This window comes from Lissotriton helveticus (genome assembly GCF_964261635.1).
Source record: "Lissotriton helveticus chromosome 1_1 unlocalized genomic scaffold, aLisHel1.1 SUPER_1_unloc_32, whole genome shotgun sequence".
Lineage (NCBI taxonomy): Eukaryota > Metazoa > Chordata > Amphibia > Caudata > Salamandridae > Lissotriton > Lissotriton helveticus.
Genome location: NW_027611673.1, coordinates 278,388 through 350,476, shown reverse-complemented (window position 1 = coordinate 350,476; position 72,089 = coordinate 278,388). Strand labels below are relative to the sequence as shown.

At 46.7% G+C, this 72,089-nt stretch overlaps 1 protein-coding gene across 1 annotated transcript; it reads left to right on the top strand.

Annotated features, from left to right (window-relative positions):
- The first annotated feature begins 20,908 nt into the window (after positions 1 to 20,908).
- LOC144805916 (uncharacterized) lies at positions 20,909 to 44,951 on the top strand. The gene is given in 3 exon segments (XM_078672389.1): positions 20,909 to 21,034; positions 39,648 to 41,651; positions 41,653 to 44,951. Coding segments are annotated over 2 exon segments (2,487 nt in total). The 5' UTR covers positions 20,909 to 21,034; positions 39,648 to 39,983; the 3' UTR covers positions 42,472 to 44,951.
- Positions 44,952 to 72,089: the final 27,138 nt, after the last annotated feature.

Sequence of the window (72,089 nt, the reverse complement as noted above, 5' to 3'; positions counted from 1 at the left end):
CCACGGCCAACTTCCAACAATCCGGAACCCGAGCGGTACTGAGGGACTGACAACAGATGGCATGAAGGGGGGGAAGAGCTCCTCATGGAACAGTTTCCAAAATGTATGTGGTAACGGGTCAAAGGGAGAACCCGAAGAGACCCCGTCGGCCAATGAGCAGAAATCCTCAAAGGACGGGAGGGGGAAGCTGTTCAACCGAGCTTGCCTTCCATCCACCTCCAGGGTCCTGGGGGTGGTCACCAGTACAGAATTAGGCGTAGACTGGGGATCAAGGATGGACGAAGTACCCAGATTGCTCAAGATGGAAGCAATCTTGTCCTCGAAGGCCTTTGCCAGAGAGTCGCATAACGATTGAGAGGCCAGAATGTCATTAGTAACACAGGCAGGACGAGAAAGATCCTTAACGATCCTAAACAAGGCCTGGGATTTGTTCACTGCTAGCGATAGCGTCTCCTCCAGAAATCTGGCCTTGGCACACTTAATCTGCGCTTTATAAACCGACAATGCCTGTTTAAAGAAAGCCTTATCTGACTCAAGATACTGTTTCCTCCAGGCACGCTCCGCCCGTTTACACTGGAGTTTCAGCTGAAGAAGCTCCTTAGAAAACCAAGGCATGGCATGTTTAGCCCTGTCCCTGGTTATCCGCAAAGGAGCCAGTTCAGCCAATGAGTCAGAAATTTGCTGGCTAAGGATCTCGTAACTCTCCTCAACATTGCCTCCAAAGGAAAAACCCTCTGAAAGCAGAGTTGGCAAGCTCAACTGTTTCAGGAGCCTTGACCATTGCCTACCAAACTTAGTAGTAGCTCCTGTACTGCCACTCTTCAGTATATCGACAGGGAGTAGAAGAGAGAAGTGGACAAGAGCATGGTCCGTCCAGCATTGAGGAATGATGTTCCGTACAGTCACCCGACTAGCATCTGCAAAGATCAAGTCCAGGGCGTGACCCTTTGAGTGAGTCTGGGAGAGTACCAGCTGCTGACGCTGGATATTGCAACAGGCCTGGACCAGATCTTTGTAAGCTAGGTCTGTAGACCCATCCGGCCACAGATTAAAGTCTCCCAGAACCATAGTCCTGGCATGGGAGTTGGAAAGATCGTAAATCAGATCTACCAGCTCAGGCACGGCTGACAGGGCATTGGCCGGGGGTCTATAGCACAGCAGCCCGGAATATAGGACGCCTCCTTGTCCTTTTAAGGAGAAGCCCATTAGTTCACAACCCGGGATTTCCTTAGTCTCCAGCTTGGAGATATCCAATGCTTCCCTAAAAATGAAACCTACGCCACCTCCTCTAGTCCCTACACGAGGGTTGTGTCTGATTTTATAGCCCGGGGGACAGGCAAGGCCCAATTCCACCGCACTATCCGCTCTGGTCCATGTCTCTGTCATGAAAAGCACAACTAACTCATAAGACTCAATGAGTAGTGCAATTTCCACGTGATGCTTGCTGAGAGGTCTAACGTTGAGCAAGCCACAGGACAGGGGCTCCAGACGGCTAGCAATGGTGTGAGGCTGGCGGCTCGGTATAGAACGGGGGTCCAAACTTATAAGCTCATCTCTCGAATAAGTAAAATGAGTAAGAGACAGAGAGGCAGCATTCCCGGCGCCCGGCGCAACCTGTGCGCTAATGGGCGCAAACGGGCTTACCTCTGGCGCACCTCCGGCGCGCCTACGTTGCGCCCACTGCACGCCTACGCTGCAAGCTTAGGAGGTGTCCATCTTAAGTACCGTAGATCGCGGAAGTCCTGTGAGGGCAAGCCGCTGGCCCCTCAGCCAAGATGGCGCCTAGGAATTGTCACCTCCTGGAAACCCACACCCAATATGGCGGCCAAAACGGCGCGAAGCGGACCCAGCACGCCCTGATATCCCTCTGTCCCGCAAAGTGCGGGTGCCCAACCATTATAGTGCAGGTAAGCTCTACCTAAAATTCCCAATGTATCTACAAGGTCAAAAGCGCCTGCGTCCTGTACTCGCACAGCGCGATTGAAGCGAATGCAAATATATATTTTAAAAGGTTAAAATCAGAAAAGCAATCAGAAGGGCAATAGCGAGTCAATGCAAGCGTGCAGCAGGCCAGTAAGTCTACCTGACTCAAAGAGGATCCCAACTTATGTAGACTCCACCTCCAAACGCGGAAGTCCTGTGAGGGCAAGCCGCTGGCCCCTCAGCCAAGATGGCGCCTAGGAATTGTCACCTCCTGGAAACCCACACCCAATATGGTGGCCAAAACGGCGCGAAGCGGACCCAGCACGCCCTAGATATCCCTCTGTCCCGCAAAGTGCGGGTGCCCCACCATTATAGTGCAGGTAAGCTCTACCTAAAATTCGCAATGTATCTACAAGGTCAAAAGCGCCTGCGTCCTGTACTCGCACATCGCGATTGAAGCGAATGCAAATATATATTTTAAAAGGTTAAAATCAGAAAAGCAATCAGAAGGGCAATAGCGAGTCAACGCACGCGCGCAGCAGGCCAGTAAGTCTACCTGACTCAAAGAGGATCCCAACCAGGGCCAGACTGGGAACCAAAACCGGCCCTGGCAAAGTGCTCGGCCGCCCCCCCCACCCTCCCGGGGGGGAAGGGGGGCAAGCGCTTTGCCAGGGCCGCTTTTCAGCTGATTTTGTTGCAGGGCCGATTTTGCAGCTATGCTGCAAAAACGGCTCTGCAACAAAAACGGCCCCCAGGGCCCAAAACCGGCCCCCACCCTTGCGGCCGACCGGGGGATTGCCCGGTGCCCACAACGGCCAGTCCGGGCCTGATCCCAACTTATGTAGACTCCACCTCCGAACGCGGAAGTCCTGTGAGGGCAAGCCGCTGGCCCCTCAGCCAAGATGGCGCCTAGGAATTGTCACCTCCTGGAGACCCACAATCAATATGGCGGCCAAAACGGCGTGAAGCGGACCCAGCACACCCTAGATATCCCTCTGTCCTGCAAAGTGCGGGTGCCCAACCATTATAGTGCAGGTAAGCTCTACTTAAAATTCCCAATGTATCTACAAGGTCAAAAGCGCCTGCATCCTGTACTCGCACAGCGCGATTGAAGCGAATGCAAATATATATTTTAAAAGGTTAAAATCAGAAAAGCAATCAGAAGGGCGATAGCGAGTCAACGCACGCGCGCAGCAGGCCAGTAAGTCATGCCGCCATAGATCACAGTAATGGACCGCAGCAATGGAGTGCAACAATGGACGACTGCAGAAATGGACTGCAGCAATGGACAACTGCAGCAATGGAGTGCATTGCTGCAGTGCAGCAATGGGCGACTGCAGCAATGGACGACTGCAGCAATGGACTGAAGCAATGGACTGTAGCAATGGAGTGCAGCAACGGAGTGCAGCAATGGAGTGCAGCAATGCAGTGCAGCAATGGGCGACTGCAGCAATGGACGACTGCAGCAATGGACTGAAGCAATGGACTGTAGCAATGGACTGTAGCAATGGACTGTAGCAAAGGAGTGCAGCAACGGAGTGCAGCAATGGAGTGCAGCCATGGAAAGCAGCAATGGAGTGCAGCAATGGAGTGCTGCCATGGAGTGCTGCAATGGAGTGCAGCTATGGAGTGCAGCTATGGACGACTGCAGCAATGGACATTAACCCACTGAGCTATCAGTATAAAATACAGTTCCGTAATATGCAGCAGACTCTCTGCAGGAGGCGCATTAACCCACTGAACTATCCATATCAAATACAGCCCTGTAATATGCTGACAGACTCTGTACCGGAGGCGTATTAACCCACTGAGCTATCCATATAAAATACACTCCTGCAATATGCTGGCAGACTCTAGGCAGGAGGCACATTAACCCACTGAACTATCCATATAAAATACAGTCTTGTAATATGCTGGCAGACTCTCTGCAGGAGGTGCATTAACCCAGTGAACTATCCGTATAAAATACAGTCCTGTAATATGCTAACAGACTCTCTGCAGGAGGCACATTAACCCACTGAGTTCTCCATATAAATACAGTCCTGTGATATGTTGACAGACTCTCTGCAGGAGGCGCATTAACCCACTGGGGTATCCATATAAAATACAGACCTATAATATGCTGACACACTCTTTGCAGGAGGCACATTAACCCACTGAACTATCCATATAAAATACAGTCCAGTAATATGCTGACGGAGTCTTTACAGGAGGCACATTAACCCACTGAGCTATCTGTATAAAATACAGTCCTGTAATATGCAGCTGACTCTCTGCAGGAGGCACATTAACCCACTGAGTACTACATATAAAATACAGTCCTGTGATATGTTGACAGACTCTCTGCAGGAGGTGCATTAACCCACTGAGCTCTCCATATAAAATACAGTCCTGTAATATGCTGGTAGACTCTCTGCAGGAGGCACAGCAACCCACTGAGCTATCCATATAAAATACAGCCCTGTGATATGCTAACAGACTCTTTGCAGGAGGTGCATAAAACCATTGAGCTCTCCATATAAAATACAGTCCTGTAATATGCTGACTAACTCTCTGCAGGAGGCGCATTAACCCACTGAGCTATGCATATAAAATAATCCAAATCTGACGTACACTGTGCTACTCCCATTGGCATGGTCCGATCACAGTGCCATTTTATTTGAACCGAAAGGGTCAAAAAGCCTTCAACCGAGGCCTGAACCCATAAGGAAGATTGCAAAAAGAACCTGGAAAAATGCAGATTGTTTGAAGAGAAGCTTGCACCCTCTCTCCTCGGGGGTGGACGAGGCTACGTCGGCCTATACAGATTGGATAGACGTGGCATGCAATAAATTAGTTCCGGTTAAACACTGGACCCCTAAACGGGGCCAAACCTCAGCCCCCTGGTACTCAGATGATTTAAAAAACCTGAAACAGCCTGTAAAAGATTATAACGGGCATGGAGGAAAGGGTATAAAAGCAAGGATAGAGAACTGTATAAGCACAGTCTCAGAATCTATAAGGAACTATTGCTGGAAACAAAAAAGAAAAACAAATTTCTCGAGCTAAATTCAGTCTCAAAGAACTCTTTAAAAGTATTACCAAACTTGCCGCACCAGCCCATAAGAGCTTAAGTAGTCCTGAATTGTGCGAAAAATTGGCTCCTTTTTTCCAACAAAAGGTAGAATGTATTTTTTCTACATTCACTTTAGCCCAAAAAGGTGAAAGAGTGCAGCCACCTAAAATAGAACCTAATAGACCCAGCCCTACACCAGTTTTAGATAAATTCTCATTGCTAGAAACATCAGACTCAATCAATCTTTTGAACTCTTTCGATCAGGGTCAATAGACCCATGTCCGGCGTTTGTATTGAAATTAATCCCGTAAGTCATAGGGTCAGCTCTTACCCCTTTGCTCAACACCATATTCACCACCGGCAAGTTTCCCAGGGACTGGAAGAAGGCCTCTATCCTCCCTCTATTAAAAAAAACGACTCTGGTTCCTAAGGACCCAAGTTGTTATAGGGCAATTTCACGGCTTCCGCATCCTGCAAAAATTGCTTACAAAGATATGAATACCCAGCTCGATTTATTTCTTCGAACCAATAATCTACTCGACCAGTCTCAATACTGGTTTAAAGGCAAACACAGCACGGAGCTGGCCTTAATTAAATCTGCAGAGGAAGTGAGGGAGGCCTTGGACTGTGGAGGCAAGGCAATACTGATTATGCTAGATTTGTCAGCGGCCTTTGACACGGTCCATCATGAAGCTCTGATGGACCGGCTGTCTGAAGCAGGGGTACAGGGTGCTGCTTGGAACCTCCTGCAGTCCTTTCTATCTGAAAGAACACAAACAGTTGATCTGGACGACAACAACATGTCAAAGCCGTGTTCCCTCCCTTGTGGGGTGCCTCAGGGCTCATCGTTAAGCCAGACACTTTTTAATGTGTACCTGATAACTATGGCATGTTTAATAAGATCCTTTGGCTTCCAACTCACCTCCTATGCGGACGACACTCAAATTGTCTTATCTCTTAGAGATGGGGAGAAAAAGGAAACTGGGGCATGTTTTCATGATTGTCTGAAATCCTTCTCAGGGTGGATGTCGACCAACTGCTTGAAACTAAATCCAAGCAAAACAGAAGTCATCATATTCGGGAATAACCCACACCTATGGACACCAGACTGGTGACCAGGAGATTTTAGTATTTGCCCTGCCCCCACCGGGAAAGCAACAAATCTGTGGGTGTTCGTGCATAACAAACTTACGTTTAGTGACCACATAAGCACGGTGGTGTCAGCTTGTTTTCTGATACTCAGAATCATAAGAAAAATAAAGCTTTATCTTCCAGAAGAAAGTCTCAGGACGGTGGTCGCAGCACTTGTTATGGCACTTCTGGATTATTGCAACAGCCTCTGTCCGAATGCCCAAAAACAGCACATTAACAGGCTTCAGATCACACAAAACACTGCGGCAAGGTTGTTAACAGGGACACCTACATTTTGTCAAAAAAGAACTAATACAACTACACTGGCTCCCTGTGAAAGAAAGGGTACGCTTTATGGGCCTCTGTATGGCATTTAAAGCCCTCAATGGAATTGGCCTGACCATCTGAGTCAAAGATTCAAATGATATGTTCCTGGAAGGACTCTTCGGTCCACAGTAGCAAAACAAGTCCTAGTTCCTATATTTAAACAAGCATTTACAATGCAATAGGTCTCGCATTTGCAAAAGTTAGAGCTAATGGCATTGTAAATGACAAACCTTTTATTTATGTGTTGGTTTTGAAACCAAAACAGATAAATAAAAGGCATTGTCATTTACAATGCCAATAGCCTAATCTCTCGCAAATGCGAGACCTATTGCATTTGCAATGCAATAGGTCTTGTATTATGCGTGTTTGAGCTATTGACATTGTAAATCACAATGTGTTTTATTTATGTTTCAAAAACCAAAACATAAATAAAAGGCATTCTCATTTACAATGCCAATAGCTCAAACTTGTGTAAATGCGAGACCTGTTGCTGCTCTGTCACCGCTGATAAACTTTAGTTGTATTGCCCTTAAAATGATAACAGTGAGGGTGCATTACAATCAAATCTCTGATATGCAAATTGAGTAAAGACTGTCACAGCAGACACCTCCTGCTCAAGTATTTTCTGACACTGGTATTTGTGAACAATCCATAAAAATAATCTCTGCAAAACCTGCATTAACCCAATGAGCTGGCTTGAAAGGACTTAAACCAACACATTACAGATCTTCGCAGCACACATATTTTTGATACGGGAACCGAGAATAGCAGAAGTCGATATGTGCAAAGCAGGCGCATTAGCCCCACTAACATCCTTTCTAGGATTATAATCTTCACCATCCTCATGACACATACTTTGCAGCCCAAACACCCCTGCTTCCTTACCCTACATTGATTTTGAGCCTGCACTTCAGACAGAATTTTTCTAAAGTATGCACATTAGCCCACTGAGCTACATTACTATCCACTGCATTGATGGGTCATGCTCAGGCAACTTGATGATTCACTGAGCAGTTTATGGTAAACTACTACTCCGCAAAGATGCATTCATGCCACTGATTAGGCCATGTACGAACTGAGTTGCAATCCGCCGCTTTAAGTTAACACATTCAGCTTTGTTCTTCTGAAGGACACGTGTTTAACTATCATCTTCCACAAACTCGGTTACCCAAGATAAAAACAAGAGATTAAAGCAGTTTGGCAGAACGTGAAAAGAGCAGCAGAGCTAAAACAACCGAACATCATCTGAATTAAAACTTGCTGGTTGAATGGGCCTCTTGTTGTTTGCAAATGACTTCCTCCTTTCCTGGCACTTATTGTTTGCAATTATATCTTTCACTTGTGACAGCAGCTCCTGTTGCTTCACCTGTGGCAGCAGCTCCTGTTCTAGAGACTGCCTCCAAATTGTCCAGGGTTGCCACTTTAGAGGTGGAAGAATGTTTTTCTGGGTTGCACATGTGCCAGAAACAGATAAAACAACTGGCTTTGGAGCTGTGCAGAGCAGCAATGCTTTGATATTCGCTTGTGTTTTCAATAGGCGATGGTGATGCACATAACATGGACCCTCTTGACGGGTGCGTCTACAGTGAAGTGTTTAGAGAGAATTACTTCGCGAACGTTCTGTTCAAGCTCGGAACTCGTATTTCAAAAAAATAGAAATACATTTTTGCTCGACAGAAAACCGTGTGTATTGTTTGCGAGTGGCTGCGGGTTGATTTCTGGGGGTGGGGCTGGTGCATATAATTAAAGCTACATGGCACGGCACACTTGAAGAATTTAAGGCATGTCCTGTTCACGCTCGGAACTTGTATTAGTGGGGTCAAAGTTATTTCAACATTCATTAGATAAGTGACATGAATCTATGACATAATATCGACAGACAGAATATAGACATACAAAAATATCGACACAAAAATATGGAAATCAAAAATATCGGAGTTCTATCTATATAAAGGTAAGTACAAAAATATCGGCAAAAAATATAGTAGTACAAAAATATCGAAGTTAAAAATATCGTTTTTTTAAATGTATTATTAATAATGTAAAACATATTAAAAATTAATAACTAATACATACACATGTAAAATAAATTAAAAAACTGCACATAAATTAATATATATACTTACTCTACATATTGCAACAGTAGAAAAAGCGTTGGATAGCGTAGGGGTAAAAATTACTATTCCCACTCCAGAGAGTGCAACAGTAGGGAAATCGTTGGATAGCGTAGGGGTAAAAATTACTATTCCCACTCCAGAGGGTGCAACAGTAGGGGAAGCGTTGGATAGCGTAGGGGTAAAAATTACTATTCCCACTCCAGAGAGTGCAACAGTAGGAAAAGCGTTTGATAGCGGAGGGGTAAAAATTCCTATTCCCACTCCAGAGAGTGTGACAGTAGGGAAAGCGTTGGATAGCGTAGGGGTAAAAATTTATATTTCCACTCCCGAGAGTGCAACAGTAGGGAAAGCGTTGGATAGCGTAGGGGTAAAAATTACTATTCCCACTCCAGAGAGTACAACAGTAGGGAAAGCGTTAGATAGCGTAGGGGTAAAAATTACTATTCCCACTTCAAAGGGTGCAACAGTAGGGAAAGCGTTGGATAGCGTAGGGGTAAAAATTACTATTCCCACTCCAAACGGTGCAACAGTAGGAAAAGCGTTGGATAGGGTAGGGGTAAAAATTACTATTCCCACTCCAAAGGGTTCAACAGTAGGGAAAGCGTTGGATAGCGTTGGATAGCGTTGGATAGCGTAGGGGTAAAAATTACTATTCCCAATCCAGAGAGTGCAACAGTAGGGAAAGCGTTGGATAGCGTAGGGGTAAAAATTACTATTCCCACTCCAGAGAGTGCAACACTTGGGAAAGCGTTGGATAGCGTAGGGGTAAAAATTACTATTCCCACTCCAAAGAGTGCAACAGTAGGGAAAGCGTTGGATACCGTAGGGGTAAAAATTACTATTCCCACTCCAGAGAGTGCAACAGTAGGGAAAACGTTGGATAGCGTAGGGGTAAAAATTACTATTCCCACTCCAGAGAGTGCAACAGTAGGGAAAGCGTTGGATAGCGTAGGAGTAAAAATTACTATTCCCACTCCAGAGAGTGCAACAGTAGGGAAAACGTTGGATAGCGTAGGGGTAAAAATTACTATTCCCACTCCAGAGAGTGCAACAGTAGGGAAAGCGTTGGATAGCGTAGGGGTTTAAATGACTATTCCCACTCCAGAGGGTGCAACAGTAGGGAAAGCGTTGGATAGCGTAGGGGTTTAAATTACTATTCCCACTCCAGAGAGTGCAACAGTAGGGAAAGCGTTGGATAGCGTAGGGGTTTAAATTACTATTCCCACTCCAGAGGGTGCAACAGTAAGGAAAGCGTTGGATAGCGCAGGGGTTTAAATTACTATTCCCACTCCAGAGGGTGCAACAGTAGGGAAAGCGTTGGATAGCATGGGGTTAAAAATTACTTCTCACACTACTCCCCCTTTAACACACAACACACTACACATACAAAAATACACAATTAATATAAATTTCAATTAATCAATTAATAACAATTAATATTACTAAATTGATATAATTATAAATTAACTAATTAACACATATTAATTACTAATTTTTTAACAATAAATACCAATAAATAAATACAATCTCTTTAATTAATTACATTTAATTATATCACACCCTATCCCCCTATAAACACACAAACCACTACACATAAATAAATCACATCATTTAATCACTTAATAATTATTAATTAACAATTAATTATTAATTACCAATAGAAAATAATTAAATATATTAGCACATTAACTCTAATAATTTAATTAAATAATTAATATTATTGAATTAATTACCAATTAATTATTTATTAACAATAACAAAAAAATAAATATATTAGCACATTAACTCTAATTAATTTAATTTACTAATTAATATTTAATTGCCAATTAATTAATTAACAATAACAAAAAAATTATATATATTAAAACATTAACTCTAATTAATGTAATTAAATAATTAATATTAATTAATTACCAATTCATTATTAATTAAAATATTTACAAAAATATATTAATTAATTAACTAATTATTATTAATTAATTACCAATTAATTATTAATTAAAAATATTTACAAAAATATAGTATTTAATTAATTATTATTAAATTACTTCCCACCCTATTCCCCTATAAAGCCACAACCCGCTCTGATACTAAAACGCAAAATGTTACCAAAATTACTAATTTTCAAACATACATTACAAAACATATTTAACAAACATATAAACAACATAATAAAATACATAACACTAAACAAAATTTCGATATTAGTAAATTTCGATATTAGTAACATACATACCTTAAAAAAACGATATTCTGTCTGTCGATATTTTGGACATCGATATTCTATATCATCGAAATTAAAACATCGATATTATTGTATATCGATATTTTAATTTCGATATTTTGTCTGACTACCAAGTGACATGTTCACTCGGGAATCATGAAAACAATTAAAGGAAAATAATATAAAAATATACTCGTGGCTATGTACGTTGGCTATCACTATTATAAAAGAATGTTAGTAACTTAAGACTTTGTGTCCAAGTGGTCGCATGCCACGGCAATACCACCACGACCATTTCTAAAATTTACATTTTGACGCTACAAGTCACAGAATGGAGCATACCGTTTGGGGAAGAGGTCATGAAAGAGCCTGACGCAAGGTGAAGCACATAACATGGGGCCTCTTGACGGGTGTGTTTACAGTGAAGTGTTTAGAGACAATTGAAAGAGTTCTCCATCGCCAGCCTCGGCCAGACCCACACGGGAGGAGGAATGAGGGGCCATCACATGCCGGAATAGAAAGAAGCGCGAACGCCGATATGATATCCCACAAAAATATTCAGTGAGTGAAATCACCTGGGAGAGAACCAGGCACCGAAAGGAGGGGCATTTACAACAAGCGCAGCAGCGAAGCCCAGAAAGTGAAACCATTTGTAACCTGACACAACACAGATGGCAGGCTGCGTGCGCTGCTGACTTTGGAGCTGGAGAACAGGGATCCGATCCTCGGCGTGGGCTGCATTATTTACTTATTAAAAAATAAAAAAGAATCTCGGAGGGGGTGGGGATAGATAAATAGAAAAAAATAATACACATGGAGACAGATACAATTAAAAAAAAAAACGGTTGAGAGGGACAAATGTACCATCTGAAACCAAATACAACAAACGGTGCAAAGAGGTGGCTCAACAATAACGCTGCTGACTTTGGAGCAGGAAAACAGGGTTCGAGCCTCTGCATAGGCAGCATCATTTAAGCCTGATTTAGTTATGAATAAATTAAAGGTAAATAAATAAACAGGTTTAGGTAAGTGCAGGAAGCTGCCACATGTGGAAATGCCACAAGAAAAAAAGTAGTCCCTAAATAAAAAGATAACAGCCAGCAGCGTAAGTTAACTGTATTTGGCCCATGCAGCTTCTTCCAGAAACCTAAGAAAAAGGAAGTGATGTATCGGACCACAAGCCAACAATGCGCAAGATAAGAACAGCAATGCCAGATTCCACCAATGGCAAGCAATAATACAAAGACAAATGCAATGGGTGGAGTTTCAGTAGTAATACTGATTACTTTTTTTTTTTTTTTTGGTTAAAAACTTTTATTGAGCAGCATAAATCATATTTACAAACACGGGCCTACAACCACACGGGCCGGCCGCTAACAGCAAGGCATGGTGCAGTACAAGAAAATCAATGGTCGAAACCCCAGCGGTGAGGCGAGAACAGGATACAAAATGCCGCACAGAGTGTAAAGCAGGATAGAAAACTTTTCTTATTTTAGAAAAAACTAAAAGGAAACAAACACAAAAACAAAGGCGAATAGCGTAACGGACAGAGTCAGCCCCTGAGGGGGGGAGCTCACTAATGAGAGATACAAAATTGCAATCAATAGAATGAGTCAGGGTGGGGGGACAGAGGGGAGGTCAAGCAATCCATTTGATTAATGAACGAACTGATGGGAATGCCAATTCAGGGGGACAAGGGGACATCAGGGGTCTCTACCAGGGGAAGAGTACAGATGTTCCCACGATAGGCGTTCCACTGACACCAGATCTTCGTCCATGCCCCTGGTCTGCCCCTAGCTGTGTATACCGTCTTTTCCCTGAACATAGACCAGTCCATATTTTCTTCCCACACAGACACGGTAGGGGGTCTTTGCGAGCCCCAAAGCTGCGCTATATCTCGTTTTGCGACCATGTACCCCAGGGTCGCCCATCTCGTCTGGGCCACAGTGTAATCGTTGGGTTCCCACACGTTCAGCAAACACCTCCGGGCCTCAGGCAACAGGGCAATCCCAGTAACATCAGCCATCACCGCAAGCACCTTAGTCCAATAATCAGCCACCTCCGAACACTCCCAAAGGATATGGAGAAATGTAGCACTCATCCCGCACCCACGTTTGCACAGCCCATCCGGGGAGAAACCCATTGCAACCAAACGAGGACCAGTAACGTACACCCGGTTTAATATCTTAAGCTGGACGAGACGGAGACGGGCGGGAATGGCGACCTCTTTCGGGGAAGACAGAGCCGATTGCCAGTCTTCGTCGTCCAATTCCAGCCCGTCTCCAGTCCACACTTCTCTAAGCCGGCCGAGCAGATCCGCTCGATTGTTGATCAACTTCTTGTAGATCAAAGAGATAGTGCTATCAGGGAGATGACCGTCAAGTATACGATCTTCAAGGGGGGAGGATTCAGGGATAGCGGCACCGGAAACCAGAACCGAAGTCAGAGCATGACGGACCTGCAAGTATCTAAAAAACTCTCTGTCACTCAATTCATATTCATTCCGAAGGGCCTCGAAGGACTTCACTGCTCCATTCACCCAAAGGTCACCCACTCTACAGATACCAATCATGTCCCAGCGTTCAAACCCCTTCGTAGTCTAGAGACATCCCAAACGTTCAGACGCATAAAGTGGAGTCGCCAGCGTGACTCGATCAACCCAGCCCATGCTCACATTCGCAGCCCGCCACACACTAACAGCAATCCTAGTCGGTCCCGTAAGGTAAAGCCCAGCCGCCCTGGAATAAAGCACTCTATTGAAGTCTCCACCCGGCAATTGGAATTTGTCCATTTCAAAAGCCGGATTCGGGCCGGGGGAGTATACCGAATGGTTGATGGCGGACAACTGGGAGGCCCAATAATATCTTCTGATGTCAGGAAGTGCCATACCCCCATCATACCAAGGGATGGTGAGCTTCGCAAGGGCAATGCGTGGACGCCCGTCCCAAATCAGCGGTCTCTGTAAAACCTCTACCTCCCGGAAGTAACTAGTAGGGATGTCATCAAAAGAATTCTGGAGTGCATAAAGAAATCGCGGTAGGGACATCATCTTGAAGAGGGCGGCCCTGCCCAGCGGCGACAAAGGTAATTTACGCCACCGGGCCACGTCCAGCCTCAATCTACGAAGTGGGGGAAGGAGATTGCGTTCGAAGCGGAGCGACGAGTCCAGTGTAATAAATATCCCCAAATATTTAAAGCCCGATTGAGTAACCTGGATGGGAAATCTACGTGGCAGCAGAGGCAAGCCGCCAGAAATAACATACACACAGGATTTAGCCCAGTTTATAATCAAGCCAGAGTTCTTGCCGAACGAGGTAAGGACGTCAAAGAGGACATTCAGAGATTTACGCGGGGAGGTAAGATAGAGAAGAAGGTCATCGGCGTAAAGCGAAACACGATCCTCAAAGTCGGGGGACCACCGTATACCTTTGATAGACGGCTCCCATCGGAGCCAAGCAGCGAGCGGCTCCAATGCGAGAGCAAAAAGCAGCGGAGACAAGGGACATCCCTGCCTGGTCCCCCTACCAAGGGAGAAGGGTGCCGACACTCGACCGTTAACAACGACCTGCGCCAGGGGGTTGGTATACAACAGTTTCACCCATCCGATAAACTCCGGGCCGAAACCAAACTTCACGAGCGCAGCCCAAAGGTAGGGCCACTCTATCGTGTCGAAGGCCATCGAGGCGTCCAATGAAGCCAAAATGGCCGGTTCCGTCAGAGACCCCGCCCTCGCGAGGACTCCATGAAGGCGCCGCAGGTTAAGGGCTGTGTTTCGGTGCGGGATAAATCCGGATTGGTCCGGATGAATCAAGTCACCGATGACCACCAGCAGACGAGTGGCAAGAACCTTGGCTAGAACCTTAGGCTCAGCGTTTAACAGAGAGATGGGCCTATATGACGCACAAAGGTCTCGGGGTTTACCTTCTTTAGGAATAACCACTATCGTGGCCAGGCGCTGGTCATAGGGGAGTGTGCCTAGATCACGGGATTCCCGAAACATCGCTCGAAGATAGGGCGCAATCTTATCAGGCCGCAGTTTGTATAGCTCAATCGGCAGGCCGTTCGGGCCCATAGCCTTGCCCGAACAGAGAGATCGAATTGCCGCCGCTATTTCGTTCGTAGAGAACGGGGCCTCCATAGATACCCGCTCCACTTCGGAAAGGCAAGGCAGATCTATGTCACGCAACAAGAAGTGGGAGTCATCTTCGTCCCTAGCCGACACCGGGGAGTAAACCGTACGGAAATAATCAGCAAAACATTCCACTATCTCACCCGGGTCAGTCACTCTCACACCATCCAAAGTCTGAATCACAGGTACAACACGATTCGCTCTTTCCTTCTTGTCCAACCAGGCAAGCAATTTACCCGCCTTATCCCCAACATCGTAAAGTCGGCCCTGTTGTTCCCTGTACATCTTCTTGGCAGCGTCCGTGACCAGGGACTTGTAGTCAAATTGCTTCAGACCAAGGGCATGGAGTTTGTCACGAGTAACACCCGACTCCAGGTCAGCCTCCAGCCCAAGTATTTCCGTCTCCAGAACCACCACCTCCCGATTCCTTGCCTTCTTAGTTTCAGCGATAAGAGATAGGGCCTGCCCACGAATCACCGTCTTAAAGGCCTCCCATAGGGACACTGCAGAGGAGACGGACCCTTCGTTGTCCAGAAAGTAGTGGTCTAAGGACTTGATTAGTTGATCACGTGTCCCAGGAGAGCTCAAGTACCAAGGATTGATAGGTGCCACCCGCCCCACTGCTTCTATACCCATTTCAAAACAGAGCCAGAGCGGGGAGTGGTCAGAGATGCCCCGGGCCAGGTGTCTAATCTCCCGGAACGAGGAAGCCTGCGCAGCTGGCATGAGGAAGTAATCAAGGCGGGACAAAATCCCATGAGCCCCGGAGTGAAAAGTATATTGGAGCTGGGTGGGATGTATAAGTCTCCAGCAGTCCACCAAACCAAAGGTATCCAGGAAACCACCCAGCCACGCTTGGGCCGAAGGAGTATCCCTGGGGGGGTGACGATCAATCAAACCCGAGAGAACAGAGTTGAAATCACCAGCCAGGAAAAGAGCACCATCAGGAAGTCCCAACAGCACTCGGCCAACATCTGAAAAGGTGGAGGTCTGCAGGCCAGGGGGTACATAAACGGTAAACAGGGAAAGGGTCTTGCCCTCGTACCTTCCCACGAGGGCGGCATAGCGCCCCCTATCATCCAGGAGTAACTCGTCTATCTCAAGGGGAAGGGAAGACCGGACAAGGATGCCTACCCCTCTGGAGCCCGTAGTAAACCCCGAGTGTGCAACAAGACGATAGCCCCACCTATTCATCGCATGACAAGTATTACCCACTAGGTGTGTCTCTTGCAAAAACACAATATCAGGAGACAGTCGTCGCAGATATCGCAACACCACCCCCCGTTTTATACAATCCCCCAAACCATTGACATTCCACAAAACAAACCTCAACCCATTACCCCCCATCCCAACATGTGACGCAGGAGCCACCCCACAAAGAGCCAGACACTGAAAACAAAATTGCAAACATTACATCGCCTTGAAAAGAACAAAACACAACCACAAACACCCCACCAACCCACCCCCCAACACCCAACGCAACACCCCCCACCCTGCACCCCTGCAGTAGACTAAAAAGCCACCCCAACATGCAGTGTGCCTGTCGCCCAAACAACCCCATTCTACAGAAAGACCCCGGAGGAGGAAAGGGCCCTTGTCCCACCCGCCACCCCGAAGGAGGAAGAGGAGGGGGATACACAGAAAACATAAACCACACAACTACGGAACCCCAGCAGACAATGTCTTGTTACGGAGGCAGGGGCCAAGATATTGCTTTCAGCTCTCCATGCCACCCTCGGCTCCATCCGGGAGCACGGTGGGATCAGTCAGGTTAGTCCGGTCCGGCAAGGAATCCAACCAATCACTTACGGTCTCAGGTCGATCAAAGAAAAATGTTCGCTCATTGTACTCAACTCGTAGCCTGGTGGGAAAAAGCATGGCATATTTCAGTCCCAAGTCTCGGAGACGCTTCTTGACTCCACGGAAGCCCATTCGCTGTCTCTGGACAAGCTGAGAAAAGTCCGGGTAGAAATTCACAGTGGCATTCTCAAAGGCCACCGGGCCCTTCACTCTCGAGGCCTGCAGGATAGCGTCTCGGTCCCTGTAGTGAAAAAGCTTGGCAACGATGGGCCTCGGCGGGGCGCCCGGCTTGCCCTTTCCACCCGGAACACGATGGGCACGTTCCACCGCAAAGAATTTGCTTAACCCAGACGGAGCAAGGTAGTTCTGAACCAGGTCCTCAACAAGGAGATAAACGGAGTGAGCCTCAGGATTTTCCGGAACACCAATTACACGCACGTTACAGCGTCGTGCCCTGTTCTCAAAATCCTCCAGACAATGGGACATGAAATCGTTCGCCGTTCTAAGATTGCCAATCTCCGTCTGAAGCTCCGAGACGTCGGTCGTGAGACTAGTCGTCTTGAGGTCCAATGACTTCACCTTCTCATTGGTCTTAGACAGATCGGCCCGAATCAAGTTCACATCAATGGCCACAGTGTCGATTTTGTGAGCCAAGGCTTCGTACTGTTGGCCGATAGTCTCCTTCATGTTAGAGATGGCGCCCATGACGTCCTGTAGGGATAGCTCCGCCGAAGCAGCCATCGGGTCCCCCATTGCACTCGGGGTAGGTATGACGGCACACGGGGACAATTTAGACTGGGTATACCGGTCCATGATGTTAGACTGGACCGGGCCCCCACGAAGGGGAGTCTTGGTCTTCCGACTCTCTTGGTCCCCTCTGCCAGACATGGTGGAGAATGAGCCCCCGAGGGACCCTAGCGACCTGGTGAAAATGGCCGCTGAAAAACAGGGTGCCACCGTCCAAAAATCACCAGCGGGGGCAAGTCAAGGTGGGAGACGGCCCGGACAGATCCAAATCGAGCGAAAGGCTTCCTTACACGTCTTCGTTGTTGGGTCAGCCACCGGCCAGACGCATCGGTAGAGAGACGTAGTCAGAGTGGGAATCGAAACCGAAAGTTAAGGGGGGGACTCATGAGTCGAATCCCACTGCCGCTGTTGTTCAACTCAGACACAGCATCAGAGCCTCGCCAAGTCCCGGGTGTGCCCCAAGGCGGGCCTCGGAAAGTTCGATTCGACGTATCTTCGGTGCCCCTGGTCCAATTCAAAATCCGAAATCAGTATTGAGTTCAGCCCAGGTTCCTCTTCAATAATCCATTTAAGAATCCAGGATATTTTCAAGATATTATGCCGGGAGTGGCGGGGGTCCGGAGAGCTCCGCGCTCACGCGGCCATCACGGATGCCCGCTAAGCTCCTCCTCCCAATACTGATTACTTGATGCCTGGCAGAGGCAGCGCATGCGCTGCCCTATACGAGACCTAAAAAGCCAGTTGGGGAGCTAGGAGTTTCATCACCTGGAACGATCTGCCGTTCCATTTGAGAAATTCAGCAGATCTCCTCTCTTTTACAAGGGGCTGAAACCATGGCTGTTTACTCAGTGACATAATTTCTCCTGATATGCAGTGCATAGCGCCAGGACACCTCAGGGTAACCGTTTCACTCTAAAAGTTTAATTAACATAACATGTACTTGCTGCCTTTCCTTTCTAACTAGAGCTCGGCTGATTGTGGGCCTTTTGAAAGTATTTATGTTAATCACAGTGCCCGTCAAGGGCTGCACTTAACAAATACTTTCAAAAGGCATACAATCAACCCCAAAGCTGTGCTCTATTTAGAAAAGAAATGCAACAAGTCTACAAACACGAGGTGTGCTTTCAGAATCATCTGAAAGAACAAGTACGTGCTTTTAAACTTGATGCATTTATTTTCTAAATACAGCTCAGCTGTGTGGCTTATTGTGTGCCTTTTGAAAGTATTTATGCTAAATGCAGCCCTTGACGGACGCTGTGATTAACATAAATACTTTCAAAAGGCCCGCAATCAGCCCTGCAGCCGTGCTGCTTTAAGAAAAGAAATGCAGGACATTTAAAAGCACAATGTGTGCTTTCAGATGATCCTGGATGTTGGTGAGTGGTAGTGATGGAATTCATGGAGAAGAAGGAGATGGGGCGCCAAGAAAGACTGTTGCACAGTGTGCGATGCGTGCAAGGGCTATCACTGGGTGGGAGTGTTAGCTTCCTCCCGAAGGTTGGGTCTAGTTGCTCCCTTGATCACAGCGTACGTCATGGGCTGCATTTTACATAAATTCTTTCAACAGGCAAACCATCAGCCCCGCATTTAGAAAAGAAATGTAGCAAGTTTTATATAGTGGGAATTCAACCCAAAGGTATTGGAGAGATTTACTGGATTTTTTTATTTATATGCCTGGGGAGATTCACTGATTTGCAGAGAATCACAGAATGTTAGTCTGACCCGAGCCAGAAAACCCATCTCCCAAGTTGGCAGCTCGAGCATTAAGCCACAACGTCTACCACAAGACCGGAAGCATTTACAATATGATATACAACTTTATGCAACGAACAACTATTGACAAAGCCAATAAATCTGGCTTCTTGTAGGTGTAAAGATACTTGTATTATATATTTGGATGCAATGACAGAAGAAGCGAAATATCAGTCGGGTGGCACACTATGCTAAACTATCTTAATTGCTTTGTAAGCCACGTCCTTAAATGCATTAGTCAGCCTTTTTGAGAGACACCCTAGTTTTTTCATCTCACTTAAAGCTCTGGTCTACATGCGTGGCCAGGTTCTTGAAGCACATAGCCTTGGCTGCAACACACAGAGACCTTACTCTCTCGCACACAGAGGAAAAAATAGAGGGAATATTGCTTGTGTGGTATTGTAATTAAATGAGTGACTGTGTTTATGATGTAATTAAATGAGTGACTGTGTTTATGAAATCATCCCCACATTTCCCAGGTGTTGGAAGCCCTGGAGTAATATTTCACCCAACGCTCCTTGCATCATCACAAAAAAACATTAACAAAGCCAAATAGCTCTCAGATAACATGAGAGGTATTTGGCTTTGTCAATGCTTATTTAGACATGATGCAAAGCTCGCAAGCTGCTGTGCAACATGTAGGGTGCCCAGAATTTTAAAGCTAAAAACCGGGACATTTCACAAAAATAGAAGAAGGACTGCAATTTTACTTCAAGCGATGAGAGCGCTCCTCAGCAGAGAATTACAGAACAGGCAGTAAGAACATACATAAAATTCAATTTTTAAGCCCAGTAACTTGCCTGTTAATTAAATTGCTTTCTTGAAACAACTGCTAAGTATCCCTGCTTTGACATGAAAAACACCTCCCACCGTTTTTAGGCGACCCTCTCCAAAAACCGGGATATGAGCTAAATTTCTTGACATTTTCTGGGACAGCTGGTTAAAAACCGGGACCGTCCTGGCAAAACGGGGACGCCTGGTCACCCAAAACATGACAAAGAATAACAAAGTCCCAGGCCGCGGTGCACTCTGGGGTGTCAGCGCTTTGCTCTGTTTGACTTTGAGCTGTGCAGCATGGCTAAACAAACATTGGCAACGCCAAGAGACTTTGCATGGGTGAAATCTCTTGGCTTTGCCAATGATTGTTCAGGACTTGTGCTCTGAGGAGATAGATACATAATTCACGAAAGGTTTATAACAATGCAGATCACACTGTGTCTTGTAAAGGAGTCAACACAGGGTCTGAGGGATCGACACTCGAAGGATGAGGGTCGATGACAGAGATGACCCCTCCCCCCTCTCACTCCCCTCCCCTCTGACTCACCAGGCCTCACAGCGCCGGGAGATGAAGCTTCCGCTTCGAGGCGCCCCAGGGCTGCAGCTCCACCGTAGGCGAGTTAGACTCACTGGCTGCAGCTACGGAAGACGTCACTTCCGGAGGTAGTGAATGCGGATCTGCGTATGCGCCACTCACTGGCTACGGATTTATGGGGCAGTGAGCGCAGTGGACGTAGTGAGTGTAGATCTGCGCATGCGCAACTCGGGTTACGCAGTTGTGAAAAGATCGAATGTTAATAACTGCGCATGCGCGCACCTTCAGTTGCAAGTTGAGAGGGAGACCTCTGTTTAAGGGTCTGCGCATGCGCAGCACGGCCTGTGATACCTTGACAGGTGTCCGCCAGGGTCTGCGCATGCGCAGTGCGACCAGTATGTTATCCGACTGCTGCCCGTAGGGGTCTGCGCATGCGCTGAGGGACCAATGTAATGTCCTGACAGCTGAGCCCTGACCTCAGGTTTGCAGCAGACAGAGCAGGATCCCCGGTGCAGGGGTGAGTGCAGCGTCATCACTGTTTGTGTTTATGGGATTTCAGAGCACCACAGAGAGGTGAACCAGACCCAGGCTGAGGGGAGTCACTGGACACCCAAGGGGGGGTGAGCAGAGGAGAAGGATTCTATGGGGCCCACTGGTGGGGGGGGGAGGGGCAGAGGTAAAGGATTCTATGGGGCCCCCTGGGGTGGGGGCAGGGGTGAAGGATTCTCTGGGGCCCCCTGGGGGAGGGAGGGGCAGGGGTGAAGGATTCTATGGGCCCCCTGGGGGGGCAGAGGTGAAGGATTCTATGGGTCCCCTGGGGGGGCAGAGGTGAAGGATACTATTGGGCCCCCTTGGGGTGGAGGGGCAGAGGTGAAGGATTCTATTGGGCCCCCTGGGGGTGGAGGGGCAGAGGTAAAGGATTCTATGGGGCCCCCTGGGGTGGGGGCAGGGGTGAAGGATTCTATTGGGCCCCCTGGGGGGGAGGGGCAGAGGTAAAGGATTCTATGGGGCCCCCTGGGGTGGGGGCAGGGGTGAAGGATTCTATGGGGCCCCCTGGGGGGGGAGGGGCAGGAGGTGATCAGGGAGCAGGCGATCAATCAATCAGAGGTTAGTGAAGCTGATAGAACGCGCAGGTCACCCGACTAGTCTTACCATCTTCACCTGGGCCCATACGCATGACTAAGCCTAATAACCACCAGGTGACTTTGGCGCCAACTCTAATCAGTGATTTATGAATTTCGTTTTAGGACCTATACCATTGTCTTACCAATCCTTATCATCGGTACCTAAAGTCCTACGGGATCAAGGGAGTTAGCAAGAAAATAGGTAGAACAATAATACTTCATTTACCTTAAATAACCCCAAACTCAGGGACGCTTTCAACTCTTTATCTATGAAAATTATTAAATGTCACAGTCCAAATATGCAAGATCAAAGCTCTTTCAATTAGGAAGATAATGATGAAAGCAATAATATGCAAAGAAGTTGTGAAACTTAATTTTGCCATTTAAACAAAGGTAGGGAAGAGAAACGGGATGACAGACGATAACATACCTACATTTATTTATATTTACCTAAAATAGTGTGAAGACCAACCCTGGCAACGGGCTGGGATAAAGGACAGAACCCCGAATACACAGGTGCCACCAAGATAAAACAGGTGCAGACCAGAATCAGGACAGGTAAAGCCAAAGTGGATCAGGACAAGACCACCATAGGTTAAGACCGACACCCACAGCTAAAGTTGCTCCACCAGCGTTACAACCCTCTCTACAGCTAACAGTCGAACCCCAAATGGGTCATCAAATCTTCTCCCTTAGAAACACCGAAATTGCTATCGATTTTTCTGACAGAGTGCTCGGCCAGCACCTCTGCTCTCGATCGCCTATTGAGTGCGTTGGGCAGGGGCGGCTGGTGACATTTGAAAGTGGTGGGCGTAAATACTGCGCTGTGGCGAGCGCGCGCAGCGAGCGAGGCCCAACCACCTATGGGGGATTCAGGGGTTCTCCCACGAGAACATTTTGAAAAAAGAGTGGGCAAATGGTGCCTTCTCAAGCACATTTGAGAAAGAGATATCTTGGCCAATACATCTCTGGGAGTAGCCAGACAAGTCTCTTTGCACTTGCACAGATACATCTCTCTCCCTGCATTCGCATAGGCACAGTCACCCTACACTCATAGACCCATTACTCACCCTTACCTGACACATCACTAAGCCAGCATTCACCCATCCACATCACTCACTGTGGACTCACACAGGCACACTGCTCAACCTGCACTCACACAGGCATCACTCACCCTGGACTCACACAGGCACACTGCTCACCCTGCGCTTACACAGACATCACCAACCCTGCACTGTCACAGACATCACTCACACAGGCACACTGCTGACCCTGCGCTCACACAGACATCACTCACCCAGGACTCACACAGGCACACTGCTCACCCTATACTCACACAGACATCACTCACCCTGGACTCAAACAGGCGCACTGCTCAGCCTGCACTCACACAGACATCACTCACCCTTCAATGCACTGCACTCAATAGGTTTCATGTCTTTCAGCCTGTCTAGGCCTGACATTGCCTGGTGACAGACTCCAGTACATAAGACCACGTCAGCTGGGGCCTCTGAGCAGCTGGGGGTGCTCAGCACAGACCCAAGAATGCAAGCAGCCCCTGCAAGCAGCCCCCCACAGACACTGGTGTTGTTATTGTAGGATGTTCGTCACTGCAACAGCCTGCACTGCAAAGGAAAGTGGGTGTAGATGCAGCAGTCAGAATAGAACCGTGGGTCAATGTGCCTGCTCGCGCTCTGCCCAAATTTAATTTCGTTCGTTTGCGAGCTTTATTCTCATATCAGACCCGCCACATGCTCTATTGTCAGTGATGCTTTTTATGGGTCTTGTCTGAAATCACTGCCCCAGGGATTTATTATCCGCTTTCTAGTAATAAGGGATTTGCTGTCTGGCAGGTTTGTACCCAAGTGGAACAAAGAAGTGACGTGAGCTCTTCGTGCCCAGAGGTAGAAGCTCACCTCCGGGAGGTATTTGGGGTTTGTGTCACTATTTCTGTTAGGATCCTTCCTAGCGCTGCCTGAACACGCTCCCAACCCAGACATCTCTGCCACATTAAGGCTTGAGCATTGAATTCTGCCATAAATACAGTCTGCCTCAACGGGGACCGGCGCCAGAACACCAGTACGAGCGAGCGATTATAGAGTCCACGCGCTGCAGCTACCAGTGCACACATAATGCACAGCGAGTGAAGCGCATTGTCCCTCGGTTAAAGGGCTGGCCAGTAATCTGAATGTGCAATCACTGCCAGCGGTAGTGCAGTAATAAACGAATACGTGCAGTCCGGTGACAGCAGTCGACGCCAACTGCTTTATGAGTAGAGTACACGCGCTGCCCAGTAACTAAAGTGTGCCCCCAAGACCCAGTGCAAGGGGTACAGAGGAATTATCAATGATTGTAGTGTGCGTGCAGTGCTCCGTGAGTGTATCATTCGCTCACTGCCCAGTGCTAATTTATTCACAGTTAATTAAAACCATTCAAACAGTCACGGCTCGCAGTACTCGCGAGGGGGGGGTGGGGGAGTTGCGGGGAAGGGGGTCACGGTGGGGGGTGCGCCAAGGGAGAATAACATTGAGAAAACTTACATGACCGCCTCTTCTCCTTGTCCGCGTTGGCGCCTCATCTTCAAACAGGAACCGGAACAGGAGCAGCAGCACTGAGTGGCAACCCCTAAGCCAATCTGCAGCGCCAGGGCACAGTTACTCCTCGCCCGCAGCACGCCCATTAGGAGTCCGAGGGGCTCCTAATGGGCATGAGCTAACAAGTAAGAACACAAGTGCGCATGAGTAGGCACGGTGCGAAAATTCGCCCTCTGTCCCCACTCATGCGCAGTTGTGTTGTGCTTCTGGCTGCTGCCCCCATGTCTGACAATGCATGTCAGTCAACATGACGCCAGACCGCCCCCCCCCCCCTCAGTCTCTGAAGGGGGTGGGCGGTCTGACGTCATGCTGACTGGCATGCATTGTCAGTTCTTCCTCGGCGTCGGTGTTTGAACTTGTAAACTATTCAGTTTACTTAAGTTCAGAAACGTCGGAGCTGCGGGCGGCGGGGCTACACCCCCACGCCCCAATGGACGCACCGCGCCTGGCGTTGGGTCAGTGACAGGTCAGCTATTCAGACAAGTTGGACAAAACTAACTAGCTAAGCATACTCTAGTTATACTATTTTTCAGGGCAGTGTACCACCCCCCAATGTTGCAAGTGTAAGGATCCCTAATTTTGATTGGACAAAAGACGAGGAGAGGTCATCACACCATATCAAAATGAAACTTTTCTTTAGAATATTGAAATTAGCGTTCCCGCCCATAACTTTATTTTCCCATGCACGTTTATTCCACCCAACAATGGATGTTCTAATAGTCAATACAATGTTATAATATAACTTCCTTTTGAGAGTTCAGCAGGTCATCTTCCCAGGCGCATCTCAGTCAAGACTGTCCCTGGCACTCATTCAATGCCATGACTTGGGCTTTCTTGGTTTCTTCTGCGCATGTCCAAAATGAGTACAGTGGGATTTCATCAGGTCCGAAATGTGATACATGCAAAAATAGAAAACAAACAGTTTTAGAACAAAGAATAAATGAATGTTCTGTATACCACGTATCTCTACTCTATTCCCATTACTTTATTTTAACTATAGCGTTAGGGGTTAAGCAGAATGAACAATTTAGTTAAAGCAGCAAAGCAAGCATTATCACGTTATGACATAGAGAACCCATTTTAGGTTCTAGTGCGCAGAAGCAAAGTTTTCCCCTCAAGCGAAAGGTACATCATGTCACATGAGTATGACTGACGCATGCGTAGAACAGAACCTGCGTTGTGGCGCCCATAATAATGAAAAAGGATTACGGTTAGTAAAAGCACATAGGCAAGCTTCCCCTAGATACTAAAAATGTCATGTGGTGGAATATTAATAAGACAAAACATGTAGTTTAGTAGGTTTACAAGTTATTTAGAGAGGGCTGAGTCTGAGCAAGTTGCTTTTCATGTGCAACCGTGCTCCATCAAAGCGCAGCTACTCCACCACAATGGTCTCAAGGTGCTAGGGGAGGGGGGATGGCTCCACTGAGTGCTGGGGTCATCCAAAGACCCAGGTCTTGAGGTCCTTGCTGAACAGAAGCAGTGTAGGGATGGGCCGGAGGTAGAGTGGGAAGGTGTTCCAGGTCTTGGCTGCGAGGTAGGAGAAGGCCTTTCCTCCAGTCCTGGTCTTGTAGATGCGTGGGACGGTGGCCAGAGAGTGGTCAGGAGATCGGAAGAGTCTCTTGGGTGCGTGGAAAACGAGGTGGTTGTTTAAGTATGATTGTCCGAAGTTCTGGAGGGTCTTGTATGGGTGGGTGAGGAGCTTGAAGGTTATTCTTCATTGAATGGGGAGCCAGTGGCGATCTCGGAGGTGTTGGGTGATGTGGTTGCGACGGGTGATGTCTAGGATCAGTCTGACTGTGGCGTTCTGAATGTTCTTGATTTAACGTACTCGTTTCTTGTAGATTCTTGCATAGAGAGCATTGCCGTAGTCCAGTCTGCTACTGATGAGGGCGCGCATGACTGAAGAACTGTAATCTTCATTCTCAGGGAATACTTACTAATAAAAAAAGAACTTGGCACAGAAGCTGAAAATATGAAAAGACATCTTTATTAAATTTAATAAGTGAGGCCACGTCACACAGAAGCCGTAGCAACTGAATGAGGTAGTCTCCAGAGTACAGAGAACAGAGGCCTTTTATATGCTCTCAGGGTTACAAACTTCAGCATACAAGTAAGGGGCAGTCCTAGCTTTTGCAAGCATACAAAATACCTAACATTCCTTCTTACACAAGCCGGACAAACCCATAATAAACGGACCACAACCCATATCATAAACAGACCATAAAAGAAGGAACAGAAACAGATAGAAGTAGGATAAGGCATGTTTGTGTGCAGTAAAACTTTACGATGTCCTGTGCTCTGATCCTTAATCTTGATCAGCGAAAGGGCAGGAACTGGTTTGGCAAGGTCGGCTTCAGGCAACAGGGTCAGTTCACTCAGGTCAAACAGGAGTCAGCACAAACTCAAGCTAAGGTGTACGTGTCCTAAAGACTTGTCAGCCACAGTCATAGGCCTATGTGAGGGCAACCACAAAATGGCTACCATGCACAAAAGGGAACCCAAGGGTTCAGAATTCACAGAACCTCATGACCGTTTTTCTGGATTCGGATGGGATCTATCTGAAAGCTTTTCAGAGTATACGAAGGGTGTTGAAGCAGGCCGAAGATATGATGTTAATCTGGCCTTTGATTGTGAGCGATGAGTCTAGCATTATGCCTAGGTTTCGTGCATAGTGCTACGCAAATAAATGATGGACGGAATGCTGAATAAATCATACATTCACCCCCAGTCAAGAGATCTGGGTTAAATCCATTGTTCTTTTGCTCGCCATGCTACCCCAGTTTAGACCCAATCATATGCAAATCAGTCTTGACCCTGTGCCTCATGGGAACAGTTCAGACCGACCTGCCAAGCCAGGTCCTCCCTGAACCGGAAACAAGCATCCTGGGACCTGTTTCTGGGTATTACCCTTTATCAGCCAGGCTAGCTTGAATCCAGTGGCACAGTGAGCAAGGGACCCACGTGTGGGCATACCCATCAAACTTAGGGTGAAAAGTGCTGTACAAACAAATGATGGGCGGAATGCTGAATAAATCATACATTCACCCCAGTCAAGAGATCTGGGTTAAATCCATCATTCTTTTTCTCACCATGCCACCCCAGGTTAGACCCAACCAGGGAGGACCTGGCTTGGCAGTTAGGTCTGGACTGTTCCCATGAGGCACAGGGTCAAGACTGATTTGCATTTCTTTTCCATTAGGTGGCGAACCCCCACATACACAGCCGTCAATTTAGTTACACCATTAATCACTGGGATTTTGCAGTGCTTAAATATCTGTGTCTTTCGTTTTATATACCATTGCAGAGTCTTATATCTGACATTTTAGGTCGAGGCTACCGTCGCACTGCGAAGCAGTGGGCGGAGCCGAAGATTTCATGTTGTTTAGTATGGGGACTTGAACCCGCCCCTCTTCTCCATTGGCTGGCCTCGTAAATGCTGGCCAGCCATTGGAGAAGAGGGGCGTCACTCGGTTCTAGCCCCGGCTTGAGCAGATTCGGGGGCGTGTTTTAAAAAAAATTTTAATCAGTGTCGTCATCCGTCACTCAGCAAAAAAACACGCCCCCGAATTGCGAAATTGGCGGCGCTTTTGTTCTGCCAATTCCCCCCGACCGCCGGCGGAAGAAGTCGTCCTCAGGTGTGTGCTTGCTGTCCTGCCCCTCCTCGTTGCTTGTTTTAACTTTAAACGCGAGGCGCAGGTGCGGCCAGTGCTTGTTTTCAATCAATGCACTTTTGAGGGAAGCGCGAGTTTACTGCCCGGCGATAAAATGAAATGAAGGGTGCCACTTTGTACAATTCAATCACGCTCGGAGGTTTACTCTCCTCCTTGCAGTCATGTTACTAAGTACAGTTCCCATTATTGGAGATTATTTCTTGTCGAGAAATGCGTTTAAGGTATTGCTCCTTCAAATCTGACTGCGTCGCTTCAATCATTCCCTTCAGGGGACCCGCGGATACTCGCTGCTGAACACCTACGTCCACAGTCTGAGGCTCTCTTTGTGAAGGGCTTTCAGCTGTGTACATTCGGCGAGGAAGAGAAGGTTCTAGAATTAGGTTTGTGTTTAATGTGCGTGTCCTCAGCTTCACATTAAACCTGAGTGTGTGCGTAGAGGGGCGAGAGCTGGGCCGGCTGACATTTAAAATTTTATAAATACTTCAATATTTTGTTTTATCTAATACTGTGAGAAGATTATATTCTAAGTGGCCGCACTGGCAAAGCCAATAGGTCTCATCGATGAAAAGCTACTTGCGGTGGATAACGGGGAAAGTGACGGTAAAAAAAGCGCTATGAAGTGGCCAGTGCTGGTCACGTCATATCGCTTTTTTTTTGTATATGGTGGTTGGGGGGTGGAAGGGAATAAGCTTCTTAAAATTTTGCAAATGTATTTTAAAAAGTGTCTATAATGCTTTAAATGCATGTATGTCTCCAGCAGATTGAACCTGCGGCTGGAAGCGGTTCTGTAGGAATCTCAGTTTGGACCTTTTGAGGGTTTTGAGTGTTGCTCAAAGTTCCCTACTCGCGCCTTTGGTCGTGAAAGAGTTTGTCCTGTCCCTTGTAGCACCAGCTTCAGACAGTAATCCTCTGGGCGGCCTCTGGCGTCACTGCAGGGCAAACACACCCATCCCCAGGGTCACACAGACGCCCTGCCCTGCCCTTGTTACCCAGATAAGAGGCCTGTGCGTGGGTGGGGATTGCCTCAGAGCCTGCCAGGGGTCGGTGCGTCACACCAGTGCTGGGGGCGGGGCCTGGCTGCCATAGTGATGATGCTACAAACACATCCGCTGCTTCCAGTCTAATTTTAGACCAGGGCACAAACCGGTTAGTTTACTCTGCCGTCCACAGCTCTCCAAGATCAAAGGCTGTCGCGTGCCAAGGGGGAAGTGTGTGTCTGTCCCCATTTCATTGTAAGTACTGTGCAAGGGAGTGTTTGGTGAGGGTGACTAGTGGGCTCCGTGCCAGCTGACGCCCTGGGCTCCCCCAGTCCTGACCCTTTCACTTGCAAACCTTTGTAATCTCATTTTTCTCGTCCTGTCTCTTCAACTGAAGTGAACTAAGCCCACAACTCCCAGAATGCAACGGGGTGTGAGTTGGATTTCCCGGACTGGAGCAGGGTGTCCCAGTGACCTACATTGTTATGAAACCATGTGCTTGCTGCTGCTGGCTGCGTCTTGAATCCACCTGTACTCGGACCCGGGCATACATTCAACGCGGCCCAAATGACATTGTTTGACTTTCATTTGTTAAAGCATGAATCTAGCTACTAACGTGCCCAGGACCACTTGATGGGCTGAAACTAGTGTTAGAGCCGCAACCACAGCCACTCAGCCACATCCCGGAACTCTCCAGTTTCTGACGCCAGGAATAGAAGCGCCAGACCATGGTTTTCTTTGCATTCTGGGACTTATAGTCCTGAATTAATAATGGGGTAAAGATGGCTTCAAATCACAGAATGCAGATGCAAAAACCTGGATTGACGGAGCCAGTCACACAAGGTCACGTGAGGCTCGAGAGGCCTACTTCTGCTGTGACCTACAGGCCATGCGTCTGAATCCCAGCTTGACTTTTTATGTGTGGCTCTGTCTGTGTGTGTGCGTGGCTCTGTCTGTGTGTGCACGTGGCTCTGTCTGCGTGTGCGCGTGGCTCTGTCTGTGTGTGCGAGTGGCTCTATCTGTGTGTGCGCGTGGCTCTGTCTGTGTGCGCGTGGCTCTGTGTGTGTGTGTGTGTGTGCGTGGCTCTGTCTGTGTGCGTGGCTCTGTCTGTGTGTGTGGCTCTGTCTGTGTGTGTGGCTCTGTCTGTGTGTGGCTCTGTCTGTGTCTGTGTGTGCGCGGCTCTGTCTGTGTGTGTGTGCGCGGCTCTGTCTGTGTGTGTGTGCACGGCTCTGTCTGTGTGTGTGTGGCTCTGTGTCCGCAAATACTCTCTACTACTCCCTAATGCTCACCTATTGCCATTGTAAATGTCAATACCATTTATTTAAAAAAATGTCATGAGCAATGCCAATAGCTCTACCTTTAATAATGCCGAGACCATTGCATTGTAAATGCTTGTTTAAGGTGTTTTAGCAAGATGTGAAAAATCTGAAGTATCATAATTCCATAAAAAACTTATTTTTTAAATCTTTAATTCCATAGCATCCTGAGGATCTAGTGAATCTAAAAGTGCTGAGTGCAAAATTCGTAAAACATTAAATTCTTAAATTATGAAGGGCTAGTCCACCATCTTTCAGTGGCCTATATAAAGTGTCTAGTGCTGAGCAAAGGGATTTCTTTGCCCAAATAAAAGCTATAAACATGCTCTCTATTTCCTTAAAAAACTTCATCTGTAGAGCCACAGGATCAGCAGCGAACATAAAATTATATAGTGGTAAAACTGACATCCGAATTAACCCAATTCGACCCCATAATGGAGAGAGGCAACTTATTCCATTTAGTGAATAGTGCCTTAATCTTACTGGAAAGGGGGGTTTAATTTAGTTCAAATAAGTTATTAATATTTTGTGTGAAATACACCCCCAGATATCGCTTGGTTCTGGAATTAATTAATAGATAACTTTTGTGCATTAAAGTGTCTTGTGTACAATTACATAATAAAATTTCAGTTTTTGATTTATTAATCTTATAACCTCCCAGGTCTTAATACATTTGAAAGATTGACAAAACTCTTTTCTGATTTTCAATATCTGGTTTTAAAAACAACAGTATATAATCTGCGTATAATTTAATGGGAGTCATACCATCTACAGGTGGATTTATATTTGGTGAATCACGAACAGCGATAGCTAAAGGTTCAATGAAGAGGTCAAAAAGAATGCGTGATAAAGGGCAGCCCTGTCTTATTCCCCTATTTATCATGCATGTTCCACTATTTCTAGCATTTATAACTATTTGGGCTTTTGCTCTCTTGTACATACCAGATATTAACTGAATCAATCTAATAAGAAATCTTTTAAAAGAATTATAAAAAAGGCATGTTTTTCCGTGCAAAATAATCTAAAGCTTCAGTTAGAAAGATTGTATTAAAAGATAACTGTCTTACAGACACTAAACCGCACTGGTCTGAGTGGATAAAAGTTCCCATTACCGAACTGATTTGGTTAGCTAAAAGCTTCATAATTTATAATCCACATTTAAAAGGCGAATGGCCTATATGAATTGATGTATTCATTATCTTATCCTTTTTTTATAAAGCTGACTACCGTTGCTAAACAAAATGAATCCGGAATCTCCCCACCCTCCAGAACATGATTAGCTCATTTTAGTAGTTCTGGGTTTAAAACTGACGCAAAACTTTTATACGACTCTGCCGGAATGCCATCTTCCCCGCAGGCTTTACCATTGCTCAGGGCTTTACTACTGTCTCAATCTCACTAAGGGTAAATTTTGCTACCAATGCTTGTATTTGGTTTTCTTTCAGTCTTGGGATTTCTCGCTTAACTAAACAATCAGTAAGTGCTCTTATATCCCTTTGATGTTTGGGGGGTACCAGATATTGCTTTATAGTGCTTAAAAGATTACATCTGAATTTCTTCAGGGTCTTTGATACTTCTCTGTGTCTCTGGATCTATTATTGATATTATCTTATTTTGCTGATTGGAGATCTCTTGTCTGCCAAGCCAGTACCATACTCGCTCTTTTCAAATACCTTTTGTAAAGATATGTTTTTAGCTGTGTATTCTTGTTCATCATAATACTCCTGCATGCATATTCTGGCTTTCCTAAGGAAGTCTTTGTTAGCTTTTGTCGCTGAGCATAGTACTTTTAAACATACCTGATTTAATTCTGTTTCAAGCTCGGCCCTTAATATCGACTGTTTCCTCTTCTTTACAATCTCTTTCAATGTAATATATCCACATATCATGGCCTTGTAAGCCTCCCATACAATTTCAATACTAGTTGAGTTATTATTTATTTTAAAATAATTAACTGTTTATATCTCCATATCTTTGCACCAAAAAAAAGAACCTGGGATATGAGGTAGGACCTCATCTATATCTATAATTGTAGCTATCATAATCCTGTTGTTATTAAGAAATACACTAAAATATAAGCACATCTGCCTTCCGTATCTGTTTGGGAAATAGTATCTTGTAGGGGGAAATGCTTTCTCACATACAGTGACACCCCCCTGTTCTGTTGCACTTACACATGATAAACACATGATATCCGGCCCACTGCGTGAACATTTTGAAAGCTGGTTCCTTTTTCTCAATGTAGTGTGTTTCCTGAATCAATACTGCATCCGGGGAATGTCCTCTTAGCCATATATCTATTGCTCTATCCTTAAATTTGTTATTTAACCCATTACCACTCAGCATCACAATCTAATTATTTCTCTAAATTGCGCTGTCATTTCATATTATTGATTACATATCTGAAAGGTTTGTCAAAGTATTGTTGCCTTAGACAATAGTACACTGTGCAAATCATAATAACCAAAATGATCATAATATTTTCTCCCTTAACCCTGTGCACATTTACTTTCTGTGTAGTCTCCCCGCATCTACCATTCTTCATTTATTTATTTTATTTATTTATTTGCGGGTTTATAATGCGCTAGAATCGACTCTATACAGAGTATCTCTGCGCACAGAAAAAAAGAGAGACAGAACAGAGACAAGCCAGAAGTACAGAGTAGGCAGACAGTTCAGTATAGTCAGTGGATACATAGATTAGGTCTGAAACAGAAACGTTTTAAGTTTTTTCCTAAAGCTTAGATGTTCTGAGCATTGCCTAAGCGCAAGAGGGAGTCTGTTCCACGGAGTGGGTCCAACACCTGACAAAGCCTTGCCGCCTTGTCTGGCCTTCTTTGCGGCTGGCACTCTCAGTAGAAGTTGGCTACTTGACCTCAAAGATCGAGCTGGGTTGTATGGAGTAAATTTGCGTATCCAATAAGATGGCCCAAGTCCATGTAGGCTCTTATGAATTAGGCAGCATATCTTAAATTTAACCCTATTACGAACTGAGAGCCAATGTAGTTTGTCCAGGAGGGGTTTAGATGGTGATCTTGGCGGGTTATTCAGTACTAGCCTCGCTGCAGTGTTTTGCACCACCTGGAGTTTTGCTAGTACACCCTCATTGGCTGACATCAGGAGTCTGTTGCAATAATCGAAGCGGCTCAATACTAACTGTTGGACCTGGCCTCGTGGCGTGGTTCCCCCCGTTCCTCAGCACCCCGTTAGCCTTGCCCTGTACCCAGAATCCCCTGATCGTCCTGTTCCCTGTACGCCCAAACTGCCTGCACGACCCGCAGCCGACGACCAGCCCCGCATGCCCCTGCATCACCCCACAGGGCCCAACAGCCATTTTCCTTTCCTGAGGCCCCTGACTCCCTGGGCCTAGCATGACCCCGGCCCCAGCAAAACTTAGGCTCTAGACGTGCCAGTCCCGGCTGGGGGGTAAAGGGCTCCCCGAGTGAGATAAGACAGGGAGTTTCGATTGGACCTCCGGCCTCCCCGAGAGACTGGTTTCTCTCACACCTCTGTCCTCCCCCTGAGGGCCAGTTTCGATCGCACCTCTGGCTCCCCCGAGTGCTGGCTCCAGACCTGCTGGGCGTCTGGGAATTCCCGGGCGCATCTTCAAAAAGGATCAAAGAGCCAACCGCCGGACCCGCCCAATGACCAGCCCCCCAAGGCATGAGACCTCTGCCTGCGAGGGTCCGGACATCAAAGGGCCACTGGACTATATCAAGGCCCGCCCAACAACTAGCGGGCAGTTGTATCCTGGACAAGAAAGCCCTGCTGATCTGATCGCGGCTGAACCTTGGGGAAAACTGAACCTCTGAACTCTTCGAGCCCTGCTGACGCTGTAGCGGCTCCTTCTCGTATCACGGAACTGCAACGTCGGAGCCCTGCTGATGCTGTCGCGGCTCGTCCTCGCAAAGACGGAACTAAGAACCTCGGAGCCCTGCTGACCTCGTCGCGGCTCGAGCTTGAACTCTAAAGAGATCTTCGTGAAACCTCCTGAGCCCTGCTGACGCTGTCGCGGCTCCTCAAGAACACCTCCGGATCGAGCCCTGCTGACCTCGTCGCGGCTCGAGGAGAACTCTGGTCCGGCTGGACCATCGACGCTACCGACACGACCTGAGTCGACTCAAAGTGAGTGAAGCAGCCAGTATGACCATCATCTTCCGTATCCCCCGGCTCGAGGATTGAGAGCTGTGCGCAGGGTACGCTTCGTACTGGCCTAAAGACTGAGACTGTCCCGCTTCCCTCTTCCCGAATTCCTGAGTCTTTACGATCCCTCGATCGCTTGTAAATAAGAGTGCTGCTTCCTTTTTACTGTTCATAAAGAACCTGTTACTGAAAACCTACGGTGTGGTGTCCGTTCATAAGTGTGGTGTGAGCTCAGTGTGTACGATCCTAGACCCGACGTCCTCCCCGGCGAGGACCTCACGTTAAGACTCGGCATTACTTGTGGGAGAGGTGGGTCCCGGGGTGGTCGGGTGAGCATAACCTGGCCCTCTGAGATCGCCCCTTTTAACAATAACGCCTGCACCAAAGTTTTTTTGGTAGAATCCGGTAACATAGGAAATACTTTTCGTAAGAGACCAATAACATGGAAGCATAAGCCCACCACCCAGTTGTCATGTTATTTAAAGGAGAGCTCACGGTCGAGGCGTACCCCTAGATTTTTTACAACCTGTTTGGGTTCTGGCACTAGACCAAGCTCGTGCGGCCACCAGTCCGGCATCCACATGATCCTAGCCTCCCCGAAAAGCATGACTTCAGTCTTGTTTACGTTGCATTGGAGATAGTTCGATGACATCCATTTAGCCACAGCTTTCATGCATTCGAAAAATGACGTCCTCACTTCGTCAGAGAGACTCTTAAAAGGAAACAGGAGCTGGGTATCATCCGCGTAAGAAACGGGGATGAACCCAAACTCTCTCAAAATTCTGGCCAGGGGCGCCACATAGATATTGAAAAGAGTGGGGCTCAAGCAAGAGCCCTGTGGCACCCCCTTGGTGATCTTAGTCTCTGCCGATTGAAATGAGCCCATGCTAACACCTTGGGTACGGTTAGATAAAAAACTATTTAGCCAGGCTAATGCTGTGCTCTCAATGCTGATCATGGTCAGTCGTTCGATTAAGATCTTATGAGATATCGTGTCGAACGCTGCCGACAGGTCTAATAGTACCAGGATAACAGAGTACCCTCTGTCCTGGTACATATGAAGGCCATCAGTTACCGATAATAGGGCAGACTCGGTACTATGTTTTGGTCTAAAACCAAATTGGGAGCAATCTAGCCTACCAGCCTGTTCAATATAATTTGATACATGCTTATTTACGTGTTTCTCTATAAGTTTCCCCATAAAAGGAAGCAAGGATATGGGTCTGAGATTAGACATGTCAGTCCAGGGAATAGAAGGATTTTTCCTGATAGGTCTAACCCGTGCTTTTTTCCATTCCCCAGGAACCTGACCTTCCATCAATGAGAGATTCACAAGGCACTGAATCCGTGGGCTCAGAGTGCTCCCTACCACCGACATAATTCTTGCCGGGATAGAGTCTGAGGGGCTACCACTCTTAATCTGGCCTAGAGAGCATTCTACCTCTACCAGAGAGATGGGGGGAAATATGTCCAAGGTCATAAGGCCTGGTTCTTCTTCATCATCCAGGGAAGAAAATGTTCCTCCTACGGAAGATGAGTTTACATTAGTAATGTGATCATGTATCCTATCTGTCTTATTAGTAAAAAACTGAGCGACTTCGTGACACAGTTGCTGTGAGGATAGTTCAGGGGTTTCACAGGCAGCTGGCTTCACAAAGGACTGGAGGATTTGATATAGAACCCTAGGGGTATTACCCGCAGCTGAGAGTAAGGACTCAATATGCGTTTTTCGCGCACGTTGAATATCTTTGTGATAAGTTGTAAGGGCCGCCCAATAATGATTCTTGTCAGCTTCACTATGGGTGGTTCTCCACACCTTTTCCAGCTTTCTAGCGGATTGTTTAAGAGATCTTAGATGCTCCAAAAACCATACTTCCTGTTTGTGTGCTGAGCGTGGTTTGAACGTTTTCATAGGGGCAATGGAATCAACAGCTTTGAGAATAGCTTGATTAAGATTAGCTAAAGCCGTTTCCACACCCTCTGAAGGGCTAATGGGGGGCTCAACAAACCACTCATGAAAGGCTTCAGGGGTTACCTTATGCCATTGCCACTGTCTGCTAGGCAGAGCTTGTGCCTGAACGGGAACTTTCCCTAAATGTGAGGTATGGAATTCCATGACACAATGGTCGGTCCAATTTACTTGTATAGGGTGAACACATTTAATGGTGTTGGATTTATTCGAGAAAATAAGGTCCAAGGTATGTCCTGCCTGATGTGTGGGACCAGTATTCATCTGAGTTAGTCCAAATAAGGAAAGATCAGTCAATAAGGACTGTGCCTCCCCACATTCCTTCAATTCGCTATGTACATTGAAGTCTCCCAAGAGAATAAATTCATTCTCAGCATTAATGTGTCTGGCCAATATCTCCAGCAATGAGATAGAGAAATTAGTACAGGGGCCTGGAAGGCGATAGACTAATGCCCCTTTATGGCTGATTTTATTAGAGATACAGACCTTAAAAACCAAAATTTCTAGATTAGGAGTGCTATTTTCCTCTAAAATGGAGATCGACAGATTGTGTCTATATACGATCGCTATGCCTCCCCCAGTTTTAATTGGACGATGTAACCTGACTATTTTATAGCCCTCTGGGATCCCTAAGGTAATAACTGTAGCCGAATGAGGTTTTAGCCATGTTTCAGTTAAGAAGCAGAGATCTGGTTGCACAGAAGAAATCAGGTCCCATACTTTACTATGGTGCTTAGGTAGAGATCTAATATTCACAAAAGGTTCTTACCTCTCAAATGTACCTGTGAAACTGCCCTTGAAGCGGGGGCTACATACAGGTCAACTGGTGGTTTATCATGTAGGGCCTGGAATCGACATTTTCGACATCCTGTCATATTTACTAATTGTACAGAATATTTCTTAAGATTGTTTAATAAAGTGCTGGGTATGACTTGAAAGTGTGTCATGCTTAGGTGCTGTAACAGACTTGGTATTCACTTGTCTAATCACCTCGTAAGACGTCTTGTCATGTAGTTCTTAGGAACCCTCCAGGACCTGCGTGTTTTGGATGACCGAAACTGAGGGCTTGGTGTCCCTACTGCTTCCGAAACCCCCCACAGGAAATGTCAGCCATTAGACCAGCTCGCTTTACAGTGCCACTACCAACCCCATGTATTCTACAGTGGTGTAGGTAGGTTCTGGCAACGATTGAACATGACAACCCTGATTCCTCTGGGATCGTGGAAAACTGATCTACTGCACTGATTTACACAAATGACTTCTTACCAAATTCAGTATTCTAGCTACTTTTAGAGCAGCCTACCTTTCTGGGTTATGTGTATTTATGTTGTTATGTTTCAGCATAAATGTACTTTCATGTAGAATCTGAGGCTTAAAACCTAGAACTAAGTAAGTCTCTGTGGATGAACCCAGTGTCGGTCAGCGATGACTGGCCTAGAACAAACCGTAAGCACCATGAGCTCAAAATATTAACAAGGTATTGAGTTGCATACTAGTTCTGGCAAGACTATCCTAGTCATTTCCAATGCATGGTGCTACATGTAAGCAAACACATTTTTTACTGGCTGTAGAGTGCTTTCTTGCATGACAAGTTGCAGCCCAGTGCTTGGTCACCTTTGATATGTTTCATACTTTGTTTTCGTCAGAAGGGCAGGTCTTGGTGAGGGGTTGGTCATGTGCTGCTCCGGGCATGTACTGTACTAGTGAGTGAATCTCCTTCTTTCCCCTTTGGTCAGAAGTGGTCCTGGGCAAAAGTAATACAAGTGAATAGTATTGTTCCGTGGCATACCCACAGCATGGGGAACCTCATATACACTATGTTTATCCTACAATGTCCGTGCACAAAGCAAACAATAATTATAGCAAAAGTCTGTAAAACAGGCTTCTCCAACTAGTAGCTTGTGATCTACTGGTAGCTCTCCAACTAGATAGAAGTAGCTCTCTTATGTGCATCCCAGCTTACTAATTTGGAACGTTTTTCTTTGTTGAATTAATGTCTACAGACCTAATGAGTGTATTCAAGACAAAAAAGTGTGTGTTTTCAGAACTCATAAGTTAATGTTTAGAGACAAAAATGTCTGAATGTCCAAAATATATGTAAAGCTAGTATCGGAGTGATAAATCATACACTATTACTGATATTATACCTTAATGCTAGGGGTATTGTAGCTATGGATGTCATATTAACCGTATAGAGGCATTCCAATCTGAAAAGGTTTTTTTACTTTACTGCTTGCCGGATGTACTACTGAAGTGATCACTGTGAGTAATCTTGCATGGGGGGGGGGGGGACTAATGTGATCTTGCCTGATGTGGTTACTATTTCAACACAAATAATAGTAGCTCACAATGATTTTAATTGAACATGAGTAGCTCTAAGTACACAAAAGGTTGGTGATCTCTACTCTAAAAGGTCTAGATAGAAACTGTGCAAATGAATTTGCACTGCTTAAAAACACCTAAACATTAATAACGACTGATTTTATACTGACAAACCCCCGCTGCAGTTCACATCAAAAACTGAAAACAGCAAAGACTTACAGCCTGATTCATGTAGGCAATAGCGCTCGCAAAAGGGCCAGATTCTGAGAATCTGGCCCTTTGCGAGTGCGATTTTTGCATTTGGTATTCATGATACCAAATGCAAAAATCGCTATTTAAGAAGTCGCAAATATGCGAGGAATAGCATTTAAGGAATCTCTATTAGAGATTCCTCAAATGCTATTCATGACACATCCTGAAATTGCGATTTAGCACTTTTGGGGCCGCTATTTACCGAGAGGTCAGACCTGTCGGTAAATAGCAGAAACTCAGAAAAATGCTTTTAAAAGCATTTTTCTAAGTTGCATGTTGCACACACACATGTCCTTTGGACATGTGTGTGCGCAACACCTGTCCAAATGTGCATTTTAGGGGTGCTACAGGGCGTCCTTTGGACACCCCTGGCACCCTTTCAATCGCTATCTTATTTGCGAGTAGCAAATTGCTACTCGCAAATAAGGGATACTCCCCATTCATTCCTATGGGCCTCTTTGCCCATAGGAATGAATGGGGAGTATTTGCGAGTAGCAAATTGCTACTCGCAAATAAAGAACATGTAGGAATCGCTATTTAAGTAGCAATTCCTACATGAATGCCGTTTTGCGTGTCCTCAATAGCGAGTCGCTATGATTCGCTATTAGGGACACGCAAAACGGATTGTACATGAATCAGGCTGTAAATGTATTGCAGAGTTTCTTTCACTTTGTTTTAAATGTTAAGTATAAGTCTTTCTAGATAGCATTAGGTTATAATTATAGTTACTTTATATTAACTTGCTTTTTTTTGTTACAGGTGAAAGGAATGCTTTAGGAATGGAAGATTGAAAGGACATTCGGGTATATTTTTTTAAAGCAAAAGTCTGCAAGGCTGGGCATTGAAAATTCATCCCATGAAGATCCGTTCAAAAAACAAAAAGAAATCTTAATCTATACACTGAAGTAGCATGAAAACAAATACACTGCTTGAAAAGACTAACGTGAGAGACACTAGGGAATAGAGAACTTTCTAAATGTACTAAAACACTCAAAGCTGTTTCTTATAGCATTCTATAAGGAGTGGATGAAGTCAGCATAGAAGAAAGACAATATATATTTATTATAAGTAGGGTTTGAACATAAATCTCACGCAATGGAAAGACATAAGTATTCAGAATGTGATAAAACATTCAGGGCCACTGGCCGTCTACAATTACACAAGGTCGCCCAAGCAAGACTCAGAACATGTAAATGCAGGGAATGTGGGCAGACATTCAATCAAACGAGTCTTGACACCAGGAAGAAGTTACATGAATGTACTGAATGTCAGAAGGCAGTGCATGCAAAAGGACACCTACCGGTACAACAGGCAAGCCATGCTGAGGAAAATACATTCACTACAAAAGGCAACTTGCAGGCATATCAGAATGGTCATGCTGATGGGAAACCTTTTAACCTAACTGAATGTAATCCAGCATTCATTACAAAGACAGACTTAATACAACAACAAAACATCCACATTGGGAAAAAGCCCCATGAATGTAGAGAATGTGACAAGTTATTCATCAGAAAGGCAAACTTAATGCGACTTCTGAAAATTCACTCTGGAGAGAAGCCATATAAATGTACAGAATGTGACAAGGCATTCTATAGAAAAGAGTTGTTAAAGCAACATCAGAAATTCCACACTGGAGTGAAACCCTTTAGTTGTAGTGAATGTGACAAGGCATTCGTTGCTAAGGGAGCGCTAATGCATCATCTGAAAATTCACACTGAAGAGAAACCATATAAATGTACTGAATGCGAAAAGGCTTTCATTTCAAACACAAACCTAATGCAGCATCTGAATATACACACTGGGGAGAAACCATTTAAATGTACAGAATGTGACCAGGCATTTGCTGCAAAGGCAAACCTGATGCGACATTGGAAAATGCATACTGAAGAGAAGCCATATAAATGTACTGAATGTGACAAGGCATTCGTTGAAAAGGAATCCCTTATGCGACATTTGAAAATCCACACTGGAGAGAAACCATATAAATGTACAGAATGTGACAAGACATTCATTACAAAAAAAGAGCTAATACGACATCATAAAGTCCACACAGGGGAGAAACCATATAAATGTACTGAATGTAACAAGGCATTTGTTACAAGGGGAGAGGTACATCGACATTATGCAGTCCACAATGGGGAAAAACCGTATGAATGTGCTGCATGTGACAAGGCATTCTTCACAAAAGCACTGTTGAACCAACATCAGAAAATCCACACTGGAAATAAACCATACAGTTGCAGTGAATGTGACAAGGCATTCATTACTAACAGAGAACTAATACGACATCAGAGAGTCCACACTGGGGAGAAACCATATGAATGCTCTGAATGTGACAAGGCTTTCAGTACAAGTGCATCCCTAATACGACATCAGAGAGTGCACACTGGTGAGAAACCATATAAATGCACTGAATGTGACAAGGCATTCATTACAAAAGGAGCCCTTATTCTACATCAGAGATGCCATACTGGAGAGAAACCATATGAATGCACTGAATGTGACAGGTCATTCATTGCAAAAAGCTATCTCTTGCAACATCAGAAAATCCACACCGGAGACAAACCATATGGTTGTAGTGAATGTGAGAAAACCTTCTTTACAAAAACCTATCTCTTGCGACATCAGAGATTCCACACCGGAGAGAAACCATTTGCTTGTAGAGAATGTGAAAAGGCATTTGTTACAAAATTGCAATTAAACCAACATCAGAAATTCCACTCTGGGGAGAAACCATACCGTTGTGGTGAATGTAAGAAGGCATTTTTTTACAAAATTGCAATTAAAACAGCATCAAAAATTCCACTCTGGGGAGAAACCATATGGTTGTAGTGAATGTGAGAAGGCATTTGTTACAAAAGGGGAATTAAAGCAACATCAGAAAACTCACACTGGAGAGAAACCATATGATTGCTCTGACTGTGGCAAGGCATTCACTGCAAAGCACACCCTTATACTACATCAGAAAAGACACACTGGAAAGAAACCATTTGGCTGTAGTGAATGTGAGAAGGTGTTTATTACAAAACAGCGGTTAATGCAACATCAAGAAACCCACACTGGGAAGAAATATCAATGCAATGAATGTGACAAGGCATTTTTTGCAAAGGGAAGCCTAACGCGACATCAGAAAGTTCACACTGGAGAGACACCGTATAAATGTACTGAATGTGACAAAGCATACACTCTAAAGCACCAACTAGAACAACATCAGGAAATCCATACCGGAAAGAAACGCTATTGTTGTAGTGAGTGTGACAAAGCATTCTTCAGAAAACAACACTTAATGGTACATCAGAATACCCACACTGGAGAGAAACCATATAAATGCACTGAATGTGACAAGGCATACAGTAGAAAACACCACTTGTTGGAACATCAGAAAACCCACACAGGAGAGCGACCATATCAATGTATTGAATGTGGCAAGGCATTTAGGAGAAAGACACACCTAATGCAACATCTGAACGTCCACACAGGAGAGAAACTATATAAATGTACTGAATGTGAAAAGGCATTCACTTTAAAGCACAAGCTAGTGCAACATCAGAAAATCCACACTGGCGAGAAACAATACGATTGAAGTGAATGTGGGAAGGGTTTTCCAAGGGACTGCCTAATGCTACTTCTGAAAGTCCACACTGGGGAGAAACTATATGAATGTACAGAATGTTACAAGACATTTGTTGCAAAGAACATCCTAATGCAGCATCAGAAAGTCCACGGGAAAGACGCTATTGATCTACTGAATAGGACAAGGCATTCGACTCAAAGCACCTATTAGAGCCATCTCAGAAAATCCACACCGGGAAGTAACCATTTGCTTGTAATCGGTGTGACAGGGCAGTCATTAGAAACAACACTGCAATATCATGGAACCCAAACAGAAGAGAAACCATGTGAATTCATACAAGGGCAACATTCTATCAATGTACTCAATCTGACAAAGCATTTCTTGAAAGGTGAGGACTATTTTTAGATTGGGAGGTTCATACGGGGTGGAAGCCACTCCGCTGATCGGAATGAGCCCTAATGTGACAAGTCATTTATTCACCAAAAGGAAGACTGTTTTCTGATTTGACATTTTCCACAGGGCGAAGCCACATCAGTGTACTAAATGTGATGCAGCATACATTACATAGACTGGGCGATAATATCATTTGAAATCTAACACTGGTGAGAACTCTAATAAATTTACTGAATGTGAAAATACTTTCATCATAAACTCATCACTAAATAAACATCTGAATCTCCACAAGGGGAAGAAATCATATGAAATTGCTGAATGTGACAATGTGATTTAGAAATTATAAGCTAATGCGATAGCAGGACACCAACACTGGGGAGAAACCATACGAATGTACCAAATGTGATCAAAATTTAATTATAAAAGGAAACATACTAGGTCATCAGAATGTCCACATCTGAGAGAACCCTTATGAATGTGTTTGAATGTGAAAAGGCTCAGTGTGCCCACCAGGCACAAAACAAGAGTTTTCTGACTCGGACAAGACATTCATTAGAAAGGAATATATTATGTAACATGAAAGTTCACACCAGACAGAAACCACTAGAATATAATGAATGTGAGAAAGTATTTACTATAAAGTGCACTCTAGTGGGTTATCTCACATCACACAATGGATGAAGGGTAGGATGACCAAATTATTAAAAACCAAACTCTGGGAAATTTGGCAAATATATAAGTAGAACTAATAGTTTTAGAGCGACTAAAGAGCACAGAACAGCTCAATTGACAGCACTCGTCAGCATAGAAATGACAGAAATGAGGGTATATGGTGAATTCAATGCAGCCTTTATACTCCATATTATATGTAATGCAGATTGCTATCTGTTTGAGCCATCTAACTGATTCTGCACTGGGACAGAAAAACACATTCATTTAGGGGCGTGGCCTGATGAGATGGCAGACTAGATGTGCCTCTGTGGAGCTCCCGGACCAAGCACGATAATCCTGCACTATCCTTATACACAGACAGTAATCTAGCAGCATAATTCCTGCTAACAGCACCAACGAGGGGTGCGTGTGCCCAACTAAAGGCTGAAGACCATGGCAAAGCCTAAACACGCCACAGGGAGTGGAGTCGGTGGACTAATGTGGCTGAGGGCTGCTGAAGTCAGTAGGTGGGCGTGACCTGTGTCAGTATTGGAGGGGCCCAGAGTGGGTCCTCTCAGGTGAGCATCATCCTGTCCTGATAATATACAAGTGCCGGACACAGAAGCCCTGCCGGCGATTGGGGGCTGCGGTAAGACCAGAGCCTACCGCTAGTGACTGGATGGCAGCCAGCCATTGCAGAGGCCTGTTGGAGCCAGTGGATGGACTCAGCCCATAGTTTAGTCGGAGTGGCATGGAGGGTGTTAGGCTGGGCATGTGCCATCCCGACTTGACCTCTGCCTCTAACCTGCACTGGGGTGGGGGTGAGTCCTTGCCGGAGCAGCAGCTGTGGATGGTGAGAGTAAGACACCTGAGTTCTTTTTTGGCTCCAGGGCGCCCTGTGAAACTGTTGCTGGAGTTGAGCCTGGGGTTGGCATGACATTCTGCATCGGAGCGGGCCTCTGGTGATCCTTCTGAGCTAGATTGGCTGAAAGGCAACATAAGACATGAGAGCAGGGTGCCAGGCAGGGACTCAGAGTGATGCTGCTGACACTGAGGGGGGCACACCATAAAGGCTCTCTGTCTTGTTGCGAATGTATCTAGGACCCTAATTAAATATTCCCGATTCATGCCCTTGCGTGGTTATAACAAAACATATCCTTATAAAGGCATAAGAATCATGTCCATATTTAGTCATAGCCCATGCAATCCAAATACGGCAAGGCTAATCCCATAGACTCCTAGAAAGTACAACGCGTTCTTTAAACAAACCAAGCCTCCAGCAGCCCGGGAATTCCCCCTGCTTTTATTTTGATTTACACAAAAACTCCTGGAGTCCAGAAAGAACTGTTAGTTCTTAGTGACGTCTTATGTCCAACCTTACATCAAACTCGGCACCTTTCAGGTATAAATATACCAACGTTGCCTTAAGCAAACACACTGTGGTTTGGAGCAGAGCGGCTATCTATTTTCCTGACACCCAGCTGATGCGAGTGCTGAAGGAAGCCGACCCTCCCATTTGACGCACTGAGAGAGACGCTGTCTTTTCTCCTGCCGAGAAATTCCAGCTCCTGTGTTTCCAGTCACCCTTGCGGGTTGCTGGGAGATCGAGTCCTGAGAGAGATACACGACCTCCTTCATTCTAAAAACCAAGGTACAGAGCTGATTAGATCTTAAGAGAATTCTTGATTCAGATTCTTGGCAAAAAACCAACTTAACTTAAACTGCAACTTACTTACTCCTTCCCACGTATTAGGCTTAGGTCAGGTACACCGGGGTAGGCGTATCTTAGAAGCTCCAGTTGAGTACGTTAGTCAATGTTTTTATGTATGTATATATTTTATCCATTTTAAAGTATCATATGGCTCAGAAACCATATCAATGCTTTTACAGCATTATTTCATAATACTACTTTTACTGTACGCACTTTACTTCATGATAAGTATTGCAATTGCGGCAACTCACTTCTCTTGCATGAGAAAGAGGACTGCTCAATAAATAACACCTTTTATTGAAAACGCCTGTCTCTCTATTTCTCTGCACTCTGGTGAAACTAAGCATGCACGATTGACTGAGTGAAATAGCTATCTATTGTTTTCACACGACTCTGTAGATACACTCCTTATTCTGGGGGGAGCAAAGTTGTCATGTTTATGCGGTTGTCAGAAACTAATCCGTTCTTGTCTAATCAGGAAAGTTAACTCCTTCCTGAACATTCGAGAAAGTTTCTAGTGACCTCTGAGCTAGCTGGCAAAACTAATTAAGTCTAGCAAATCCAGTAGAGACCTAGATGACCTCAGTCCTACGTCTAAACTGCTGTTTGTGTTATTCCAATGCGCAGAGCCTATTGGGAATATAGGAACTACACTACAGTCTGGAGGGACTTTCAGATCTGGCATGGCACAGTGGCGTAGTGGCTGCTCGACCCAGGTGGTGGTGCGAAGTGGAGAGAGAGGACTGTTGTTTGGGACTCCCTTGGACTCCTGTTGGTTCTACCTGGCTCTGGTGGAGGAGAAAGGAAGCCGGGGTGAAAGCAGATAGTTCCTGGGCCCTAAGTGAGGGCCGGTGACGTGTTGAGGCCAGCAGGAGTTGGAGGCCATTGGAAGCCATTGAGTGACACCAGAGGTCAAGTGCAGGGGACCACGTGGCAACCCATTCCTAGATGAATAGTCTGGTCCCTGGCAGTAAGCAGCTGGAGCTACTTATACCTGCCTGGTTGCCCTAGACGCTGTTGCTGCTGCAGTCGGTTCGTTTGGAGTTGCCTGGAAGTGTTACTTGCCCGGCCATGATGCCTGCATTGGTTGGATGTCTATAGCGAGGGCCACACATTCCTCGCTACCGAGAGTATAGTGGATGTTTAGTGTGACCTGACTGTTGTGAAGGCTGAGTTGGAGACCGAGGCACAAGAGGTAGCTGGCAGAGAGTGATCTGGTATTGGTGGACTGCTTTGGGCGCCTGGGTGGAGGACTCGAATGAGACCTATGAATTGGGGCTTTCCCTCCTCCCCATGTTTGGGGCGCCTCCTGTGCCTGCCTGCACAACAGTATGGTGAAAGGTAAACCCAGGGGGAGAGGTGCTAACAAAATTTGACGGTACATGATCCCTGGGGTGGGTCCCACAGGGACCGATCAGGTGATACCACCCCAGACAGAGGAAGAGCGGGGCCCCACAGGGAACAGCAGCAATATTGGAGGCTTTCCAATGGTCAGGGTCGCCATGAAGACCAAAATTGACTTGATGGCCATTGATATTCATTTTTTACAGAGTGTGTCACGACTATGGAGTCCTGAAAAGCGCAGTTCAGGACTTGCAATGTAAAGTGACTGGGCTCAAATACAGTACAATGCAAATTTATTGGTGCCAGGAGGATGCAGAGGGAATGCCTCAGCACAATAATTAGCATTTTCTTGTTTCCCGGAGGGAGCGGAGGGACCCTCGGCCAAATTGTTCCTGGAGGACTGGCTCCCCTCAGCACTTCGACAATTGAAATTATCCAGAATGTTCACCATTGAGGTTGCTCACAGAACGTTGGGCTTTGGGCCCATTGCCATGCCACGGGGCACTGCCCCGGGCTATTGTCACCTGTTTGTTTGATTATCAGAAGAGAGACATAATTTGAAGCATGTCCTAGCCCATGGCCTGCCTTGTTATGAGGATAGCCCAATCCAAATGTATCCAATTTACACCCTGAAGGCCAGATTCACAAAGGCAATCTGAGACAAAAGTCTAACTTTACAACTTTTGGTATTCACAGAGATCATTTACGAGTAGTATCTTTACATCTGCAGTCGGCCCGGAATCTCTGCATCCGGACCATACTCTCTGCACCTGGGCCTTTATACTTTTGTCTCAGATTGCCTTTGTGAATCGGGCCCAGAAAGTCCAGGAACTGCACAAGAATTTCTTGATGGTCGAGCAACGTCTGTGAGAATAGGATATCAAGTACATTTTGCTATTCCTGGGCCAACTGTGAGTTCAACATGGGAGTAAAGTGTTCTTCTACAAGACTCCCCAGGAGGCCCTCGACTGGATGGACTTGATTGGCCTCCCACACCAGGACCAGAACCTTGAATGGACGGAACTGAGACGCAGGGGAATGAGGCGATGGCAACACCAATGCGAGCCCTCTGCACAAAAGAATGGATCAACTTCGGACCGTGCAGGGAGACAGATCCTAGTCAATCAGGATGGTACATTGAGATCTGAACGCCAGCCCCTGAGACGCAGAACTCCTACTCACCTTTGGACAAGGTCCCGGAGACTCAGAGTGATGGTATGTCCTCGGGGAGAAGCATGATAAAACGGATTACCCTTGCTAAGGTCCTGCTTGCTGCTACCGGCTGGAGACAGGTGTAGGGAAAAGTGATGTTTAAATTAACCCTTTTCCTTTCTAGGTTGCCATGAGGGGGCATGCAATTTGATGTATTAGTTGCTGAAACTGTTGATGTGGGTTTTTTTTTTCCTCCCGGGCTGGGGAGTTCGGGGACCCAGACAGATGTGAGTTGCTGAGCTCTGTCTTGGGGCTTGTGACCAGCAGAACTATCGTGCTCCCAATCAGTGTATAGACACACTGTTGACTTCTAATACTTACTGATGTTGACTGAGAGGGGTGGGCGATTGGGGCAGGAGTTGCGATCCCCTTGACTGCAGGTTGTGCCAGGAGGGGTGGTTGCTAAAGCCCCAATGGAGGTGGGGTACATTGTAAGTTTTTTGTCAATAAGGTTTGTTGACATGCCTCAAGAGTTTGTGTTGAAATGTGTTTTGCAGTTGGGGGAGGGAGGTTTCCACAGATGTGCAACGTACTGGGCTAGGAGGGAGGGCTGTGCTCGAGGGACATGGCCAGGGTCGGGCTTGTAGTGTGTATGAATGGTTCTTATGGATTCCAAGTATAAGTTCATGACGTGGGTGTCCAGGGGCTTAATAGTCCATAGAAGTGCAACAGAGTGCTGCAATTCCTTAAGAGATATGGGGTATTGATAGCACTCTTGCACGAGACTCATATATAGGGGGATTGTGTCACCACTTTGAAGAAGCCGTGAAAGGGCCAGTTCTTTACCACCTCCTCTGAAAAAGCTAGAGGGGCCTTGATCTGCCACCGCACCCTAATAGCCCACCCCCAAAACACTGGGATCCAAGGAAGAGCCCTGGACTGGATCACCTCGTTCCTCTCCAACAGAACCCAGAGAGTCCGCCTCCCTCCCTTCCTCTCCGTGGCCACCGACATCATCTGCGGCGTACCCCAAGGCTCCTCGCTCAGCCCAACCCTCTTCAATATCTACATGAGCCCCCTCGCCACCATCGCACGCAAACACAACCTCAACATCATCTCCTACGCAGACGACACCCAGCTGATACTCTCCCTCACCAAGGACCCAGCCACCGCCAAAACTAACCTCCAGGAAGCAATGAAAGACGTCTCCGAATGGAGGAAGCTCAGTCGTCTGAAACTGAACTCAGACAAGAAGGAGGTCCTCATCCTCGGACAATCCCCATCCGCCTGGGACGACTCCTGGTGGCCCACAGCGTTGGGCACCGCACCGACACCCATGGACCACGCACGCAACCTAGGATTCATCTTGGACTCCTCCCTCTCGATGACCAAACAAGTCAACGGCATCCCACCTCATGCTTGAACACCCTGTGCATGCTCCGAAAAATCTTCCGGTGGATCCCCACTGAAACCAGAAAGACGGTCACCCAGGCCCTCATCACCAGCTGACTGGACTATGGGAACGCCCTATAAGCAGGAACCAAAGCCAAACTTCAGAAACGACTTCAGCGCATACAGAACGCCTCCGCACGACTCATCCTCGACATCCCTCGCCACAGCCACATATCTACCCACCTGAGAAACCTGCACTGGCTCCCCATCAGCAAAAGGATCACGTTCAGGCCCCACACCCACGCACACAAAGCGCTCCACGACATGGGCCCGAATACCTCAACAACCACCTCACCTTCTAAACTCCGACCCGCCCGCTCTGCTCTGCCAGCTTCTCCCTCGCCACCATCCCACGGATTAGCAGAACCACCACCGGAGGAAGATCGTTCTCCTACCTGGCCGCCAAGACATGGAACTCCCTCCCCGCCCACCTACGCATGACCCAGGACCACCTCACCTTCAGGAAACACCTCAAAACCTGGCTATTCGAGCAGTAACAGCACCCCCCCTCCCTTCAGCACCTTGGGACCCTCACGGGTGAGTAGCGCGCTCTATAAATGCATTGATTGATTGATTGATTGATTGATATGGTTGGCTCCAGGGGTCCCATTTAAACCCACCTGGGTTCTCCGAGATAAAGAGGGGCGATATGTTAACCTTGAGGGGATGCTGGATGCTCATGACTTCTGTCTGGTAAATGTGTACACACCCAACACTAATGATGAGGGGTTTCTGGGATTGGCAGGAAAACCATGCAGCTGTTCCCAGATGCAGGGGTACTATTTGCGGGCGATACTAATTATGCGGTGGACCGGACCCTGGACAGGACTCTGCCTTGCTTGACATTTCGAGCGTGGACTTCCATACTCAACAGGCCATTAATAATGCCTTTGTGGAACATTTTCGTGGGCGATGCTCCCACAAGATCTCTCTGATTATTTGGATGCACTTCCGCTGCAGTCCTTGGACCCTGGAGATAGTAAGGATCTGGAGACTCCAGACTCCAAGCAGGAACTTTTGGGAGTCTTGTTTGCCTTGAAGCCTGCAATGCTGTCGGGCAGCCACTGTTTGCTGGTGGTATTACATTAATGTTTCCTCCAGACACTGCTGGATGAGCTACTTGAGGTGTTTGCGAAGGCTCTTGACCGGGGTGTTCTTCTGGGTCCAATGAGCGAGGCGTTCAATCAATCAAGTGACTTACCAAGCACAGTTACTCACCCGTAAGGGTCTCGAGGTGTGGGGGGGGGGGACTGCTGGTCCGTCAAAGGCCCTGTAGTTCAGTTGAAGATCCAGGTCTTGAGGTCCTTCCTGAATTGAGGCAGTGAAGGTGAGTGCCTGAGGTGGAGAGGCAGGGTGTTCCAGGTCTTGAGGTCCTTCCTGAATTGAGGCAGTGAAGGTGATTGCCTGAGGTGGAGAGGCAGGCTGTTCCAGGTCTTGAGGTCCTTCCTTAATTGAGGCAGAGAAGGTGATTGCCTGAGGTGGAGAGCCAGGGTGTTCCAGGTCTTGAGGTCCTTCCTGAATTGAGGCAGTGAAGGTGATTGCCCGAGGTGGAGAGGCAGGGTGATCCAGGTCTTGAAGTCCTTGAATTGTGGCAGTGACGGTGATTGCCTGAGGTGGAGAGGCAGGGTGTTCCAGGTCTTGAGGTCCTTCCTGAATTAAGGCAGTGAAGGTGATTGCCTGAGGTGGAGAGGCAGAGTGTTCCAGGTCCTGAGGTCCTTCCTGTATTGTGGCAGTGACGGTGATTGCCTGAGGTGGAGAGGCAGGGTGTTCCAGGTCTTGAGGTCCTTCCTGAATTGAGGCAGTGAAGGTGATTGCCTGAGGTGCAGAGGCAGGGTGTTCCAGGTCTTGAGGTCCTTCCTGTATTGAGGCAGTGAAGGTGATTGCCTGAGGTGGAGAGGCAGGGTGTTCCAGGTCTTGAGGTCCTTCCTGAATTGAGGCAGTGAAGGTGATTGCCTGAGGTGGAGAGGCAGGGTGTTCCAGGTCTTGAGGTCCTTGAATTGAGGCAGTGACGGTGATTGCTTGAGGTGGAGAGGCAGGGTGTTCCAGGTCTTGAGGTCCTTGATTTGAGGCAGTGAAGGTGATTGCCTGAGGTGGAGAGGCAGGGTGTTCCAGGTCTTGAGGTCCTTCCTGAATTGAGGCAGTGAAGGTGATTGCCTGAGGTGGAGAGGCAGGGTGTTCCAGGTCTTGAGGTCCTTCCTGAATTGAGGCAGTGAAGGTGATTGCCTGAGGTGGAGAGGCAGGGTGTTCCAGGTCTTGACGTCCTTCCTGAATTGAGGCAGTGAAGATGATTGCCTGAGGTGGAGAGGCAGGGTGTTCCAGGTCTTGAGGTCCTTGAATTGAGGCAGTGAAGGTGATTGTCTGAGGTGGAGAGGCAGGGTGTTCCAGGTCTTGAGGTCCTTCCTGAATTGAGGCAGTGAAGGTGATTGCCTGAGGTGGAGAGGCAGGGTGTTCCAGGTCTTAAGGTCCTTCCTGAATTGAGGCAGTGCAGGTGATTGCCTGAGGTGGAGAGGCAGGGTGTTCCAGGTCTTGAGGTCCTTCCTGAATTGAGGCAGTGAAGGTGATTGCCTGAGGTGGAGAGGCAGGGTGTTCCAGGTCTTGAGGTCCTTCCTGAATTGAGCCAGGGACTGTGATTGCCTGAGGTGGAGAGGCAGGGTGTTCCAGGTCTTGAGGTCCTTCCTGAATTGAGGCAGTGAAGGTGATTGCCTGAGGTGGAGAGGCAAGGTGATCCAGGTCTTGTGGTCCTTCCTGAATTGAGGCAGTGAAGGTGATTGCCTGAGGTGGAGAGGCAGGGTGTTCCAGGTCTTGGGGTGCTTCCTGAATTGAGGCAGTGAAGGTGATTGCCTGAGGTGGAGAGGCACGGTGTTCCAGGTCTTGAGGTCCTTCCTGAATTGAGGCAGTGAAGGTGATTGCCTGAGGTGGAGAGGCACGGTGTTCCAGGTCTTGGGGTGCTTCCTGAATTGAGGCAGTGAAGGTGATTGCCTGAGGTGGAGAGGCAGGGTGTTCCAGGGCTTGAGGTCCTTGAATTGAGGCAGTGAAGGTGATTGCCTTAGGTGGAGAGGCAGGGTGTTCCAGGTCTTGAGGTCCTTCCTGAATTGAGGCAGTGAAGGTGATTGCCTGAGGTAGAGAGGCAGGGTGTTCCAGGTCTTAAGGTCCTTGAATTGAGGCAGTGAAGGTGATTGCCTGAGATTGAGAGGCAGGGTGTTCCAGGACTTGAGGTCCTTCCTGAATTGAGGCAGTGAAGGTGATTGCTTTAGGTGGAGAGGCAGGGTGTTTCAGGTCCTTGCTGCGAGGTAGAAGGATCTTTCTTCGGCTGTGGTCTTGCGGATACGTGGGCTAGTAGCCAGGGCCAATAGGGGGGAGTAGAGATCCCTGGTGGGTTCATGGAACGGGAGACAGTGGTTGAGGTACTCTGGTCCTATGTCATGTAGGGCTTTGTAGGTGTGTGTGAGGAGCTTGAAGGGGATTCTTTTGTTGATCGGGAGCAAGTGAAGGTCTCTCAGATGGCTGGTGATGTAGCTACAGCGGATGATGTTGAGGTTGAGTCTGGCGGAGGCGTTCTGAATGTTCTGCAGTTTCTTGAGGAGTTTCTGGGTGGTGCCATCATAGAGTGTGTTGCCATAGTCCATTATGCTACGGATGAGTGCGTGGGTGACTATCTTTCTGGACTCGGTGGGGAGTCACTTGAAGATCTTTCAGAGCAGGCGTAGCGTGTGGAAGCAGGATGATGAGCCTGCATTGATCTGGCGGCTCAGCGTGAGTGAGGAGTCCAGGATGAGGCTGAGGTTCTGTGCGTACAGTGTGGGTGTGGGGGTGTTCCAATGCTGCAGGCCCCCAGGAGTCGTCCCAGGCAGAGGGGGTGGAGCCCATGATGAGGTCTTCGGTCTTGTCCAGATTAAGCTTAAAGCAGCTGTTTTTCATCAAGGTGGTGATAGCCTTCATCCCATTGTGAAATGTGTTTTTGGCGACTGTGGGTTGGTGAGGGAGAGAATCAGCTGGGTGTCATCGGCGTAGGAGATACTGTTGAGTCTCGGGTTCCTTACGCTGGCTGCGAAGGGGGCCATGTAGATGTTGAAAAGAGTGGGGCACTCCGCAGCTGATCTCTGTGGGTTTAAAGAGGAACGGAGGTAGTCAAACTGTGTACGGCCGGTGAGAAAGGGATGGATCCATTCCAGGGCTTTGTCACCGATGCAGGCATCATGGAATCTTGTGCATAGGGTGCTGTGAGGGACGGTATTGAAGGTGACAGAGAAGTCCAGTAGGATGAGAACTGTAGTTTTGCCTCAGTCGAGGAGGGCTCGGACGTCATATGTGACAGCAAGGAGGGCTGTCTCGGTGCTGTGGTTGCTTCGGAAGTTGGATTGGGAAAGGTCCAGGATGTGGTTCGCTTCAATGAACTCAGAAAGTTGGGTGTTGATTGCCTTCTCGATGTCTTTGGCTTGGAAGGGGAGAAGAGATATGGGTCTGAAGTTTTTGAGGTCTGTCGCGTCAGCAGAGGGTTTCTTCAGCAGGGAATTGATCTCCGTGTGTTTCCAGTCTTCTGGGAAGGTGGCTTAGTTGATGGTGCGGCAAACTTTTGTGGCAATGGTGGTGCTTGATTTGTTGAAGAATGATGCGGGCAGGTCTGAGGGTGCTCTGGATTGGATGCTCTTCATGATCTTGAGGGCGTTGTCCACAAAGAGTCCAGCTGCGTAGGGTATGTTGGGGTACGGCCCCATGTCGTGAGATTTTGGGTGGGGTTGGAGGGTCTTGGGTATCGAGGCTGTTGAAGCTTTCGTGCAGCTCCTTGATCTTGCAGTGGAAGTAGGTGCCACGGTTGTTGCAGAGGTCTTTGGAAGGAGTGATGTCTGATGTCTCTGTGCTGGGTCTGGCGAATGCTTTGACCACAGAGAAAAGATCTTTACTATTGAGTGCATTGGCTTTGAGGCTTTCTTGTAGGGCTGCTTTCTTCATTGTTCTGATGAGATGGTGTTGTGCGATGACAGCTGACTCAAAGGCTGAGTGGTCTTCTGGGGTCTTGCTGCTCCTCCATCTCTTCTCGAGCCGTCTACAGGTGTGTCTAGACTCATGGAGGGCGGGAGAGAACCAGCTGGCTTTCTTGGTGTGTTGCTTGCTTTCGGCTTTCTTCAGGGCAGCCAAAGAGTCGGGGCCCGGGCATCCGTCGGTGGAGGTTGCATGCTGAGGTGTTGGAGTCTGTGGATGTCATTGGAGGTTTTTTTCTGAGAGAGGTGGTGAGCTGTTCTTCGGTGACCTTGTTCTAACTTCTGGGAAGGTAAACGTGGGTCCGGTGTTAGTCGGTAATGCGTCGGGTGGGGCTGTTGTACAGTGCCAGGCAAAGGCATATCTGCAGTTCTAACTTCTGGGTAGAAAAAAGGTACATGGGTGTCCATTGGCGATGTCTAGCGGCAGGCGGTGTTGCGTCCAGTGTTGAGGGCGTGAAGGGTGCTGGCATCGTATCGGTGGCTGACCAGGTTCCCTTCACCCTGATTCTGGTCCAGACACAAGCGGGCACGAACAGACCTACCTTTGGTGTGCCTTTGGCACGTAAGCAGGGCAGCTGCACAGCGGCCGGAATAAGTAGTGTGAAGGGGAGGGCTAGACAACTGGGAGGTGGGAATCGGTGCTGTAGGGGCCGAGGCTGTGAGGGCAAAGCAGGGACACAGAGGGAAAAGGTGCAAAAAAGAGGCAAGAGGGAAACAAAGAGAACATTGAAAAGAAGCAAAGAAAACTGAAAAGGAGGGATACAGTGATCAGAAGGCAGTGAGACGGGGCAGAGCAGAGACACTACCACTGGACCACCAGGGATGAGGTGCAGACAGGAGCCTGCGAGTGGAGGAGGGTCTCGAACCACTGATTATTGGGTCGGTAGCAGGTGCTGGGGCAGCAGCTGCCAGGTGGATCTGCGCATTGGAGGTAGCATCCACTGAAAAAGTCAGTGGATTGCACCTTCAATTTGCCATAAGTAGTGTGAGAGGGAGGGCTGGTCAGCTTGGAGGCGGGAAAGTGGTAATCTGCGCTGGAGGGGGTGCGGCCACGGGGAACATTTAGCGGCACGGACACAGAGGTAAAAGGTGCATAAAGAGGCCAGAGAGGGAAAAATATAAAAAAGTGAAAAGAAGCAAAGAAATTGAAAAGGAGGGAAAAAGATAGCAGAAGGCAGAGAGCAGAGCAGCGGCAGAGCAGAAATGCTCTACCACTGGACCACCAGGGATGAGGCACAGGTGGGAGCCTACGGTGGAGGAGGGCCTCGAACCACTGACCAGAGGGTCAGCTGCAGCTATGGGGGCAGCAGCTACAAGGTGGAGCTGGGCATGGAAGGGAGCAGTCTACTGACAAGATCAGTGGATTACACCTTCACCGTGTAGCGGACGCCATAAGTAGTGGGGGAGGGCTAGACAGCTGGGAGGCAGGAAAGCGGTAAGCAGTAATCGGCCTGGAGGGGGGCGGGCTGTGGGGGACAAGCAGCGGCAGGGACCTGGAGGGTAAAGGCACTAGAAGAGGCAAGTGTGGAAAAGAAAAAAGTGAAAAGAAGCAAAGAAAAGCAAAGAAAAATGAAAAGGAGGAAAAAAGAGATCAGAAGACAGAGGGCAGAGCAGCAGGCGAGCAGAGATGCTCTACCACTGGACCACCAGGGATGAGTAACAGGCTAGAGCCTGTGGGTGGAAGAGGACCTCAAACCAATGACCAGAGGATCAGCAGCAGCTACGGGCCCTTTCCCCACTTTTTAAAATGGGTTCAGTTAGTATACAAGAACCCTGTGGCAAGCGTGCATGCTAGGCATTAAGTGATGATGGAGTGCCTTCTCCAGGGGGACGCGAGACAGGGTTGTCCCCTGTGTCTATTGATTTTTGCTCTGTCTATGGAGCCTTTGGCCTGCAGACCTCAATATGCAGTTAAGGGTTGGGCTGACGGAAGATATAGTTTCTCTTTGTTATGCAGATACCGCAATGCTTTATTTACGCTAGCTGAACATATCTGCCCCAAAAATGTTAGCAGTGATGTCTGAATTTTGGGAACTGTTGGGATTGAGGCTTAACCCAAGCAAATCAGTCCTGTACCCGTTGAGTAAGCTGAAGGTCCGTCCCCTTGCCCAACTCCTGAGCTTGGACTTGCCCTTGATGGTTGAATGGGTGAAGTACTTGGGTATGTATGTTACCACTGACTGGGCCCAGTTCTATGTCCACAGTAGGGGAAGAGTGCTGGATAATTTGAGACCCAGGTTTTGGGAAAATCTGCGCCTCTCCTTGGTAGGGAAAATCAGTCTTATAAAAATGGTGGCGCTCCCATGGTGCCTGTACACTTTGCATGTTTTTTATAAACTGCCTGGACAGTATTCAAGGAGGTTGATAAATTACTACAGTGTGGTAAGGCAGGCGATGCAGTTGGATTGTCGACCCTGAATCAAGAGTGGAATAAGGGGGGTACGGAGGTCCCAGACCTAGGACTTTATTATGTTGCAGCACAATTGCAACATGCTGTTCATTGGCTAGATGCTGATACCTATTGGGAACGGTCCTTTATTGCTGGCACTCATGGGGACCAGCAGCTAGAGGTCCTCCTGCTGCAGGGATGCACCTGATTCGTTTGAGGGGGATCTGGGAATGAGTGGCAAGGCAGGTCCTCCGGTCCTCATATGCGCCTGGGCTGGACCTTTGGTTAATCTACCAATTTGCTCTGGTGTCTAAAGAGATGTCCGTCGAAAAATGGCAGGCAGGGGGTTGTATAATGCTGTCTGATTTATATCCACAGGGAAGCTTTGTCTCCCTTAAGGACGCTATTGACATGTTTGGTTTAGGACATGGCCAATTCTTGCAATATGTCAAGATAGGGGCAATAGGCCAGCAGTTGTGGCCCCCTTTCTCGGAGGCGCCCGATACCTCACAGACCTTAGTAACACTTTTGGCTCTGACGGGGACGCAGCCTCATTTCCAATTCATATCAAGCACTTACCACTGATAGACTGCTTCGGATGCTCAAGATAGAGACAACATGGCAGCAGTACATGGATGGGCCCTTGAAAGACTAGTCCAAAATTCATGAGGGGGTGCGCATAGTAGCGGTCTGTGCTCAATTCAAACTGATCCAGTATTACAGGTAAACAATCATTACGATGCGGTCATAACACAGCAGTACCATTACAACGCGGATTTAAGAACGCAAGTCGTTACCACAACTTGCACTGGAGGGCGCTCTAGACTAAGGAATAGTGTGCTTTACTATTCCAACACCTTCCCTACTGTACGTAGGCTGGAGTTGGAATAGTAAATCATACTATTCCTAAGTCCAGCACAAGTCGTGGTAACGACTTGCGTTGTAAAAGCTGCGTTGTGATGGTACTGCGGTGTTATGTACCGCGTTGTACCATCATACATCCATATAACGTGGTCCACATGACCTACTTTTCCCCAAAGAGATTGCATTCTATGTAACATTCTATGATTTTTTACAAATGGTGTGGTACTCCTCTCCTTTGGTGCCCTTTTGGGTTCAGGTTTTTGCAAATCAAGAGAGGGCCACAGGATGAGCAATTAACTGCATGGTTGAGAAATGCTTGCTGGGACTCCTCCCAGAAAACCCTAAGAAGAAGCTTAGGCGGTTTGCCATGCTCAGCCTCACAGTGGCAAAAAGATGGACATCCATCTACTTGATGGGTCTGCGGCCCCCTTCACTGAGTGCCTGGATGACGGACATGGTTGAGTGGGACGACGGTTTATCTCAGGGTTTGCCCATGCAATCTGATGTGTGGGATCATTATGTGAAATTGCTAAATGTTTTTGGTTCTATCTGTGGAGGCGATGGGGAAGATGGGTAAGAGTGGGAGGTGTTAAGTGGAGTGTGGGTTCTTGACCTATTGTCGAATAGTTCCTGGTTTAGAATTCTGGCAATGATGATCTAGGTATCCTATATAGTATATACTATGCCTGAGTAGGGATGCTCACTGCACCATTTGTGATAAGGTGTCCTGTTTTTAAATGATAATAAAATTTTTACCACAATTAACCACCTGAAACCAGAACATACTACATTTCCAAAATCCATCAGGACAAATGATGCAAAACCAGGACTTTCTCAGCAAATGTGGTACATCTGGTCACTCTGTGAGGTTTGGGAAAAGACCAAGGGTCAGATGTGGGTGAATAGTATTTACCGATTCTAAAATACCGAATTCTACCGATTTGGTATTTTAGAATCGGTAAATGCTATGTAGCAAATAATTCGGTAAAAGATACCGAATCACTAAGATCCGGTATTTGCCGAATCGTTATTTACCGACTCGGTAATTGCCATTCATTCCTATAGGCCTGAGGCCCATAGGAATGAATGTCAATTACCGAATCGATAAATGCCGATTTGGTAAAATAGGGAAAGAGTCAAGGGTGGCAGGGTGTCACATTGACTCACTGTTGCACCCCTGAATAGTGCTTGTGTACATATGTGGCACACATACATGCCCTAAGGGCATGTATGTCTGCCATATGGCACTGGTGTAAATGCACAGATTTGCATTTACAGAGGTATTCGTTATTTACCACCAACTAACAGTTGGTGGTAAATAACAAATCCTTAAAGCATGGAAGCACTCTTCAAAGTGCTTCCTACATGTCATTTACTGATTCGGTGAATACCGAATCGGTAAATACCGAATCGGTATTTACCGAATTTCTCCTACATAGCAAATGGCTCAATACCAGTCGGTAAACCTGAAATTTACCGAATTTCGCGTTTACCGACCGCTAATGGGCCACCTACATCTGGCCCTAAGCATTCTTATTCAGCATTTATTTGTTCTTCTGTATTTGACTAACTTGAATTTTAACTGCCTCATTAAATTGTTTGATTTGTTTTTTTTTAGTTGGAGACACCAGACAGACTGAAAATATGTTGTTTTAAGCCCTTGTGTAAAAGTAAAAAAAAAAGCTATTTTATTTTCCATTTATCCAGTGTTCCAATCATTGTACCCATATGTTGTTGTCCATGCGCACAAGGTGTTATAGAGAGTGTGAAATGAGTTGAAGCCACACCGAATAATTGTAAATGAGTTTCACAAGGATCCATTTGAAAAACTGGTACAACAAAATTATTTTCCACTTTGTGTCTGATTGTCAATAATGTAGAAGATGGCGACGTTCTTCTACTGCCTCTCAGTTGTATGAATCCCTGTGATGCATAATGTGCAAAGAGGTTCTATCCGCCGCCTCTGCATCAGGGTTTTATCTTCCACCTGTGCTCAGAGAGTCTAACCTCCACTTGTGCAGAGAGGGTCCATCATCCACAAGTAAATAGTGGTTTTAATCTTCACCTGTACGCAGGGATTTTAGCTTCTGTTTTTGACCGGCGATTTTATCCTCCACCATTGGCCAGTGGTTCACAGTTTCCACTATCTACCTGTGCTTAGGGTTTTTTACCTAAAGATTTGCTTAGGGTTGTAACCTTCAGTTCTACCTAGTGGTTATAACTGGCAACTATGTGCAGGAGTTCTAGCTTCCACCTGTTCTTGTGGGCTCTAACTCGTTTCCTACACTGAGGTTCCAACTAAGCCTGGGTGGAGTTCGCAGAGTTTTGCTCGGCGGAACTCTGCGAAAAACACTGCAGCGGCTTTCCGCCCATGGCAGAGCCTGTTATTTCGCACTGCTTCTACTGATTTTTAAGCATGGGCGTAAAATCCGTTCTGTTCGCGGAATTTGCGGATTTTTGGCAATTTTGTGTTCCGTGAATCTCGAGAATTTGTCCAAAACTCCGCAAATTCGCAAGCTGCGGATTTTTTTGCTTGGTCGCGCTTGACAAATACAATATCGCGGCGCGCGGAGTTCAATTACAGTGATTCTGCGTTAGAAGAGTTGTTTTTCTCCATGTTTGCGTGTGCTGTGCCATTTTGGATCTTGCTGCGTGATCCCGCGGGAGTTTGTCAACTGCGATTACGTCATCGCGGCCCGCCACCTTGCACAGCGAGAGTTTGACAACGCGAGTACGTCATAAAGGCCCGCGATCACGCATCGCGGGAGTAAAGAATTGCGAACACGTAGATGCGGCCGGCAGCAACCATCTTGCGTTCCCGAAATTGCAAAAATTGCAATTCTGCACAAGAAATCCACCAGCAGGCAGCATAAACCTTCTGAAAATGATGATTTTTTCAGAATAACTCCTCAGATTGACATTTGTCTGCACTTTTGTGTGCCTGGAGTCCATTTTTGGGGGGGTAGGAGGAAGGAAGTGCCCAAGAGTCTCCAACTTCCTGCTCCTGTCCAGCAGGCTCCTCCCAGTGCTTTGTCCATGTCCTGCTCACTGTTCATTTGGATCTGGAGATGGAAGGATTACTTTTGTGGCTGCTGCTGAATATTTGGATTTGAGGACTTTTTGGACTTTTTATCACTTTAGAAATTTCACAAGTAAGTTGGTGTTTGTTTGGGGCATTGCAGTTGCTGCAACTACAATTTTTAAACTTTTTCACAACTTTAAAAAATATATATTGCGGGTAGCCACAGTATCCAGTAGGACCAGAATTAGTTATGGGTGCATGATATAACTGTTTTGTTGAATTTCAACATCATGTAGGGCATGGATGGCATTGGATTGGGGTGATTTTTGTGTGTATTTAGATTTTTTTGGGTGTTGTTGGGGCCTTGCACAGGGCCTGGCCATGTGGGTGGGGGCCATTGTGAGGCCTGGTACAGGCAGGGCCTGGCCATGTGGGTGGGGGTGAAGGGTCCATTTTGAAGCCAGGCAGTGTGCTCAGGCCTGCACTCAGATTACCTTGCTTTCACCCATTATGCCCAGGGGTACGCAGTGGTGCATGGACCGAGTCTTTCTGTGGGGTCTATTGAATTTAAACATGATTGAGGGCATGGATGGCATTGGATTGTGGTGATTTCTGTGTGTTTTCTGACTTTTGGGGGTGTTGTTGGGGCCTGGCCATGTGGGTGGGGGCCATTTTGATGCCTGGTCCAGGGCCTGGCCATGTGGGTGGGGGTCTTGGGGCCATTTTGAAGCCAGCAAGTGTGCTTTGTGGCATAGGCCTGCACCCAGTCTGCCATGCTTTCATCCATTATGCCCAGGGGTACTCAGTGGTGCATGGACCGAGTCTTTCTGTGGGTGTCTTGAATGTAAACATCATTGAGGGCATGGAAGGCATTGGATTATGGTGATTTTTTAGTGTTTTTTGATTTTTTGGGGTGTTGTTGGGGCCTGGACATGTGGGTGGGGGCCATTTTGAGGCCTGGTCCAGGGCCTGGCCATGTGGGTGGGGGTCTAGGGTCCATTTTGAAGCCAGGCAGTGTGCCTTGTGCCATAGGCCTGCACCCAGTCTGCCATGCTTTTATCCATTATGCCCAGGGGTACTCAGTGGTGCATGGACCAAGTCTTTCTGTGGGGTGTCTTGAATGTAAACATCATTGAGGGCATGGATGGCATTGGATTGTGGTGATTTCTGTATGTTTTTCGATTTTTTGGGGTGTTGTTGGGGCCTGTCCATGTGGGTGGGGGTCGTTTTGAGGCCTGGTCCAGGGCCTGGCCATGTGGGTGGGGGTGAAGGGTCCATTCTGAAGCCAGGCAGTGTGCTCAGGCCTGCACCCAGTTTGCCTTGCTTTCACCCATTATGCCCAGGGGTACTCAGTGGTGCATGGACCGAGTCTTTCTGTGGGGTCTCTTCCATTTAAACATGATTGAGGGCATGGATGGCATTGGATTGTGGTGATTTTTGTGTGTTTTTCGACTTTTTGGGGTGTTGTTGGGGCCTGGCCATTTGGGTGGGGGCCATTTTGAGGCCTGGTCCAGGGCCTGGCCATGTGGGTGGGGGTCTAGGGGCCATTTTGAAGCCAGGCAGTGTGCTTTGTGCCATAGGCCTGCACCCAGTCTGCTATGCTTTCATCCATTATGCCCAGGGGTACTCAGTGGTGCATGGACCAAGTCTTTCTGTGGGGTGTCTTGAATGTAAACATCATTGAGGGCATGGATGGCATTGGATTGTGGTGACTTTTGTGTGTTTTTCGACTTTTTGGGGTGTTGTTGGGGCCTGGCCATGTGGGTGGGGGCCATTTTGAGGCCTGGTCCAGGGCCTGGCCATGTGGGTGGGGGTCTAGGGGCCATTTTGAAGCCAGGCAGTGTGCTTTGTGCCATAGGCCTGCACCCAGTCTGCTATGCTTTCATCCATTATGCCCAGGGGTACTCAGTGGTGCATGGACCAAGTCTTTCTGTGCGGTGTCTTGAATGTAAACATCAAGGTTTTGCTTTTTGCCTGTTTGGGGGATTTCCACTTGTTTTCGCCTGGGTTGACAGGTCTGGGGGCATTGCTGGGAAGGTCTAATACCGGATAAAAGTGTTTTGGAGAAAATCCATGGTGAAAAAGTTTTCCACATTTCAGCGATTTTGCTCACTTTTGTGTTTTCGGGGGGGGGGGCTGCTTGGGGGGGTTCCTGGTGTTTGGGGGGGGTTGAGGGGTCTTGGAGCAACGCTGGGCATGCCTAATTTTGGCTGCAAGCAGTGTGAAGAAAATCCATGGTGGGAAAGGGGCGATTTGACCTACTTAAAGAAAGCATTTGACACTATTTTTAACTTAGGGCTCGTTAGGGATAGCAGTATTGCATGTGTTTGGGGGTGTTCGTGATTTTCGCAACTGGGTTCTGGGGGTCTACTCTTGGAGCACTTGTCGAGAAATGTCTAATTTTGTTTGCAAGTGGTTTGAAGAAAATCCATGGTGGAAAAGGGGGGATGGATTTGGGCCTACTTTACTTTCAAAGTACGTTCTTTTGTCACCATTTTCCACTAGGCCTCACCTCAGACAGTTAGCAGTATCGCATGTTTTTTGGGGTCTGATTGGGGGTCTTCTACATTTTTGCAACTTGGTTTAAGGGTCTGGGAGCACTGTTGGGAAGGTCTAATGTTGTTCTATAATCGCAGTTTACAGTACATCTAGCTTGAGGGGAAAGATCCGCAAAATTCGCCCATACTTATTTATCCTTCAAAAGGAGACTCAGAGTACGCCCTTTCGAAACTATTGTACTGTCGATTCTGAAACTGAAAGTGTGACTCTTTGCACTACACAGCGTACGTACTTTATATTTTTTTCTCAGTGGTGTTTTAATATCACTTCCTGTTTTTCCATCAACATTTACAGGGCGGCTTTCACCCTGTGCAATGGGAAAAAGGCTGAAGTCAGGCTTCACATTAGCGAGCCGTAATTGAATTCAGCATCCGCCAGGCAGGCAGTGGACAGGGTGTCTTCTGGTCACCAACATTGATGGACGGAGCGTCAGATGGAAGGGAGGAGTACCGCAAATAAGAGGAATGGCTGGATGCATGCAACTTCCCAAATTCAACAGGACAACTACAACGACATACAGTAACAGTATCCATTCATTTCTACTTATCTTTTAAGTAATGTTTTTGCTGTGAACTTCTATGAGTGTGACTCTGCATTTCTTTGCTCGCTGCTTCTAAATTCATCCCTCCAGCCATTGCATAGGTTTTACTTTGCTATTTTTCAAACTAATTTAATGTACGAATTGTTTCTCTGAGTGTAGAGATAGGCAAGTGAAAACGCATAATTACTGCAGCCTTGTACTGTCGCATTCTTTCATTCCTAGTTAGTACGGTGTAGAAAGTACTACTTACTTTTCAGTAACTTATCCATGTAGCTTGATGCACTTCCACTTAAAAGATTTATGGATAGCTTCGTATCCAAAGATTTGTTTATCTTCATTTGTTGTTTGTCCATGATGTGCTTTTTTTTTCTTCTCTCAACAACTTTCCCAAGAAACCCCATTCCCATCCAATTTCCAAACCCTAACCCTCTTCCCCAGGGCTGTGTGGTTTTCATTGATGTGTGAGTAAATAACAGCAATAATTCCACACACTTGCTGGGGAGGATAAGGTCATAGCAACAGAAAATTAATTACATTTCAAGGCTGGTGAAGGAATCTGAGGATATATTCTTACTCAGCTTGACACAGACCCATGACTATTGGCAAATCAAAGCAGATTTTCATGGGCGCCATCAACTGGATTGATCATCAAGAACATCCTCCTCCTACACGTGGCAAAAGATTATGCTGCTGTGTCCTTCACCTTCAGTACTATTTCTTGTAGTAGTAGCCAATGTCAAATTCCACGCAAGTAGTAGTTATACTTTCAATACTTTAGCATTGGTAAGGCTACATTATGGCACTGTTCTAGTGTACTGTCACGTGCTATAGTATCTATCTTACCGTTCTAATGCTCCGCTCAGGCCAATCAAGGTTTCATTTTCTTTTATTTCATATGCTGCAACTGCCACTGTGTACCACCACTAGTACCACTGCAATGATGCCATTTCATCCGCCCAGGCTTGCCAAACTTAATCGCCATTTGCCATGCAGCCAGCCCTGTGCCTGGCCCTATTTTCAAACACGAATTACAGGTAAGATAAGCGTTTGGGGGAGAAAGAATAATGGAGTAGTAGGAGAGACGAGAGACTGAGGGTAGTACTAGTAAAGTCCTAGGACAATTGAATTCACTAACTCTGTGAGAGGCACTTAGTTTTGTACACATTTGGGCAATTATTTACACAATTTGAATCAAGAAGCCACTTAAGTTTCGGGAAAACAAACTTAGAGGTAAACCCCCCCCCCAGCCTCAACTGCAGTAAAACACGTATGCTATGTTTAAGTTGAAAGTAATAATTATTTATATCCCTAACAAAAATAAACTATCCCGCAAGACCCGACCCACCCCCCCAACCCCAAAGAATGTCCGTGAAATAAAAAGTCCCCAAAGTCGAAAAACCTAACTCCCAATTCCCACCCCCGAAAAGTCTTTAAAAAAGGGGCAAGGGACAGTCTCTCCTCCTCTAATGCCGCCAGCAGTGTACTTTTTTAGCCAGGTGGTCATGTTCCTTGCGGAGGTTCTTGAGCAGGATTCTCGTTTTCTTCAGCTCCTGCTCAAGGTAGGACACCCTGAGGGTTAGGCGGTGCACGCGTGCCTTTAAATTTGAAGTGCTGTGGGGGGTAGCTGATTATTTGGCTGCTTGGCGGTGGCGGGTGGCTGCGGTACCACGGCTCCGTACCGCTGGAGGCTTGCACTGACTAGCTGACCCAGTGAGCCCGGAGGAGTATGCAGCTGCTGCTGTGGATGTTGTGGAGATCGACTGCGTGTCCTCCTCCTCCTGGGCCACCAGCCGCCGATATTCGGCGACAGTCGCCTCTAGCTTCCGTTGCCGGGCCCGTCTAGCCAGCTCCTTCCGTGACAGTTTGGAAGGAGCATCTATATGAAGAAAGACATAGTCTGTAACCAATGCTCTTTAAGATTAACACAAAATAATTCAGCAGAAAGCAGTTGTGTCACAGTAGAACTAGCAACTTGCACGCACAGTACATAACATTTGTGGCCTGTCTCTATCTAACCTCCCACTTCTTCAGCCTTGCTCTAACATTAGTGGGAGTTTCAGGAATCAATTCTACAAGCACTATGGACTCACTACATTAGAGTCGACTATGACAGTACACAAGTCTTCTTCTTCTTCTTCTCTCTTGTTTAGCGAAATTGGTACGTAAACTTCTGGAAGCCGGCATAATGCCAGCGCAGTCAACTTGCACCCGAGAAAAAAAGACGCACGCCATGATGACACAGGCTTATGTTACTGTACCAGTCAAGTACATGCAGGCGGTGAAGCTCTTACTTTTCTATTACGGGTGGCACTTAGAATACTCTGTTACAAGGGCTACTGCTTAATTAATTTAACTTTCACCCTACAGTGCCAATGACTACTAGAAAAGGAAAATGAAGAAGATAAATAATATGATTATCTATCCCTTCACAGAATATGTATTTGCTTGCATATCCGATGTCTTTAGGTGCTTTGTTTTTTATTGAGTGAACACTGATAGGCCACAAATGAATGACAGAGTTGTACTAAAATTATTAACAGAGGTAGTGAGTGGCCCTCGTAATTGCTGGATATATGCTGTGCTTGCAATACAAACTACTGCTACTATTCATGGTAGTATTCGGAAAAATTAAAACTTATTTTCCTTGCCTTTCCTACACTGGAACGGACGTGCAGGTGCGGTGTTACATGCTCTTCAAAGTAACACTTAGTTCATCCAGAGACCGTCTACTCTCTCTCCATACACATATGCTATCTATGAGTCAGATAGTACCATGATCCAGGCATCCATCCATTCAAAGTAAATGTCAATCCTTCTTCTTAATGTCTCAACTGGACAAACCTTACTTTTTCTAACAGGGAAAACAACATTTTCATTTTATTTTGGAAACCGCAAGCCATGCATCTGTGCTTGCCTTGCATTTGAATTTCAACCAAAGGATATATTGCGCACACATACAGTTTCTGTTTCACCCACCCAGGCAGTCCTCTTCCCTTTCTCCTTCCACCCATCATTGCTTCATCCTTCAACCTGCCATGCATCATATTCCCAGCCACCTCGGGCAGCAATCAAACACGTATCATTCTTTGGCAGTCATCATTACTTTTAACTCGCTCGTCCTTCCACACTTACTTACACCCTTCTTTTCCTTTTCGTTCATCCCATCCATCAAGTTCATCTCTGATCTGACTTGGATTCTCGAAAAAACGTTCACAGCTGAGTTGAAGTCAATTTAGATGAGGCTTCTACCTGGTTGATAAAAACGTAGTTCTAAATGTGTCTTCTTAACAGTATAGTATACTTGTACTGTGCAACATATACACCCATGCAGAGAGCACACTCTGCAGTCTGCAATCTTAATAAATAAGGAATATAATAGCTTACCAATGTCCGCCACTACCGTGGCATCCCCCACAGCAGTTTCCACTGGCTGTTGCACTGCCTCCGCCCCAGGAGTGCCCACCTCCACGCTGGCCCCGGCACGGGTGGATGGTTGTGCCGATGTTCCGCCTAGAAAATACATTTGAGATTCTTAGATGCCATATACACCACTCCCTAGTATTTTGTCTAGGAATGAAAAAATTTCACTACGACTACACAAACAAATTTAATAATTAGTGACTGTCTAGTCAAAAACTAAAAATTAGCATTTTTCAGGGAAGGGTGTTGTCTTGCTACACTTTTTGGCATGACTGAGGAATGCTTGCTTTTTTTAACACGCACCATTTTTCTCATAACAGACAGAAGCTTCCCTTCTAAGAACAAGAGCAAGATCAGTTCATCATCACTAGGACGGAGTCAGCAACGATGTAGCACCACAAAGAAGATTTGAAGTTCCAACCAGGTGAGGGCTCGCCCACAATTAATGTGTGAAATCGCTAAGCACTTTTCCATTTTCAATCCACCATTTATGTTGTATGATGAACTTGATTTTAATAAATGTTTTTACTTTTAATAAAGCTTTAAAACTTACATAGACTCTGTGGTGTTTGATCATGAGTGAGCGAGCAAAAGGGTTTGCAATTTGCAAGCATGAGTCCGTGGCTCTGACAGTTCTGGACTCTGACTCCGTAGTCTTATGTCCTGGGTTGGATAATCATCATTGGGGATCAATCATAGAGGAATTAGGAAGCTAAATGACTCTGCCACACTAGCTAGTCAGTAAGGAGATTGGGGGTTCAAATTCTGTTATGACTGAGGTATGTGGAAAGTCTACCTGCGCCTATTATAATTGATAAACAATGCACTATTTAGTGTCCATAGTTCTGCTTGTGCAGAATAGTCCCTGCAACAATAGTAGTATGGATTGTCCTCCTATCCAATCAAAAAGTAAACTAGTATCTTATTCTTTCTTGGTGGTCATTGACATTTTATTGTTGGGAATTGTCAAAGCATAAACATTTAGAAGACTTCAAAAGACATTATGGACAACCCAGAGGACTGCACTCAGTGCATAGAGCTATTGCTGAATAGAATGGGAGTTTTGTTTAACACCTTTTGCCAACTGTGCAAGCTTAGTTAGCTACACAGACAGACTAATAATAATAATCTAGTAGTACCACAGGGAGTCATAGTAGAGGCAGGATAAGAATTTAGAAACAGTCTACAAGAAGATCAAAGACGATTTAGAAAAAATCGAATGAGGAACGTGAATAAAAAATAGGTACTCTAAAAGATAGGGAAGTATAATTACTAATATTAACATGAAAACTTACTGGGGCCAGCAGAGGAGCCCTCGCCGGACCGATCCTGGCCTTCCTCTTCCTGCTCCGCCGGCGCCGCTACCTCCTCCTCTGTCCTCTTGCCCCTGGGGGGGAGCTGATGTACAACATGAAAGAAAGACCCAAACATGGATGATTGTTGTCAACCAAATCAATCATTTCAAAAGAACAATAACAAATAATTTCGGGGAAATAGCAAATAGACAACAATTGCACTACATTTATTGACCTATCTGATGTGATCTACTAGGATATTAGTATTGCTGGATTCGCGGACCGTCGACTTGGAAAGTTATGTAACTCACTAAACAAACTACAAAAAGGTTCGACTAGGACTGGCAGGCAGCACTCCGCAGCACGCGAAGTGACAGACAAAGTCCATCGTGATTGCAGACCAGTGAGAACACTAAAGTAAGTTTCCTACTACATAACCAGTCATTAAAATACTCAAACTATCAATCCACCACCACTCTTATTAGTGGCAGGTGTACAAAGGAAGGACTGGACTTAAGTCTTTAGGGGCAGATTTACAAGTCCCTTGCGGCTCTTTTGCTCCGACGTTGTGTGACTTTTGTGACGCAGCGGCAGCGCAAAAGAGGCGCCATGGTGCGGGGTATATTAACAACGTGACGCATCTGGGAGATGCATCATGTTGTAAAGCCCTGCGCCATCAGGGGGCGTTCCGGAGCAAGGGAGGGCGTTCCTGCGCAGGAACGCATCCTAAAAGTGGCTGAGTGAAATCTACAAGATTTCACTCATTCACTTTTAGGCCAATGCTGCGTCACTCGAAACCCTGCGGCTGCTTGAACCAGACGTACGGCTTGACGCAGCATTGGGGAGATAGGGCACCCAAGAGCATTGCTGGAGCTGCGTCGTGGTTGCGACGCAACTCCAGCAATGCGCTGACTTTAGGGCACATATGCGTGACGCTTCTGTGTCGTTTTTGCCCCATGGTGTGCCACATTGTAAATGCGGCGCACCATGGGTGGTGGAGGCGTGGCGCACAATTACTGGCGCATCCCTGCTAATTTGCAGGGATGCGCCAGTAATTGTAAATCTGCCCCTTGGTGTCTAGCATTACGCAGTTCTGTAAAGTACACTCATACATAATTACTCAGGCCAATGAAATCAACACCAAAAATCAAAAACAAATAAGCATAGTAGCACCGCCACTGAGCAGGAGAACAGTGCACCTGAAATGCAATCACAGAACATTTTGAAACATAATTTACCTACAATGTAATCGGCAGCATTATTGCTCTTTGAAAAAAAAAGAATTTGCATAATGATAACACATAGAGCAGGAGAAAACAGAGTAGTGATTAAATAGCTACTAATACTCACCAAGCCCGGGGATCTCGATGCCTAGCAGGTCGAGCAGGTCGCGTTCACGGTCCAGGAGGTCGGACCACCGGTGCGTGGCCTGGTTGTAGGTGCGCCGGACCCGAGAGTGTTGATACATGGCCCGGCACACCTTCTCCCACTGCTTCCGACGCTCCCGGAGCCCGTACCCGCCAGCGATCCTGCCGCCTGCAGCGATGGACTTGGGGAGGCGGCGCTGGACATAAAAAACCAGTGCGGCCACCTCCTCCGCGCTAAAGATCTCCCGGACTGTGATGTTCTCCCCCCCCAATCGCCCGCATGGGAGCCGGGTACGGGGTGCGGGACCCTTCCCCTTCCCAGCTACCTTTGCCATGGTCCTGTTTTTTAAAGTAGCTTTAAAAGTAACGAAAAGTTGAAAAAAACACAAAATATAGATCTAGAAAAAAAGACGGATAGATATAGAGTTGAAAAGATAAAAAAAAAGTCCAAAGAACAAAGGATTGAACAGATGAAAGGAGGATTAGAAAGCATGCACAGAACCATAGCAATGAATGAAAAACAAGATGTCCGTGCCCATTGAGGACCGCGTGGGTAAGTTCACGGGATATTTCCCTTGCGAACACGTGAAAACGCCCGCGAACACGTAATCGCGTACCGCATACGACGCGAGCATGCAACTAGCGGCCGGAAACGGAAACACGTCATGCAAACAAGAAGGCCGCGCCCATACACGACCGCATGGGCAACCTCGGGGTCGGTGCGCTGCAAGCGGTCCGCAAATAAGCAAAAAAACGTGCGAACACGCAAAAAAAACGAAATCCGCAAATTTGCACGAATTTGCGGATTGCAAGTTCGATTTCGCACAAATTCGCACCCCGCGATTCTCGCGAAATGGCAGAAAAATGAATTTTGGAAAACTGAAAGCACTTAGCAGGTGCAAAAGTTCAAGCTAATTTGTAACCATTCCCTGTAGTGCTTCCTGAGGGGCCCCTCCAGAGTTCAGTTGCCTACTTGCAACTATTCTCTGACCCTGCTCTGACCCTCAAAGCAGGGTCAGAGAATAGTTACAAGTATGGCACAATGCTCATGTAAAAAAAATTAAACTGCAACAGGAAGCACTTACAGCTAAGGAAGCAGGTGCCAGACTTGAAGCTCAAATTCAGTGACACATTAACCAGCCCCATATTAATTCATCTCAGTTGAGGCTGGGAAGGTGTGCTTTCCCCACCATGATCTACAGTGGTGAACAAGAGGGTGGTAGTGGTGAACCAGAGGGTGGCAGTGGTGAACCAGAGGGTGCTGTGATGCACCAAAGGGTGGCAGTGGTTGTGATGTATTCCTATAGGTTCTGAATCGATCCCCCTATTCCTGACCCTATTCTGGTTAGCAAACTAACAAGTTAACTAGCAGTCAGCCCATGAGGCAGCAAACCCCCATGATGCAGATACCGTTATCTGACGAAGCCACACTACGGCACAGGAACGTGTTATCTGATTAGGTCATAACGCTTGCGATCTAATTAGACAAGCGATATTCCTCCAGCCCCTGATAAGGCATACGGAGTTCTCAAAACAAATCAAACCTATGACAACCTGGAAAAACCCTGCGGCCATTGTTTTGATTTCACCGAGAACTTCAGCAAAAGAATGTGCTAACGACCTGGTTGTATGACATCCTTATTGACGTATCTATGTCCATCCTTACGTCAATCTCGGCACCTTAAAGGTATAAATATTACCGATATTGCCCTATGCAAACACACGCGGTGGTGACGAGGACGGAGCATCCAGACTTGCCGAAGCCCAGAGCAGAGCAGACCCCGCTGGCGCAGCCCCGCCTTCCTGACGCGCTGAGAACGAGACGCGCTGCTTTCTCCTGCCGAGAAATCCAGCACCGGCGTTTCCGGGTAGCCCTCGCAGGCAGCCTGGAATATCGAGAGCAGAGAAGAGAGATACCATCCCTCATTCATCCTAACTTCCAGGTACAGAACTGAATAACCCCTCACAGAGAATTCTTTAGTCAGTCACTTGGCAAAAACAAACTTAACTTAAACTGTAACTTTCTATTCCCGCCCACGTATTAGGCTTAGGTCAGGTACACGGGGTAGGCGTATCTAGAAACACCAGTTGAGTACGTTTAATCAAATGTATATGTGTATGTAATATATTTTCTTCATTTTAAAACCTTCATATGGCTTAGAAACCATATCAATGTTTTTACAGTATTATTTTATACTTCTGCTTTTAATGTATGCACTTTACTTAACTATAAGTATTGCAATAATATCGATCCATTTCTCTTGTACGAGAAAAGAGACTGATCAATAAATAACATCTTTTATTGAACACGCCCGTCTCTTCCTTTTCTCTACAATCTGATGAGACTAAGAATGCACGTACTGACTGAGTAAAATAAATTGCCTTTTGTTCACACGACTCTCGAGATACACTCTTGATTAGGGGAGAGCAAAGTTGTCATGTTCTATGGTTGTCAGAAACTAAATCCCTTCTTGTCTAATCAGGGAAG